This window comes from Acomys minous (assembly GCF_964271855.1).
Source record: "Acomys minous genome assembly, chromosome: 5".
NCBI lineage: Eukaryota > Metazoa > Chordata > Mammalia > Rodentia > Muridae > Acomys > Acomys minous.
Window position 1 is genome coordinate 106998917 of NC_140494.1, and position 72089 is coordinate 107071005.

A 72089-nucleotide genomic window follows, 5' to 3' on the forward strand; every position below is an offset into this window, starting at 1 on the left:
AAAAATGTATGCCTGGTACTATAAACCTGATCAAAACCCATGGCTGAGGAGGCTATAAGCCCTAGGAGGGAACCTACTATTTTTTTTTTTGTAAATGGCCATGTTGTTAAACTGCCTTTTAAATATTTATATTTACATTCATAGCTGTGTGTTACTCTTAAACTGGGTCAGAAAAGCTTTTTTTAAATTTTTTTTCCTGCGCTGAAAAGAGGTTTATGTAGAGATTCAAAAACTGGTCAAGGTGCTGAGAACAGGTAACTTGGGTATTTGTCTCAGTCTCACTATACCACCAAGGGCTCAATGAGCATCGCCAAGGAGAGGGAAAAAACAGCTGGAAGGTGGGGAAGAGTGCTATAAACATGTCTTCTGGACGTGGCCCGACATGGTCTTTGCACTCATAGGATCATGGCAGATATGATTATCTGTATAAGACCAACTCAGCCAAAATTCCAACACAAGGTTCAACGCTTAGCAGAATAATTTTCCTTTGGAAATATAGCCACTTGTAGGCTGACCCTGCATACAGGCTCATATGGACAGCACAAATTGGAGTGGATCTGTATCTGTGTGAATGTATGCCACATGTAAGTTAAGTGCCCATGGAGACCAGAAGAGGGAATTAGATTCGCTGGGCTGCAGTAACTAGCAGTTCCAAGTCACCTGACTTGGGTGGCAGGTGCTGGGAATGTGACTTTGGTCCTCTAGAAAGACACCAGATGATTGTGATCACCACGTCATCTCCCCAGGACCTGATTGCATTTGTGTTTACAGGTCTGATCTGCTCGATGTATCATCTCCATTCACGGTCAGCTTTGCTAGTTCACTTGACACCTTCACATCCTATTACATGTTTTCCTCATGTAATCAATTACTGTAATAATCATCAATGGAAGATTGATGATTAGTGCATACAACAGTCTAAATTAGTGCAGGTACCATTAGCCCAGTCTTCGTACCTATGATTGGTCAGTAAAACCAGTCAACTAGACGAGCATCAGGGCTTCTTACAGCGTATGTGGATAAAGAGAGTGTGGGGATAAAGAAGAGGCAAGTGGGCGTGTGCTGGGGAAAAGGAAGCTTTCCAGGAGATGAGAGGAAGGAAGGGCTGAGGAGTGGGAGAAGTGGGGGGGAGGTGGAGAGAATGCAGGGGTGAGGCTATTTTCTTTTGGCCCTTGAATTACTCTGCTTTATATTCAGGTTTAAATTAGAATAACGGGGACTGACTCGGACACAAATTCTGGCGCCCCATATTTGACCACCTCCCCCTGATGGAAAGACTGGATGGCACCCAAAGAAAGAATAGGCAGGCTACCAAGATGAGACTTGATAGCCTATGACCATATAGTGGGGGAGGAGGTCCCCCTCGGTCATAGTCCTCATGGAGGGGAATTGGGTGAAAGCGGGAGGGAGGGAGGAATGGGAGGATATAAGTGATAGGATAACAATTTAGTTGTAATCTGAATAAATTAATTAAATTATTATAAATAAATTAGAATCAAAAGTTCAGAGTTTATGTCTATACCTGTCTGTCTCAGGTGAAGGGTCTCTAGTACTCTGAAGACAACGGACCGAGAGCTGTGTCCATCCACAGGCGTTGGGTGAGAGTTGTTTAAAGCAATAGTGGAAACCATGCACAGAGTCTCCTGGACCGCTTTCTTATTTTATGTTTCCCAGGCTCACTTGACTCTATCTTAATGTTCCCTTTTTATAGTAACTCTAAGGATGATGGGAAGATAGTTCATGGATTATAGCCACTTGGCCTACTTTGACCTTTTGGACAGCTCAGAATCTCTAAAGGGCCAGTCACTGACTATGACACATCAGATTTTATCTAAAAGCTATGGACTAAGTTCAGTGGTTTTTAGACTGATGTGACTGTGGGTAGCCAAGGCCACAGAGGGTGTGAGAAATAATTACATGCCTAGAACAGTGTAGGGTGTGTCCTGGGCTTACAAGGGGATATAGCTTCACCAGATGGGCAGCCTAGAATTTGCATGCAGTCTGTTGTCAGGGATGGGGCAAGATTGTCACATTGTGGGAACTACGGTGAGTGGGAAAACTGGAATATATTTATGCTTTACTTCCTTCCTAATGGATCCAAATGGGATCATAGGATCACAGTTCTTTCCAGGTTTTATAGGTTGTTGTGAGCTATTCTGTGAGATTCATTCATTGTATGTAGTCTCACTGGGAAGCTGGAATTCACCTCCCTCCAAGCAGTGAAACAAAACAATGTTTCACCCTCCCTCTGTCTTCCTAGGCCAGTACAAGAGAATGGGCTCAGCAGATCAGCAGCTCCCTCCCAACTTGGACCTTGTCATCTGAGTGGCAGTCTGAGCATGGAGCAGTGAGAAACTTGTTATAAAGTCACCAATAAGAGCAGCTGAGGTGGCGAGAGGGATGCTCTGAATCCGTTTTCCCCTACACAAAGTTGATTGCGCTTTCTTCTCCCTGGCCCACTACAGAGACCTTGGTTACTGTCTGTTAGCCAAGGCTGCTCTCCTAGCCTGCTTCTGCCAACTCCAACTGCCTTCTGACAGAACACTCATTTTATTAATGAGAGCAACAAACAAAAACATACCAACTGTTTGGTATTCGCTTTCAAATTGAGAGGCTGTCTGAGAGTGGGTTGAAATCATGGGATCAGGAGCCAGATTGCCAGGGCTCGAATCTCCAGCTCTGCCACTTAAGGAAGTATGAACTAGCTTCTGTATGCATCAATTCCTCACTCTCTTTTTTCTTTCTTTTCCTTCCCCCCCCCAACCCCCCAAGACAGGGTTTCTCTGTGTAGCCTTGGCTGTCCTGGACTCACTCTGTAGAACAGGGTGGCCTCGAACTCACAGAGCTCCACCTGCCCCTCCCTGCCCCCAATCCCACCTCCCAGCCCCGCCATTGCCAAGTGCTGAGATTACTGGCATGTGCCACTGCACCCGGCCAATTCCTCACTATGGAAAATAATGGTTCCATTCTCATGGAATGATTTAACTGCAGAAAGAGATGGGGTAGGAGAGGAAAGGAGAGGAGAGGAGAGGAGAGGAGAGGAGAGATTTGGCATTCATTGACATTCATGGTATACAGTATGCACAAGAAATGAACAGAATTCTGGTGGGTTATGGAAAACTTGACATTACTTAGCTCTGACAAGGCACAAATCAATGAGCACCCCATTATTAGTCTAATTTAGAATTCTATTTTATGAAAAGCAGTAATGAACTGGTTAATCAAACTGTTGCCTTTGTCCATTGAGATAAAGTGTCCATTTAAGCAAAGCCTGGAGACTTCCTGCTGATGGCTCACGGTGAACATGGTAAGGCAACTTAGCTTGGAAGGAAGAACTTCTGAAAGAAAACTGATAAAGTGAAATTTTTAACTCTCAGATTTTCTATGAATTCTATGAAATTAATCACTCATCTTTAGGGCTGAAATAACTGAGGACAAAATTTACCGGATTCTTTTCTCCTGCAGACTGCCAAATCATGTCATCTGTCAAAATAATCAATGTGCAATGTATTTTCAGTGGGATTCCACTCAGGAATGAAAAGAACATGAAAGCCTGGCTTAGCTTTAGGGCAGGAGTTACAGGTACTTTGGTGTCTAGAATCTCTGCATCGGTGCCTAAGGTGGGGGTGCATACACAAGTCAATTTCCCTGCCATTCTGCCATCTCTACCTCTATTCCAGTCTGCAATTACATTAGATCCCACTACCCTCCAAGGAATAAACAAGAAGTCAAATCAAAAAAGAGGGGGCTTTGTCCCAAAATATTTGCAGGACTTGTAAATATATTTAGGAGGAAGTAGCTGGAATATGTGTGAGAAGTGACCTAGAAGGGCCTTATTAGTTGACCAAAATACAACTTCGGTCTAGATTGAACTGATGGTGTGTGCACACTTGCCAGAGGTCCCAGTGTGAGGGAACAATCAGTGACAGAAGCTTCTACAGCTATTTAATGTGTGCCCGTGTTCAGTTCTGGCCCTCACTAAACAAAACTATAATATCAGAAACATTTCAGTGTAATGCAGAAGCAGGAATCTTAATTGGAGATGATATATATGTTTGTATGCATGTTGAGCAGCGTATGTGTCTCTGCATTAACCGTTACCAAGTATGTACAAGCTCTTCTGGCCTGTATATATGCTAACCTACTCCTTAAGATCCCGAAGAGAGGCCTTAGCATCTCCTTTTCAGAAACCCTCCAGAGCCAGTGGTGTAGGAGGTGGGAACGTCTTTGAAAAACACCTTTATGAATGCCCAGTGTGGTCCAGATCTGTAGCTATAAGGTACTGCAGCTAGATTTTTACCACTTAAAAGAGTATGAGCAAGCTCCTTTTAAGTGAGAAATCTCTGAGACTTGGGAATCATTTTATTAGCCCAACACGAACTAGCCTGTCCTGACTAATTCAGTGAATAAACCATCTTTACAGCCAAGGGACCCCAGGAACCGCCGACTACAAACAATGATGTCATGGGTGAGAAGAGTTCTAGGAGGGGAAAAATAAGGAGACTAACTAGCAGAGGCAGAGCACGTTTGGCTACATTTGTGGAAAGATGTCTGATAGTGACAGATAGATGGTCGAACCCACGACCTCACCGTTAGTACTTGCTGGCTCCTGGGGTCCCCTGGCTGTAAGGGTGTGTTATTCACTGAAATAGTTGGGGTAGTCTGTTTTATATTGCGCTAATAAAATGATCCCCGAGTCTCAGAGACTTCTCACTTAAAAGTTTATTTCTCATTCGCACAGTCTGTCCTGGGTTGAGTGACTCCCCAGGGGGACTGATGATACTGTGACTTGGAGACAGAGGCTTGGTTCTAGATATGACACATTAGTTCTTCCCCTATCCCACTGAGCAGAGCTAGCCATCTGGCACCATTTAACTATAGGGGCCCAAGAAAAAACGGGGGTCAAGTGGGACACTTGGAAACACAACTTTTCCTGCAATGTCTAGGAAGGTCTCACCCGACATACACAGGTGAATGGGCACAAATCTGACCTCCCGTGTCACCATGTTCTAGTGGCCACAGTACATCAACTTCTGGACTCAAGTTCAAAACCAGGAACTTAATGAAGAAAAGACGCAAACACACTGGAAGAAAGCCCACACAAAGTACCCAAGTACCTGCTTAGAAGCTACATTACCTCCATGGGTCACCAGAGGAGAGCTATCTAATGTCACTTTGATGAATGAACATGATGTCAAACTGCTTTCTAAATGTTTGTGTTTATATACATAGATTCATCTGATCTCAGGCTTGCTTAGAAAGGCTTCTTTGGATTGGGTAGCAGTTAATGCAGAGACACATAGCTGTTCAATATGCAGAAAATAAGTGACTGTTGAGTGCTAAGCCCTAAGCAGGATTCTGTATCTCTCCCCTCAAGGCTCAGAGAACATCATGGAAGAGGAGATAGAGAAAATGTAAGAGCTGAAGGATGCAAAGAAATGAAAAATCTGTTTTTTGGGTGTGATATGGCCGACATGCCCATGAACTTACAAACAGCAGCAGTGGCTATTTAAACAAGACTGGGTCCGTCAGCATTCCATTTTGAATGAAAATGAAGGAAGGGCTCATAACCCATTCTTCCCTCAGTTGATAGTCACTAGGGGAAGGGGAGTCATTTTTTTCAGTAGTATAGTCACAAATAAGTTATTTTTTGCTTGAGTTAAGAATCCCCAACCATGCTGTAAAAGAAAGCCTAATTAAATTCAATGGGCCACCAACACTCTCTCTCTCTCTCTCTCTCTCTCTCTCTCTCTCTCTCTCTCTCTCTCTCTGTGTGTGTGTGTGTGTGTGTGTGTGTGTGTGTGTGTAAGATGGAAGATGGGAACTTGTTGTGAAAGAAGAGGGGCTTGGACAGATAGGGGTGGGAGCAATATTATCAAAGTACATTACCTATATGGATGAAAATGTGGAAGAATTTTTTTCTAAAAGGAACCCAAGGTACCTCTGGTATCTATCCCCTGTGGAAGGTCAATGACTAAATATAAATGCGTATTGGATATCAGGTCTAAAGTGACATGAATGCTGAGATAGCCAGACCACCTGAGTGATATACTGCTCAATTGGAGGTTGACGTCATAATGGGACAAACAGAGTTTTCATTTGTACCATTTAATGTTTCTAGTCCAATGTCTTAATTAACAGATGAAATATTCCCATGAAATCCTCCAGCAGAAATAGGGAAAGCATAGTGTTGAAACACAGGAAGACTTTATGGTTCCATCATAATAATAAAATAGAAGCCACAGCCTCGGGAAAACCATGGCAATAGATGCCACCATCAAACACCTGGGGAAATGCAGGGGTGACAATGCCCTCTCTAGGGTTCGTTTCTTCTTTGGTTTAGACCCTGTCATGGAGAAATGGGTCCTGGACAAACTGAGTGAGCCTCCACTGTCAGGTGTTTCCCTTTTCAGTCTCCTTGCTCGAACAAATCAGTAGAGCCATGCTATGGAGTATGGAGTTCTCAAGCCAGGGATGCTTTTTTTTTTTCCCTCTGTCAATTTCCAACAACCAGAGGAACACTAGAAACAAGTTCCTTTCACTTGATGGGGCACATTTACACAAAAAAAGATGTTTTAACTCTCCTTTGACCAATATCCCTCTTTTCCCCTATGGGTCAGAAGGCATAATGAACTGAATTAAAAGATCTAGGATAATGGTTGAGTCAAGTGGCCATAGAGTCTGAAGGAACAGCCTCTGAGGTCTATCTGTGTGAGTGAGCGTTTCCTACCACAGAGAACTGGGACTGTGAATTCATCCCCAATGCTCATAGGGTTTACTTGTGACACACAGAATAACAAGCTTCCAGGGATGTGCCCAGTGCAGTGAGATGGCCGCTGGTTGGTAAACAGGACTCCACATTGCAGGCCACCACCAGGTGGACATAGTACAGTCCCTGCCACCAAATGGGTCTAGAATTTTATTTCCAGTTCAATAACCCACAGCCAACCCATTTTACTGAATGCAATTCCTCCTCCTCACAGGTAGATGGCAACCTGCCTAGGTCAGTAGGACATCATGAAGGACTCTGCTCACCAGTGGAAACAGACCCCACTGAAAGCCACTGCGAAACCAGGAAACAGTCTCTCCTTCTTCCTGCCTGAAGGGTACCCACAAACCCACAGCCTTCTTATGTCCCTACTTATCCCAATACTTAATCCCAATACTAATCCTAGATCTGTAAATGTTATGTTACTTGTCAAAAGCTACTTATACATGTGATGAAGTGGTTGGATCTTGCGACAAGCAGGTTATCCTAGAAAGCCTGATCTGAACACACAGGTCCCTGAAAAGAGAAGACTCTTACCTGGCACAAGGTAGGGGTAGACAGGAGGATTCAACGTGTAAGAACAATGCAGCCTGCAATGCTGGCTTTGAAAGTACAGGAGGGGACCTGAGATACCAGCTGATACCCAGCTTGGAAGCTACGTCCTCTACAACCACTTTCAAAGACCAAAATTCTGCCAACATCTTGACAAAGCAACACAAAACAAAACAAAAACAAACAAGCAAACAAACACAGATTGCCAGAGTCTTAGGGAAAAAAACCCCAGCCTTGTCACATAATACCTGGGTCAAATTTCTAGCATTCAGAAATGTGAGGAATTCAACTCTCATTCTTTTAAGATGCTAAATTTTTAACATGTGTTCCTATGTGCATGTGTGCATACATGTGTGTGCATGCGTGTGCATGTGTGTGTGTATGTGTGTCTAAGCAATTGAAGACCATATCGTTACTCAAAGTTCTTACAAGCAAAGCTAAGTTGGTGGTAGGATTCTATTCTTCAGAATACGGCATGTGTTACAAATGTTTGAAAAACTAACCAGCTGTAATTTAGAAATGGAGCTCAGAAGTCAAGTAAGGAAAAACAAAACCTTCCCCTCATCAAAGTGTAGGAGAGGTGCTAGCAGCCCTCAGCCCTGTGGTAGTTCCTCTTTTCTCAGTGATCTCCTAGTCTCTGGTGGAAGGATGATTACATGGGACCCCTCTACATAGGCACAATGGTGCCCCCACCTGCTCCCTCTACATAGGAGCAATGGTGCCCCCACCTGCTCCCTTTACATAGGCGCAATGGTGCCCCCACCTGCTCCCTCTGCATAGGCGCAATGGTGCCCCCACCTGCTCCCTCGCCATTGGGCGCAACTATATTCTGGATTCGGATTTTTCTCCTTCTCTAGCATCTTTTTTGCCACATGTCATCTGTGGTCCAAACAGATGCCTCTGGCACTGTCCTGAAAACATGTACATTATCTCCTATTAAATGATTCATTTTGCAGAAGATAAGACAGTGAGTGGACCAATACCCACAGGATTCACTGGTCTCCTCATGCACCCACCATTCTTAATGAACCCCCAGAACAAGTATATGACTTTTGTAAAAGTCAGTGCTGTTTCGGAAAAAAAAAATCTTGTGAGATTAGAGTATATGTTGTAGGGGATACTGTATACTTTGAGTGAGCAACAAGTATAGCACATCTTTGCTGCCACTGATGTAATTCTCAGGGTCAGAAATAAAGGCATGAAAGTGGTCTGTGTGTGTGTGTGTGTGTGTGTGTGTGTGTGTGTGTGTGCTCACATGTGGAGTACTGAGGGGCCCTTCAAGGCCCACAGTTGTAACTGACAAATCTCCTGATTGTGTTTTGTCTCCTGTCCTTGTCACTGAATTCTGCTTATTTATCCCTTGGTTTTTAATAGCTTATATTTAGCAAGCGCTTGGGTGTCAGATGCGGCTCTGAATGAATTACGTGTAATAATTCATTTAGTCACCGTAACAGCAAACACAGTAAATAAGAAAAAGCACTTCATTGACCACATTTTACTGAGCTCAGAGAAGTGGTAATTCCCACCAATCACCTAGTTTAAGCTCAGCTCTCTCGCCCATAGGCACTGTTCTCTTAAAACTGTCGAAGGCGGTGCATCTTCTGGAGGAGCTCCAGCAACCATCCCGCTGCCTTGTAAGTATGGCCTTGTGGAAGGCTGGGGCTTCTCACACAACTGGATGAACATGCCAAAAGGGGACTTTGTAGTGTATTAGGTGAGACACAGGGTTGCTGCTGTGAAAGAAGAGATAAAATAAATTCAAGGAATCTCCTGAGACACCTGCCTATGACATCACTGATAGTGGTTAACGGCCATGAATACTTAGACAAGATCATCAACAGCTCAGCTCCCATAGGCATGGAACTGCAGCCATGGGCAGCTCTAACCTAGGGGAGAAAACCAACTGGTTGATATGCTACATAAAGTCAAAAGAAACATAAAATGAGCCCCAATGAAAGAAGATATAAAAATCAACTGCTGTGCCATGTCAATCGTTGAGGGGTGGCTACGGTCTCTCTGTATTTCTCTCCTAGTGGAGTCATGAATTTCTCTTCTGTCTTCTTTTCATTTTTCATCATGATTTTATACGATGCACTTGGGTGCTACCTAGCTTCCAATATACATTGTATGTAACAGTAAAACACCGTCACCACAAGTCCTCAGGGGGACGTCCCGAATAGCAAGATCTCAGGCTGTCTACCTCTGGGGACAGAGTGGGTGTGGTTATGAGTCTGTGAATGGCAGCGGCTTTGGCCTAAACCTCTCACCCTTCCATTCCTTCCTTTTTTCCTTCCTTCTTTCCTTCCTTCTTTCCTTCCTTCCTTCCTTCCTTTCTTCCTTCCTTCCTTCCTTTCTTCCTTCCTTCCTTCCTAGTGTTTAAGTTTTATACTTAAGAGATTAGACCTGGATTTGGGCCAAGCAAAAGAATCCATTGCAGGGGAAATATGCTTTTCCTTTACCCTGTTCCAACACCAAATTCCTTTTTCAATTACTGCAGAAGTGCCTATTATATGGTGTTTTCTAGTATTACATCCTACACTACCAATACCGAAATGCTACTTTCATCTTGTTTCCAAGCAAACAGCTCACAGGAGCAACCCTAGGCTTGGCCCGCTCACGCCTTTTCAGTCCTTAAGAGTTGAATGATTAATGCAAGATGAAGGATGGTTAGAGCTCATTTGCATCACTGATGCCACTGTCCAGAAAGTGTCCTACACATCGAAACTGGAGCTTCTCTTATTTTTTTCCCCTTCAGAACTAGAGTGACATTTATTTCCCCAGGGAAAGGGCAGTGAATAGAGAGAGGCTGTATTTTGCCCGAGTTAGTGATCTAGGGAGTAGTGAGGCACAGTCAAAAATGCCAGTGTATTGAGGGTACTGGCAGCTTGTTGGAGAGGGCCTACTCTGACATTTGAGACTGTATCAACATTCTTTTTTTCTAACAAGACTAGGGATAAATTCCAAGTCGTAAGTTATTCTTATTCACTCATATGATTTTTTTGTGTGTATGATGTGTACATGTGTCTCAGGTGTGTACAAGTATGAGTGTGTGTACGCACGTGCGTGCGTGTGTGTGTGTGTGTGTGTGTGTGTGTCCGTGTGTGTGTGTGTGTGTGTGTGTGTGTCTGTGTGTGTGTGTCTGTGTGTGTGAATGCGAAGGCCAGTTGATTGCCTCAAGTGTCATTCCTCTGGCACTATCCATCTTGTTCTTGAGACGAGGTCTCTTCCTGGCCTAGGACCCACCCCTTCCATTAGGCTGGCCTGCCAGGGAGCTTCAGGGATGTTCCTGTCTCACCTGAGTGCTGAGATTGCAAGTGTGTACCACCACGGACAGCTTTTTAAATGTGAGTTCTGGGGATCAAGTTCACGTCCTCATACTTGCAAGGCAAGTCCTCTATTTGACGAGCCGTCTCTCCAGTCCTATTCACATGATTCTTACACATAAGATAGTGACAAAAATTGAAAAGGTTGTGTTTTTCCCTCACTTCCTATTTTATGAAAAATGGCATAGCAACTTGTATGTCAAAACCAAGGCCACATGAAAAGCAGTGAAAGTAGAAGCCAGGGTATCTTTATTAACCCCAAATGTGTAGGCACAAACCACTATCTGTATGGGAACGGAAGTCTCCAAGAATATGGGATCCCCCCCCCAAATGCCAATAGGAATATGAATGCACAATCTGAGAAAAGATCTTTCAAATGAGAAGGGATTCAGTAAGGTCCAGTTAGTGGCTGAGTGCAATGGGGCAATGAGTCAGTAATGATAGAAGGTTCTGAGCCAGTCCAGACCCCAAAACCTTTTGAAATGCACCAACCAAATCTTGTTTCTAAAATAAAGCATAGCCATGAGGAGAAGTGAACTAAAATTTGGCTGGACAAAAACAAGAGGAACCCAAACAGGAGAAGCTTCAGATAAAAGCAAATGGATGCTCCAAACTCAGGAAGTTTACTATGAGAACACCAAATATTTTATCCCATTATAAAGTCGATGAGGGAACTGTGGTGCTAGCAAGTAAGAGAAGTGACACTAGCCCAGCCCCACCCCAATAAGCTGTCTCTAGTGTCTACACATCCATGCCTTGCTCGCATAGGGGGAGCCTTGTATGCTGTGCCACAGGGTTAGAGGCCACTGTAGCAGGTGATGATGAAGTGGTTGTCAATGAGTTTGACAGAATTCTAGGAGGAGTAAACTCAACTCTGAGATCCGGCCAAGCACATGGTAGAGGATGCTCACCTATAGCATGAACTTGTTAAGAACATGAGAAAACCCCTTTTTCTCAAGCTGTTTGGCCTGGGTGTTGAGATTTAGGTTTGGATAGTCATGCTCACTTGTGCAAGATTTAGAAAAGAAACAGGACATCCTTTCTGGCATCTGCTGTGTTCAGCTGGTAGACATGACTGTGAGGCACGGACAAAAGGCAGGACAGTAGTAGTATCCTGGAACTTTGCCCAAAATGGTATATTCACAAACCCAAGTGTCCTAGGGTAGTTTTTCCTTCCAGTTCCTCATCTTTATGATTCTTCTGCACACCAGAAATGAGTTTATGGGGTTTTACATATTTTTGTAGCTGAGCAGCCTAGCAGAAGTTCCATGAGATTGTCCATTTCTGCTCAGTTCTCTGCATTTCATCCAGTTTGGGGTATTTTCTTCTTTGCAGCAGAAGTGGTACAATTCTTTTCATGTGAAACTAGCCCAGATTTGTAGGAAATAAAGAATTGGCAAGTCTGAGAAGAAATGTCAAAGAAACCAAGAAGGGCTCAGTAGCTTAGAAAAAGACTTGAACAACCTCTTAAAAGTGGGACAGTGACCAAAGAGATAGGAGCGAGAAGCAAGCCTGGCTTGATTTACATTATCAGATGTAAGCAAATGGTCAGAGACAAAAACCATCACCATTCCCAGGTGAGTCAAGGAAGCCTGACAAAGATGGAAGAAAGGAGATGCTTCGGGAGCCATGGATCTAACACATCATGAGGCTATGGACCCAAAAAATCAGAGAGTTATGTTACATGGATTGACAACCATGAGGCAATGGAGCTCTGAGAGGAGTCCTAAGGAGAGATAGACAAGTGCCCTCAGACGGGAGCTAAGCAGGACCACTGATCTTGGAAATTTTGGAAGGTTCCTGGAAAGCCCAATAAAGCTTGATTCTACAGAAGAGGCAGACATTAGGGGTCCCTGACTCCCCACCAACCCAAGCTCTGTGATAGATCCCACCAAAAATGAACCTCTCTTTGTCTCTGAAGCTATCCTCAGCCTCAGCCAGAGCTCTAGGCAGTCATTAACAATCCACAGCACTTGGGTACAGTGTGGCACAATGTGATGAATGTGTCCTAGCAAATCCTAACACTTATGATAAAATATTAATGGTCTTTGCTTATTTATTCACAGTTTTATTGTAAACACAATTAACAATCTCATTCTTCTCAGACACAACAATAATGATTTTAGCAATTGAACTCTTAAAAGAGCAACATCCACTTGTCCGTGACGAAGACAGGTTTCAGAAGGCATAGGCAGATTGTGTCAATAGTCTAACTCCGTGACCGAGTCTGAAGCACTCTAATTCCTATAAATATTTCCATGTGCCGGATTAAGTTCAAAATAAGTGACATGTGTTTAGCATTCCATGTTGTAGAAACTCTAAGATTAATTTCAAACAAATCAAATAAACGGAGATGTGCGCAATTCTTACAAACATCCATTTTGCTCTCATCGCCTGTCACTGTCAACACTAATAAATGAACCAGCTAGAGGCTCACAAATTCACTGGCTGTCCTGGTCCCACAAAACCCAGCCCCACTGAAAGTTGAGAAAGCCACACATCACCATTGCAAAGGGACAGACCTGTCATTCGAGATGGACCTTCAGTGACTGAGTGTTAGGGGTGTGTGTGTGTGTGCGTGTGTGTGTGTGTGTGTGTGTGTGTGTGTATGCATGTGTGTGTGTGCACACACCACACACGCTTGTGCATGTGTGTACATGCTATGTATGTGATGTTTAATGTGTAGGTGCAAAAATATGTGCAGGAGCAGGATAGAGTATGAAGATCAGAAGACAGCCTCAACTGTAAATTCCTCAGGTGTCACTCACCTTGTTTTGTTTTGTTTTCTTCTGAGACAGGTTCTCTTACTGACCTGGCAGTCACAGTAGGCTTCACTGCCTGGCCAACGAATCCCAGGGAGCTGCCTGTCTCTGCCCCCTGACACTAGGGTTACAATTGCACACTGCCAACCCACCTTTTTAAACATGGGTTCTGGCAGTCATATTCAGATCCTTGTGCTTGCAAGGCAAGCACTTTGCTGACTCAACCATCTTCCAAGCATAGCTGGACCTGAGTTTGAGGCGTTGGTGGGTCATGAAGTGATGGAATCCAGACATGGACATTTTAGACTTCTTCAGAAACTCAGCAAATGGGCACACACTACAGTGGTACCCAAGTAGGTGCACATTCTCACTAGGTAAAGACATGATGATAGTTCCCTACAAATCATCTAGGAATGAGCTGAATAGAGGGTATTGTCTTTGTTGCTCTTCCATTATTGTGATATGACTTCATGGCCAAGACATATGGTCCTCCCCTGGCATGTCGCCAATCTACTAAAATGACAGTCTCTTAAAGGAAACTGACCCTCTCTCTCCCAGCAGTGATGAACAGCTCCTCAGCAGGGTCTCACTGTAGAGCTCTGGTTAGCCAGGAGGTAGAGATTTTCTCTACTAATGGGAAGATGCTTTCAGATGGGCTCCATGTCATTTAAAGCAGTATGTTGCAAATTTAGTGTGTCCAAGTCCCTAAGAGCAGGGCCTGGTGACTTGTACTTCTACCCCCTTCCCAGGTATAGAGACTCTGAGAACCAGGAATCAACACTTTGAGACCACTGATACATAAGGAAAGGTTAACAATGTCCCTTGAAGGTTTGTAAACCATGGAGACCTTGCCTCATGACCAGTTTGATCACTTTTCTATTACTAACCCCTTTGCTTAATTTCATCACATTGGCTACTTGTCTGTCTTTGAACAGGCCAAGCATATGTCTACCATAGAGACTTCCTCTTGCTCAGCTCACCTTTCTGAACACTGCTCCCCCAAGAGGCTCATGCCATACTCTTGACTTCCTTCAGTCCTTTACTCAGATTTGTCATGAGGGCTCCTCTTATGACTCCACCCCTCCCCCGGCATCCTATGCTGCTTCTTACAACTTACATTTCCCTTAACACTCACCGTCAGATAACCTACTGTCATACTATAGGTGATATATTTACTCATTTAAAATATCTTCTTTACTATAATGAAACCGAAGCCACTACTGTATCTCACACCTCAAAGCTCTGGGCTTATAAACAGGTGTTCGGCGATATTTTTTTTTTTAACTTAATGAACACAGAAATTTTAAAAAATGGAGTGGAGGGAGGGGGGAGATTAAATACATGTAAGTGCTAGAAAAGCCACTTTTCAAAATGAGGCTCCAAGATAAATCTTAGGTCTTATACAAAGTTTGAGTAGGACTGAAAACTGAAGAAGTGTCTTTAATATCTAACACTTTTCTATATCTCATTAAATTTTTTTTCTACCTTATGGTCAGAACAATGTACTTTATTGTCTAAAAGGAATATTTTGAAAGTGTTTTAAACTTAAGACAATGTTAGAATTACTAATGCTTTTGAAAAGTGTACAAGGAAGGGCTAGGAATGTGGCTCAGTTGGTAAAGTGCTTGCCTAGCAAGCAAGAAGCCCTGGGTTCAAGCCCTGGTGCTACATAAAGTAGGTATGCTGGTGCATGCCTGCAATCCTAGCAGGAGACAGAGGCAGGAGGATCTGAAGTTCAAAGTCATCCTCAGCTACATAGTAAGTTGGAGGTCAGCTTGAGCTACCTGAGATCCTATCTGGGAAAAAAAAATGTACAGGGCAGTAGTCCTATATTCTTTGCCCAAGCTGCCCCACTGATAACATTCTGCTTAAGTTGGAACAATACTGGATCAGAAGTTGACAGTGCAACACCCCACAGAACACTCTCAGATTTCACCAGTTACCTGTGTTCTCAGACACATGCATTGGCACAAATATAGGTGTGCCTTTAACTAGCCTTATTCAATTTTGTCACATACAGAACTTCACAAAGCTACCACTACCAACATACCTGCACCATCATCCCAGGCCTCCCTCATGCTACCCGTTAAAGCTGCCTTCTCCTCCAAACCTTTATCTCCTGGCAACTGCTAATCTGTTCTCAATCTCCATCATTACTACTATTTCCTCAAGGCTACATGAATGGGAGCATGTGGTATGCATTCGTTTGGCAGTGACTTTTAGCTCAGTGTAACTTCCTCGTCGCCGCCTTCCTCCTTTTGTTGCTAAGGAGTAAACCTTGCTGTGAATGGACAATAGCTTACTTCCTGTCCCATCCTTTGAGTGACATTGGAGCAGTTTCTAGTTTGAAGCTGTTACAAATGAAACTGCTATGAATAGTCTTAAATAAACTTTAGTATCAAGAATGAGTTCATTTCTTTAAGATGAGTATGCAATGCACATGCGTGTTGGCTCAAGTGTGTAAGTCTACAGCACACTTTACAAAAAAAATGCAGTTGCTTTCCAAAGTGGATGTAGAATAAATAATTCCACTAGTAGTAAATAAGTTGTGCACCCTTTCACATCCTTTCCAGCAATGAGTGTTAACATTTTATTTATTTACCTTTTTAGCCATTCTGATGACCATAGCACAGGTTAGTTTTTTGTTTGTTTGTTTTTGTTTTTGTTTTTGTTTTGTAACCTTGACACAAACCAAGGCCATCTGGAAAAAGGGGTCCTCAGTTGAGAAAAAATGTCTTCATCAGAATGGTCTGTAGGCAAGTTTGAGGAGGCGGGTTTCGTAGTTAATGCTTGATGTGGGAGGGCAAGTGGCCTGGGATAGTACAAGGAAGCAGGCTGATCAAGCCGTGGGGAGCAAGGCAGTCGGCACCGTTGTCCTGCGGCCTCTGCTTCAGTTCCTGGCTCCAGGTTCCTGCCTTGGCTTCCTGCCTTGGCTTCCCTCAGTGGGCTGGGGCTCCAGGTAGAAAAGTTGAAATGAATTCTTTCCTTCTCAAGCTGCTTTTGGAGATGTTATTCATCACAGAAGTAGAAAACTAAGGAAGACATCTGTCTGTCTAGTCTTACACAGAGATGCTTTTAATTTGCATCTCTGTGATGGCTAAGGATGCTGAATGGTGCTTATTTACAAATCTGTATATGACCTAAAGTGAAATCTCTACTAATGTCTTTTATCCATTTTTCAATTGGAGGATTTATTTTCCTCCTTACCCAACTTCTCCAAGATCCACGTCCTCTTCACTACCCACTCAACTTTGTTTCCCTTTTTCTTTGTTTGTAAACCTATTAGTTTGTGCTGCCCAGCTCCAAGGGATCCTGTTGACAATTTAACACCAACTATTAAGCCACTTAACAACACTGGAAGAGTGGTTATTTCCTACTTTTTCTATTTTTCTTCAAATTTGTTTTGACTAGTATAAAATCTTTCCCTTTCCATGAATAATTTTAAGTAAGCTTATCTATGTTTATATAAAACTTCGTACTTAGATTTTGACAGGAATTATATTAAACTTGTAGATGAGGTTAGGAAAGCTGGTGCTATTACCATATTGAGTCATTTAGTTCATGAATATGGTATGTCTTTTGAAGTCTTTACATCTTTTAAGATTTTTCCCATCAACATTTTGTAATTTTTATCTTTTGGATTATGTACAAAGTCGGTGAGAACTGGATCGAGGTGTCTCATTTGCTTTGGAGCTGTTACGAATGCTTTTACTTGTGTGTTGAAGTTTCTGCTTGTTAATTACCAGCAGGAAGAAACGAGATTCTTTCTGTTAAGCATACATCCTGTGACACTGAAAAACATCCACTAGCTTAGGGGTTTTATGAAGGTTTTCATTTTTTCTTAGTGTTGTTAGGTTGCTTGTGTTTTCATCCATATATAATCATGGCTTCATTTCTGACAGGAATTCATTTCAGCTCTTTTCTGTTTATCACAGCTAGGCCTTTCAAGACTTTACTAACAAATGAGGAAAGAGTGGAAACCTCACTTGTTCTGGGAAGAAAAGATTCAATCTTTGGCTATGACTATAATGTTAAGTGTAGACTTTTCAGAGATGTTCCCTACATCATTTTGCCCCTTCACAGATGTTCCCTAAGTCACTGAGGATGGCCCCTTCATCGATGTTGCCTGCATCGCTGAGGACATGGCTTTCTAGTCTGTGTGTACTGAAAAGTGTTGTGAATGGCATTGACGTTTGCAAAAGAAAATTTACATCAATGGACACAATTATATCCTGTTTCTTCTCTACTCTATTAATATGGGAGTTACATTGAATTTCAAGTATCAACTAGGATTCCATATCTAAAATAAGTGTTGTTTTTATATGCTGTCATATTTGACATATTAGAATTTCATGGACAGGTTTTTTTCTCCACAAGAGTTTTGAGGAGCTATCGCAGAATATTGATGTATAAAATTTTTAGCTATCTTAATGTGGCTTTGATGACACATGCCAGGATGACAGGCATATGACACCACACCCCACTAATCCTACATTCTTAAAATGCAGTTGAAAATGGTTCTTTTTCTTTAGTTTTGGAAAGATATTATGTAAAATTGGTATTAATCTTTTTTAGTATTCATATAATTCTCCAATAAAGCCATCTGGATCTAGAAATTTCTTTTTGAGGAGTATGTAAATTATTAGTTCAATTTTTTTTCTTATTTCCTATTCAGATTAGTAGTAGTTGCTTTTTGTTTGTTTTGTTTTGATTTTTGTTTTTAATCTTGGCTGAGTTTTGGTCATTTTTGAATTTTTGAGAGATTTGTCTATTTCTCCCAATTCATTGTTTGCAATCTTCACTTACTTATTTGTGTGGTGTATGTACATAGGCATGTGGGAATACGCACATTTGTGTGTGTTCACGAGCATGTGGAGGCCAAAGGTGGGTGCTGGTGTCTTCTTCAATCACTCTTGGCCTTATGTTTTGAGACAACTTCTCTCACTGACTCTGAAGTGCATTAATTTGGCTAGGCTGGCTGATAGAGGAACCCCAGGGGTCCACCTGTCTCTGCCCCCACCCCCATGTGGGGTATAAACAGGCGTGCAATATGCCCACTGTTGCATACAGCTTTAATGTGGGAGCTGGCAATGATCTTCATGCAGCAAGCACTCACTCACTGAATGAGCCATCTTCTGAGGCCCCTTCCATAGTCGAATGGATCTGAGATCCTGAGTATATTCCCTGCCAATGCATAACACTGGCAACTTTTAAAAAGATGTATGTCTTATTTTCCTTCGTGCAGATGTGCCTGCGGGAGTTTCTCTACACCACGTACCACTCAGGAATGTGACAGTGGAAGCCGGAGGGCACTGGATCCTGTGGAGCTGGGGTTACAGGTGGTTGTGAGTCGCCAAGTGTGGCTGCAGGGACTTGAACCCAGAGTCCCTACAAGAGCAGTTCATGCATTTAACCATCAGGGCCATCCTTTCATAGCTACTACTGGTTGGTTTTCTCTTCTCTTGGTCAACCTTGCTAGAGTTCCAATTTGGTTTATTGTTTTGGGGAATTTGCTTTTTATACATGTTTCTCTCTATCATTTTCTTCTTTGTGATCTAACTTATGCTGTTTCTTTTCTTTGGGTAATATAAAATTTGTCATTTTAACTATTTTGCCTGTATGAATCTGTGATGTGGAGTACATGCATGCACACACGTACACACGCACACACGCACACACCATCTTCCACCCCAACACATACACTGCTTTGGCTCCAGCAGCAGGAATAGTTTCACCCTCTCATTTACCCTATCTTTGTTTCCAGCCCCTGGAAACCACTGTTGTACTCCACAGTGCCCACAGGTTTGAAGGCTCTGGGTACTTCACACACATGAAACCATTGGGCAGGTCTCTTTTGTGAGTAGCTTCCTTGGCAGAGTGCCCCAAAGCTTCTTTCATGTTGTAGCATGCATAGGAATACTATTTTATGTACCAAAGCATGTATATGTCACATTGCGTTTATCCATTCTTCTGTCAGAGGCCGCTTGTGCTGTTTTGCTTTGGGTTATTGTAAATGATGCTGCAGTGGCCATGCCTGTTTTAGTTATTTCTTTTCTTCTGCTTGCTTGGTTTTATTTTGCTTTTCTGCTCTAGTTTCTCAGGCTTCTTTTCTTTCCTTGTATAAGCACTTAAAGCTTAATTTTTCCCATCAACACTTTTTAAATGCTACCCCCATGCTGACTGTGATCAATTTCTCTTCTTCATCCAACTTAATGCATTTATTTACATTTTTTTCTTCAGATTTCTCCTTTGATATCAGGATTATTTAAAAGTGTGTTGTTTAATTTCCTAGTGTTTGAATATTTCGCTATTATCTTTCTGTTATTGATTTCTATGTAAATTCCCTTGCTGCTGGAGAACATAGTGTGTGGCTTCAATGACCTATGTTTCTTTTCTTTTCTTTTTTTTTTAATTTTCAACTTACCAATGTCAGCATTTTGAAGCACATTTGTATGGACAGCATTTAGCTAAGCTGTGGTTTTTGTTTTTGTTTTTGAACTCATATGTTTTAAAACTCATATTCACCTAGTGCCTAGCTCATTTTACCAATGCATGTCTTTTAATGAGCATATTTATAACACTTACATTTAAAACAATTATTGGGAAAGACCTAAGGAGATGGCTCAACAAGTCTGGTTTTTGTTGTTGCTGTTGTTGTTTTGGGTTTTTGTTTGTTTGTGGTTTTTTTTTTTTTTTTTGGTGGTGTTTGTTAGTTTGCTTGCTTGTTTGTTTGTTTTAAAATACTTGCCACACCACCCTGCTGACCTGAGTTCAATCCTGGGAACCCAGAGTGGAAGGAGAGAACCAAGTCCTGGCAGTTGTCCTCTGACCTGGCACATGTGCACTCAGTCACACTCTCCATGCACATGCACATTAATCATAAATTGAGTTGAAAAAAAAATAGAAGGAAGGACTGGCAACTAAAGTTGCCTACAGCCAAACCTGACGACCTGAATTTTTAATCTCTGGACCCTATATGGTGGAAAGAGAGAAATGAGCCCTTCAAGTTGTACTCTGACCTTGTATGTATGCCATGATGACGGTGTGCACATGCCCACATCTACATGTATATAGAATGTGGGGGCGGGGGAGGAAGGAAGAAAGGAAGGATTCAAACAAACAAACAAAGATCAACTTTTAATGCATTGAGGGTTAAGCCTGTTGCTCCTTTGTTTTCTGTCTGTCCTCGCTGTCTCTATCTCTCCTCTGTTCCCCTTCCTCTACCTTCGCGTGAGTAGGTTGAACCTATTAAATGTTTTAGGTGCATCACTGATTATGGGTAGTTTATAGTAGTTGCTGTAGGTATTGCTCTAGAGATGGGTGGGTGGATGGGTGAGCTAGACAAATGGCAGGCAGACAGAGAAGGAGACATCATGATCTCCTGGTGCCTAGCTCACATAGAGAAATCTCAATTCCACGTAAATCCCTCAGCCGTCTCCCATGTTAAAAATCCGGCCTTCTTGTTTCCTATGTCCACTGGGTACCACAGTAGGTGATGCTGACTTTCATGATTGATCCAACAACAAAACGTGACTGGAGCATCATGAGTGAAGGCATATCCTGTTCACATTCATTTCCACCAACCATAGTCATCTTTCCTAAAGACCTAAGCTTCCTGTTATTATTTTGTTGTGTTTGATGACTCTCCTTTCTTCCTTGCAAATGGGTCATTGATCAGCAAACTCTTGCTCTTCTTTCGTATGACAGTTACTTAATTCTCACTTAACATCCAAAGTCATTTTTTTTTGTATTTCCATGTCTTTCATCAATATTTAGGATTGACACTTATATTCTTTCCAGAACTGGGGGAAAATGGTTTTTGTTTTAGTCATGTGGTTTCAGATGAGAAATCATCTGTCACTCATTTTTTTAAAAAATAGAGAATATTTTATTTCTCTCTGGTTGTTTTTAAGGTTTTTTTCCCCCTTTTACATTAGTTTTCAGATATTTAATTATGTCTCTTGGTGCGGATTTCTTTGGGTTTATCCTATTTGTGGTTCATTGGTTTTCAGATCTATAGATCTCTCTTTCACTAATTTATGAAGTTTTCAACTATTCTCCATTCCAGGCCTCCAATGTGAATGCCAGATATTTGTTCTATAAATCCGGGAACCATTCATTTTTGCAATCTATTTTCTTTCTGTTGTTCAGGCTGAATACATCCCATTGATTTCTCTTCAACTTCATGGATTCTAGGCAGAGCCATCTCTGCTCTACTGTTAATTCCATCCAGCAAGTTTTTTTTTTTATTTAAGTTATTGTATTTTGAGCTCCATAATTTCTGCTTGGTTCTTTTTTATAACTTCTATCTCTTCTCTGAGGCTTTCTATCTTTTCATTATTGCAAGAGAATTTATAATTGATTATTGGAGCATTTCATAAGAGATACTTTAAAATTCTACTCAGATATTTCCAGTGTCTGGCTCCTCTCAGCATCAGCTTCTTTTCCTTTTTCCAATTGTGAATTTCTAGGTCTGAGTCAGGAAGATGACACCTTTTTTTTTCTTTTCTTTTTTTCTTTTTTTTGCCTGGACTTTTTGGTTATAGGGAGAGTTCTTGGTTTCATCTAAATCTACTTGAGCAGGAGGTTGCTCCTTTCAGGTTAGCCTGTCAGTTCTGTGGCTCCAATTCTAATGTGCCCTCACAGTGTTATCTGACCTATCTGCACTTCAGTGCTGTGGGGCAATTTGTGCAACGCTCTCGGGAGCCCTCAGCAGTGGAGAAGTTACGTCTGCAGCCATTGTCTCTGGTAGAGCTTTGGTGAAGAGCAGAGGAGAAACACTGGGCCCGGGACACCCTTAGCCTTGAGCGGAAGAAGATCTATTGTGGGACAGCACAGCAGTGCCTCAGCAGCATAGCTGGAGCTCGGATAACTAAGGGTTTCATGTGGGCTGTGGATGATCATCTGAACCTGGTTTATGGGGCGGGAGCTAAAGAGTCTGGGTCTTTCTTTTCTTTTTTAACTTTCATTGTGGTTTCTTTGGAGAGTGCTTTTTAAAAGTTCTTATGTAAGTAGACATCTCATGTTGAGCATCTTCCACCCTGTGGACCATTGTTTCCCAAAACAGCTCTGCTTCTACTTCTAGGTCATATACATGCAACTTTATGAATCTCTATAAAATATAGAAAGCACAAATGAAAAAGTAATGATATTTGTTTTTCCTGAGACTGGCTTAATTTACTTCATATGATTGTCTCCAGTTCCGCCCATTTTCACAGGAATGTTATAACTTCATTCTTCTTTATGGATGAAGAAACCCAGAGTGTATATAAACCACATTTTCTTTATCCATTTCTCTGTTGTTGGACGTTTAGGGTGCTAGCTTGCCATTGTGAGCTTGGGAGGAGCAGAGACATCAATGCTTAAGTGTTTCTGTGATACACTAACTTGGAGCCCTGTTGAAGAAGATCCAGGAGTTAGTCATACAGCTGGGAAGTGTTCACCTTCACTGGGGCTCTCTTGCTGCTGCTGCTGCTGGTGCTGCTGCTGCTGCTGCTGATGATGATCATGATAAGGATGCTGATGACGATGATGATGATAATGCCACTACCACAAACAGATCATCTTTTTCCATCAGAAAGTCATAGAGCAGAGGTTGGTGGGGCTGCGTCTTCACTATCATTGCTATCAAAGGGAGTTGCTGTTACTACCAGGTACCCAAGTACACAAAGGGACTGCGCTTTTCCCACTAGATCCCTGTTGTTGCCTCCCCGCCCCCTCCTCCAGTCTGTCAAGCTCCTTGTTATCTATGCGTGCTTGCTCTTGGTAAGGCTCCCAGTACGTGAGATAGAAGAAGATCTGACCCCTCCTCACAGCATCATTCCTCAAGTCCTGAGGGGTGCATCTGGTTTGCCGCTTTCCCCCCAGCTTTCAGGGCCCTCTCATCACTATCTCTTCAACAACTATTGAGCGCTTAGTTATATTTAAGAGAGCAGGAGTGGTGGAAACCGAGCTCCACCAGCGTGCTCTGGAACTGAAATTCCAGAAAGCAATATAATTTTGACTTCACAATCAGGTCTTTAATCCATCTGAAATTGATTCTGCTGTATGATGTGAGACAGAAATCTAATTTCTTTTTTTCCCATATGGATATCAAATTGTCTTGGCACAGTTTTTGAAAAGTCTGTCTTTTCTCCAATGCTCTGCGGGGCTCACCTCTGTATTGTATCAAGAGTCTATTGCTTGGCACACTATTCTATTACAGTTGCTCTATGATATTACCCCTGCACCAATATAATACTGATTTATCACAGCTTTATAGTAAATGTTTATATGATGATACAAATATTCTCACTTTTTATATTTGTTTTTTTTTTATCCAGCAAACCTGTTTAAAATGTCTTACTAAGTTTAAAAATGTATCTGTGGAATCATTTTGAATTTTCCATACATACAGATATATTCCTTTTAAGTCATCACTTTTTTCCATTTTAAATAATATGTTTTGAAGGAGAAGAGTCATTTCTCCACTGGCCAAATCTCCAGGACAGTGGTAACATGGTAGAAGTGAGAGCAGCAACCTCTGTGTCATATTCCTTCCATTAAAATGGAGGCTTTGGCCGTGCACGATGGGGCATCCCTGTGATCTCAGCACTCAGGCAGCTCAGAGGTAGAAGGACCAGAAATTCAATGTCATCCTTGGTGACAGAGTGAGTTGGAGTCTAGTCTGGGAAATATGGGACCCCGTGACAAAAACACAACACAAAACACCACAAAAACCAAGAGGTGGGGTATAACTCGATGGGAAAGTGCTTACTCAGCACGCATGAAGCTCTAGACTTGATTCCCGGCACCATGAAAGGAAAGGGAGGCGCTCCGAGCTTCAGCGTGGAATGGGTTGTTGCTTTAGGTTTGGGTAAATGCACTTTGCAGTGTTAAAGAAGTCCCTTCCACCCCTGCTTTTCTTAATGTTTTCCATCATGAATGAACAGCAAATTTTTACTTAAAAAAAATAGAGAGACATATTGTGCTGAAACTAGTCAAAAGAAAATTAAAGTGCTTATACCAGTACCAGACAAAACATATTTCATAGCAGAGATTATTACTATGGTTAAAGACCTTTATGTCATAATGATTAAGGGGTCAATTTATCAATAGGACATAACAATGCTAAATATTTATGCACCCAATAATAGAATGTTAAAATACATGAGGCAGAGATGGATAGAATTGAGATGAGAAATAATTATATCCACAAGAATACTTGTAGATTTCAGTAGTCTTCTCTTAATACTTGATAAAACAAATAACAGAAAACCAGAAATGATACAGAAGGCTTGAATAAGACTATTCAACAATTTGACCTGATATAAATAGGCTGTTTTATCAACAGGGGAATATACATTTCCCCCAAATGTACAAAGCGTATTTGTCAGGATATATCATGTTCCAAAACACCAATCTGGAAGACTTTAAAGAATTCAAGTTATACAATGTATGTTCTTTGAAAACATTGGAAGTTAATTTAAAACCAACAAAAGAAAAATGTTTATAAAATTATCAAATATAAAGAAACTAGATAGCATACTTCTCAGTAGCCTGTGAATCCATGAAGAAACAAAAAGAGAAAACCAAAGCATTCTGAATTAAATTAAAATAAAACATGCCAAAATTGCGATATATAACTGCAGCAAATTAGTACCACTAAATGCCTGTGTCAGGAAAGAAGGGAGCTCTCAAGTCTATGACCTCACTATCAATTTTAAGAAACCTTTAAAGCCAGGTGTGGTGGTGCATGTTTTTAATCCCAGCACTCAGTAGGCAGAGGCAGGCAGATTGCTGTGAGTTCAAGGCCAGCCTGGTCTACAAAGTCTAGGACAGCCAAGGCTACACAGAGAAACCATGACTCAAAAAAAAAAAAAAAAAAAAAAAAAAAAAAAAAAAAAAAAAAAAGAAAGAAAGAAAGAAACTTTTAAAAATAAAAAGCAAAAGAAAAAACATATTAAGATTGTCAAAACCAATTGAATACAAACTTTGTAAATCAATGAAACAATGTTTAATTTCTATGTAACAGGTGATAATTATTCTTAGTATATTATTATTATTATTATTAATTAAGCATGAAATTATTCTTACTGGTTTCATATGTAACAGGAAGTAATGGTTAAAACAATAAGACCAGGCTTATCACAGAAGACACAAGATACCAGCTCACACATGAAAAACCTCACATCATATGGCATCAGTGCAGAGTCTATAGACATTAAAGGACTACAGGGGACTGCTGGCAACAGCAGCTTTATGCTAATAGATTTGACAAAAACACAATATCCTTCAAAAGTTACAAACTCTCAAACTTTATTCAAGAAGAAATAACCTGAACAACCTTTTATCTACAAAATAAATTGAATTTGTAAATAAGATTCTTCCAACAAAGCAAGCTCCAGCCCAAACGTCTGCATGTGTGTGTTCTGACAAACACTGGAGGAGACACAGATGAATTCTACCCAGCCTTCGGAAAAATGAAAAGGAAGGCATACTTCCTAACTCATCCTAGAAAGCACAATAGTATGATACAAAAACAAGGGGAAAATACCACAAGAAATGAAAACCACAGAATGATTTCTTTCATAAACAGAGAAGTCATAGTTATCAACAACAGTTTAGCAGTCAAATCAATAATTCACCCCAGCCAAATAAGATTCATCTCGTAAGTGCAGTTAATTTAATATTTTTAAAGGAATCAAGATAATTCACTGCATCAACAAACTAAAACAGAAAAGCCATCTGCTAAAAAAAATATAATTAAAATTTTTAAATGGCTGGCAAGATGGCTTAGCTGGTGAGGGTATTCGCTGCCAAGCCTAAAACCCTGAGTTCAATTCCCAGCACACACATGGTGGAAAGAACCAATTCCTGCATGTTAGACTCTGACCTCTGCATGAGCTGACATATACCACACTAAATAAACAAATATAATATAAAGAAAAATATTCTGCTTATTTGAATAGGAGTGAAAAGCATTTTACTAATATAATTTTTTTATTTCTACTTTAAAAAAAAAATCTCATAAAAAACAGCTAGTTAGAAACTAAATTCTTCAAGTGGATTGAGTGGATCCCTGGAGATACCTAAGCAGGGCGTAACAATCCCAACACCCTCAACCCTCCGCAAAGAGGTAAAAATGAAAACCATATGCAGATGGACTTTGTCAACCCGGATCAGACTTTGGGAGTCTAATAGCAGGCGGTTTAGCCCCAATTTATTAAGCCCAGTATAAATTGTGTAATACAACCCCCACCATACAAGGAAGTGTAATTACATGGAAATTCAACTCAGGGTAGTGCCATTTCTTCCTAGAAGATGGGTTCTAGAGATAGGCTACCTGTACTAGCTTAAGGGCCTAAGGGTCTGGCCTGGTTTCAGTCACACAGATAACATAGAGGTCATTTGGGCCATTGGCCACCTCTGGTCCTAGAGGGCGGAGCTTGGGAGAGCCTCTGGCTATAAGGGTCTTTTAGGTTATTAGCCACCTCTGGTCCTGGTTGCAGTAGCTTGATCCGCCTGGCCCACCAGATAACGCAGATCACCGGCTGTTAATCCTTTCCAGTTCTCAGCTTTCTGGATGGAAGAACTGGTCTTTCATCTTTCCCATTGGAAAGACAACCCTGTGTATGCTTAAGATTCCTGGTTTCTCTGGAGATCCGTGCCCTCAAGGAACTCCATGCTGTGCTCCCAACAGTGAATAAATGACATCTTTAAAATTTTTGTTATTTTAAGGAAAGGCTTCCTCAATAATATTGTATATTCACATTTTATTCTTCCATCAAAGGATTTCTAGTCTGATCAGTAAGGCAAGAAAAAGGAAAGGAAATTTTCAAAAAGCAATCCAGGCTGCTATAGAAGTATTAGAGTGATCTTTGTTTATACATAGTGTATGTGTGTGTGTGTGTGTGTGTGTGTGTGTGTGTGTGTGTGTGTGTGTGTGTATACCACAGATAACTGGGTAGAATCTATGAAAATGTAATTAATTAGCCAGTGAGTTTTAAGTGCTACAATATCCAAGATAAATATTCAAAATTACATTCCAGTTGATTCAACATATTCTTTATTTTAAAACCCCAAAGGTCTTTTGTTGTAGACACAAAGAAGCTGATTGTAAATATCACATGGAAATATATCGGATAGACATAGGTTGACTAGGCCAATGGGACATAATAAGCACTCTAAAATCACATGCAGGCACACACACACACACACACACACACACACACACACACACACGCATATACACACCACACACACATACATACATACACACACGCACACGCGCGCGCACACACACTACACACACACAGTATGGGGGAGACTTTCATAAAGATACAAGATAATTCAAGGAAGAAAGGAAAAAAGGAGAACAGCCTTTTCAACAAATGGTGATAGGGTAACTAGATGGATTTGTAGCAAGAGGTTGGTGGGACCTCCGGAACTGGAGGTTTTGAGCCTCCATGTGGGTGGCCGGGATTTGAACCCAGGTCTTCTGGAGGACAGTCAGTGCTCTTAACAACTGAACCAAATGCGAATGGCCATGAAGAACATGTTCCATGCTGCAAATGGGTATATGAATTTTTGTAGCCACCGAACAAATATCAGTCATAAGTCGAGGCATCCACTGCATGCACTGCTGGGGGCAGCAGGTAGTCAGGTTATGGCGAAGCAGGGGAAACTCAGCTGTAGGTCTCAGACGCTATCTGATGACATTCTCAGCTTTAGGTTGGTGAAAAAGCATTAAGTCAGTTACAGGGGTGGGCAATACTGGCTATGTAAAGAGGACGAGATGCGTCTCAGAATACTTGCAGCCCTGGACCTACACCATTCCAACTCTCCAAAATTGCCAAATGCTAGTCAGTGAATAAAGCATAGATGTGGCTGGATTATACCTCCCCCCCCCCCCCCGACTTTGGAAACTGAGTTTATCAAAGGTATATGCACCTGTTCCATTTGCCTCAGAGGAATAATTTTGGGGTCTGGATTATTTAAGAGCACTAGTAAATAGGATTCAGACAGCCAGAATCTCTAGTGTGTGATGTTTTGATTTGTCCAAGTGCTGCAAGCTTCCATACAGCTCAGAAAAGGAGTGTCAGGGTGTAAACAGTGTGCACCCTGACTACAAGAGAAGTCGTGCCATGGGGGGCGGGGCAGAATTCCTGGGCCAAATAGCTTGAAAACCTCTTCTAGTTCTAAGGGATTCTAAATGTATAACTAGTCATTTCCCCTTCATTCTATAGTTTTGTTCCCTGTCGCTGCGATAAAATATCCTGACCAAAAGCAACTTAGGGGAGAAAGGTTCCTCAACTTACAATTCCATGTTATAGTCTGCCATTGAGGGGAAGTCGAGGCAGAAACTGAAGCCACTGGTAGCATCATATCCACAGTCAAGATCGGAGAGAAGCATGTTCTTAAAGATCTGCCCGCTTGTCAGACAGCTTTCTCCTCTCCTGGGCAGGGTCAAGATCCCCTGCCTAGGGAACATTGTCACCTGCAATAGGTTGTGTCTTCCTCTGTCAGTTAACATTGAAAACAAGCCCTTACAGACATGCCCACAGGCAAGCCTGATCTAGTCAATTCCTCATGAATACTCTCTTCCCAAGGGGCTCAAGGTGTGTAAGAGCTGATAGCCAAAATTAACCAGCACACCTTTAAACTTTATTCCATCTCCCAAACTTATACCATGTTGAGCCTGGGTCTAAAGCTCTCTGTGCCCTTGTTATAGTAAGATCTATCCCACACTCTCCCATTAAAAGTGCCTGCACAGCCAACCAGACAGACAGACAGACAGACAGACAGACAGACAGACACACACACACACACACACACACACACACACACACACACACACCCTCTCCAGCAGCTGGGCTCTGGCTTCCCTGCTTGGAGCACTTGCAGAAATTTACATATGCAGGAATTCTAGACCCTTTTCCATCTTCTCTCCCAGGCTTGCTTTGTCTCCCTTCACATTGCTCCTTCTTTGGGTCTCTCAGAGCATCTTAAGCCTCTCCAGCAACCTTGGCTTCTTGCTCTCTATTTCCCATGTCTTTTCCATCTTTGATTTTTTATTTATTTATTTGTTTGTTTGTTTGTTTGTTTTTTTGTCCTAACCTGTTAGGTGCACACAGCTCAGACAAGACATGCCTTATCTTTGCAGCTAGCATAGTTTGCTGGATACTCAATGAGTAAGTGTCCCTTTCCAGGGGAGAAATTGTTCCTTGGAGTTATTGTTCCTTCAGCTTGTGATAGTTGACGGGACTCAGATTCACAGGACGACAACAGGTATTCCAGCCTACGCCCACTCCCACCTCCACCCCGCCAGCTCCCAGAACATTGTTTTCAGGCTCTGTCCCAACCTTCAGAAGATAGGATCAGGAGCCAGACCTGGCCTTGGAACCTAAGCTATGAAGTTAGGGAGAGGGCATCCATGGTTTATGTTGCCCAACCATAGAAGAGCTGGCCAGGCTAAGCCTAGTTGAGCATTTAAAATACATTAAAGGCCTGCTCCCTTTGAAGTTGGAAACTATCTCTATTTAATCAGAGAGAAACAACTTTTCAAAAGATTTCTTTCCCCTCTTTTTTACCTTCAGCTTGCTGGCTTCTCCTGTGGTTAGTAGCATGAATAAAACATGCACATCCCAATTAAATCTTGATTTAATTTCACTTCTTTGCAAAGCTGATGAACTCGAGAGCTTTCATAAAGACACTGAGCATTAGCATTCTTTTGTTATGCACAAGGGGCTAAAAATAATCAGCTGCCTCTCTCCTGGACTTGCCAAACTCCCAGTGAATGAGGGAGAAAGGAACACACACGCACCCCCCCAACGCACACACACATGCGCGCGCGCACGCACACACACACACCCACACACCATACGTGCACACATACATAGACATATGCACACATACATACATATTCACACACATACACTCACACAATATACACACATACAAAATACACACACATACATGCATACACATATACTCACACACATACAAATACATATACTCATACAATACACACACATGCATACATACATACATGTATACACATATACACACATACATACACAAATATACTCAAAAACATACACAGATATATACTTTTACACATACATGCGCACAATACATACACACGTACATACACACACACACACACACACACACAGAGCACACACCCTTCTAGCCGCCTCAGTCTTCTCTATTAGTCCCTCACTCTTGTAGGGATTGACCACAGCACTATTGACCATGAGTGACATCTTAGAGCTGGAGGACAAACAGCCAGCACAAAGGACACCTTTTTGGGCAATCCTTGGGTGCCTCCGTTGGAAGAGCTGGGAGCCTATGGCAGTGTGACAGCTCCTCCTAGTCCAGAGTGCCTCCAGTAACAGGAGGAGGCGCTGGACAAAGCTGAGACTTCCCAGGGAGGCTTTGGGCCTGTCACCATTTACTTCTAAGTTTGAGAAGTACAAATTTCCCCTACAGGTTTGCTCTCCTCAGAGAAATAAATATTTATTGATGGAAGTAAGGAAATACACGGGTATGTGTTTCAGTCCTTCTTATGGGTGATGTTTATGCTAACTCTCATACTTTATAGCAGTGTCTGGATCCTCCTTAGTAGACATAAATTAGCTCTATAATCAGAAAAGTCATAATTTTTAAATATCTAAGATATGTTTCCTAACTGTACAACATAACTAACAATAGATGTTAAGTTCCAGAGATTTTTATCTCCGTAGTAAATAAGACAGCAGCTACTGGACAATGGTGGCACACACCTTCAACCCCAGCACTGGGTAAACAGAGGCAGGCAGATCTCTGACATCAAGGCCAGCTGCCTGATCTACAGAGCAAATTCCAGGACAGCCACGGCTACACACAGAGGAACCCTGTCTCAAAAACCAAACAAACAAACAAAAAGGAAAATAAGATAACAATGAAGACACAATATAAAGGCCCTGGTTTCCATCTTTCCAGAGACATAGGTATCTGGGAGGGTAGCAGTGGATGAAGGAGATGTGACACCCTCAGGTCCACCCTGCACAGGAGCCTAGGGATCCTGAACATAGCAGGCCTCCACGTAGTAGGCCTCCATGTAGTAGGCCTCCACGTAGTAGGCCTCTGATCAGGCACTTGGTACTGCCCAGTATTTGAGATTCTTTTGTTCCTTGTAGATTCCTTCTATAGTGAGCTAAACTGTTTACCTGCTGGCTCTGGGTTGCTTCTCTGGAGTCACATACAAACAATCTTCCCATAGGAAGTATCTCGTGTTTAAAGTTAACATGGATATCTTTCTCTGTCTTGTCTTTCTTTTCATACGGGGCAACTCTAACTTTTTTTTAAAACCACTCTTCAGACGTCGTGACGTCAAAGCAGAAAGGGTTTGGAAATAAACAGATAAAACTTATGTAGAAGGCACACCATGTGCATTATATGGACGTAGCACCTGTCAATAATAAATCTGATGACCTACAACTTAGGCAGGAATTAGGAGTTGGGACACCAGAGGGGCAGAAAGAATTCAGGGACAGAGGCAGGCTCATGAGATTCGGCTGGCAAACTATGTGAAGAGGTTGCCTGAGTCTAGGTAGTCAGCTACATGGAAAAATTAAGATCAGTATAATGGGTTATTTTAAGTTATAAGTTGGTCAGAGAAGAGCCTAGCTATATGGCTTTGGTATTTGTGTAATATTTGGTCTCATGAGTCATTATACCAGGAGCAAAGGGTGGGAGGAAAAACCACATTCTACAAACTTACAAAAAAAAAAAAATGGAAGAAATCATACAGACCTGCTCAGTGGGGAAAATGGTATAAAATTGATTTTGAAAGTGACTGTGTGAACTGGCCAATGAAGAAATGAGTCCATCAGTATCTGACTTCCAGTTATAGCACAGAGCCATGATGACAAAAATAGCATGACACTATGACAAAAACAGACACATAGGCCAATGGAATATAATTGAGGACCACATAGCTATAGTCACTTGAATTTTGGCAAAGATATCAACAATATAGATTGGAGAAAAGACAACCTCTTTAAAAAAAAACTGTCCTGGGAAAACTGCATATCTATGTATAGAAGATTGAAACTAGATCCATATCTCTTACCTTTTTATTATAATCAATTTAAAATGAACTGAAGATCTTAATGCAAAGCCTGAACCTCTTAGCCCTCTGGAAAAAGACATGGGAGAGACACTTTAAGACATGGGCATAAGAAGAGACTCAAGAAACAATAGCGAGAACTGAAAAATGCGAGTGTGCAAATTTTTAAAGCTTCTATGTAGCAAAGGAAACAAATGACAATGAGGAGACAGCCTACAGAATGAGCGGAGGAAATCTTTACCTGCCATACATTGGACAGAGGATTCATAACTAAAATATAAAAATAACTAAAAGGAAAAAACAAAAATAATCCAAGTGGTAAATTGGCAAAAGAAGTGAACAGATAGCTCTGTAAAATAAAGTAGCAATGACTAATAGATGCAAGAAAAGTTTATTCAACATTTTTCACCATGAAGAAAAATGCAAATGAAAACTATATTTAGATCCCATCTCACCTGGTTGAAAGGCTGCCACTAAGAGGACACGTGCTAATAAAGGCTAACCATGATGCAGGTGTGGGAAGAAGAGCTTTACTCACTGTTGATGGAATGTGAGCTAGTGCAGCCACTAAGGGAATCGATGTGGAGATTCCACAGCAAAACTGAAAACAGAACGACTGACTGTGGGATCCAGGTATCCCACCCGTGGGAACATGCAAGGGGAATCCAAGTCAACACACCACAGAGACCTGCACATCTATATTTATTGCTGCATCATTCACAATAGCCCAGGTGTCCATCAACAGATGAATGGATAAAGTGCAGTATGTTTCTACAGCGGAATTTTATTCAGCCACACAGAAGAATGAAATTATGTCACTTGCGGGAAAATGGATGGAACTGGAGAGCATCATACTTAGAGAAATAAGACGGAGTCAGAAACACAAATACTTCATTCTGTCACATGTGGAACTTGGATTTTATACACACACATGCACACACACACACACACACACACACGTGCATGTGCGTGAGCATGCACACGTATACACACACACACACATGTGCATGTGCGTGAGCATGCATGCGTATACACACACACATGTGCATGTGCATGTGCGTGAGCATGTACGCGTACACACACACACATACACACTCACACACACATACACACACACACACACACACACACACACACACACACACACACACCAAGGAAGGAGAACAAACAGGAACAGAAATGAGTAATATGTAGTGAATACATTCAAAGTACATGCTACATGATGGGCTAAGGCAAGTTGGTCAGGGCCATCTGGTCATGGGCACTACCTGTGAATTCTCCTGCAGCCTCAGATTCCTCCAGCTGTGTGTAGTCATGAATATCACAGCAACTGTGTAGAAGTCACATACTAAAGACACAATCAGGGAGTGCAACAGGATACAGGGTGGCTACCAGACCGGGGCCTGCCACCTTGTCTTTTCCTACTTGATGCCATTATGCCCAAGAATGAGAAGCCCCATGTCACAGGTCTAAACTGCGTTCATTCGTCCACATCCAAAATTCAAAACACCACTCTTTGTCTAGCCTTCAAACCCAGGGCTAGGAACTGATAGAGCCCGGAAGGAGGATTGAGTGGGTACCAAAAGGAGGTACAAGCGATCCAATGACCTGGAATTCAGTCATAAAGGAGAAGTGTGAGACCCAGTTTGCCATGTTCTGTGGACACTCAAAATATGAGGAAGGTCAGGACACAAGAAATGTCAGTCCTGGAGCCTCTAAAGACCCTAGCGCAAAAGCCCTGGCAGGCTAGGGCTTGAGAGCATTCCTGATAGCAAGTCTAGGAGGAGCGTGGGCTTGGAATTAAACCTCATCTTGAACACCATCTGTATTGTTGATCTCTTGAAGTCTCAGGGTCTCATGTAAAACTCTGAAAACAGCACACCTACCTGCTGGGTGGTCAGTGCGAGTCACATACCTCACCATAGAGCAGGCTTCCAATAACCAGCGGTGGTTGCTGTCTTTAAGAGAAGGATGCCTATCAAGGAATGCCAAACCCAGAGCTTGACAATGCAGACCTGGGAAAGGGGGGACCACATCAAGCACAGCTGGAAGGAATCATGTTTCCCCCAGGCTTGGAGACCCTTTTACGTAGCTTTGCCAAGTTTGAATCTGTCCACCCTGACCCTTAAGCCACAGCTTGCATGCCTTGAAGATTACTGTGTGTTACTACATTTAAGTGAATCCCTGCCTGCTATTCAAAGAGAATGTCTGCTCCTAATTTAAAAAAAAAAAAAACTCTTTCAGGCTGTCCACCACTTTCCACTTGGCATAAGTCTAGATCACACCGGAGCTTTCTTTCACACAGACTACTCACACCAATAAACAGAGCCTCAAGACCCTGGAGGCACACACTGTGGAGAAATTTACACACTCGTAAAGAGAACACGCCTGCTAATATGTTTACAGGTCGGGGGTCTTTCTGGTGAATGCAGACGAGATATTGCTGCAGTAAAAGGGGAAATTACTCAGGCCTATCTTTCAGGCATGGCGTAGGGATCCCCAAGACTTGGCTGACAAGCCTCATAAATCTCCTGCATTTCTCTTTGTCCCAACTTCCATCATTTTTCAAGCAACATGTGGGATTGCCGCATTTTAAGAAAATGAATCAAATGAAATTATAGATTTGCCTTTGCGGTCCTGATCTGCAGATTATGTTACGGTTCTCACACCCTTCAGTGCACTTGCACTATGCTGTGATTATTGGATTTTGATGTATTGCCAACATCAAACCTCGATAAATATTTTTTTCCACTAAGTGATGCTGGGAAGGAAGGCCCTCTTAAACATACTGCCTGCTTAGGTGGTTTAGTAAGGAATGAAAGGAGACCAATGTGAAGAAGAATAAATATGTCAAATCCAGACTTCTGTGCCAGATCTTTTATGTCTAGTCTCCAGGAGCCCTGAGAAATAGAAACCGGAAGGGAGGTTGGAAACTGACAGGAATATAAGCTAGAACCCAACAGGAAAAAAAAATAAATCCAAGAGCCCCAACAGGAAGGAAGGCTAGAACTTGACAGAAGGAAGACTAGACTCTAACAGGAAAAAAGCTGGGAGCGTGACTGGAGGGAGGGCTGGCATGTAACAGGAAGCTAGAATCTGACAGGAAAAACAAACCTGAGCTCTCACAGGAAGGAAACAGGTGCCTGACAGAAAGAAAAAAAAGTGGAACCTGAAAGGAAGAAAGCTTGGAGCCTGAAAGGCGGGAAAGCAGGAGCCTGAAAGAAGGAAGTCTAAAGCTTGAAGGAAAAAGAAAAAACAAAAACCCTAAAGCCTGAAAAGAAGGAAGCCTACTGACTAGTATACAATGACTGTTAATATTGGGGTATAAAGGGTGAACTAATGGGGTAAGATATGCTTGCCCCATGGGGAGGTGCTGATATGAGCAAAGATATGAGGTAGCTAGACCGACCTTCTGCACAGGAAGCTCTCAGAGGGCTTTGCTCACCTGAGGACAGCACCCATGAAAAGGTCTGTGGCAGACTGCCTGGGGGCCAAGGGTCCTGTCAGAGATGGGCAAGAAGAAACAGAGAGAAAGAGGGGATTCTGTTGCCACACCAAGGACATGCCCAGCAAAAGGACCTGCCATCTCACTGCTCATAGCTACTGCAAATGCCATCTAGAAAGACAAGAAGATGGACCCTAAAGTGAAGAAGAAAAACACTATATTGGGGTGTGGTGTAGGGATGGGCTTAGTTGGGAAACTTTGCATGTTGAGGACAGCACAAGACAGTCTGTAGATCCTTTAGGTGAAAACACTATGGCATAGCATGGATTCGGAACCATACGGGATGTACTCACAGTGAATCAGAACAGCCTACAGCAGGGCATAAGCAGTGGAGCCCAGGTGCTGGGGATCCCGCAGGTAATGACAGCTGTGAAGACTGATATCAGAAAGCACCAACTATTAGCACTAGAGACCCTTATAACAGGTAGACTTGGTGTGCTGGAAGAAGGGGCCCAGCCCCAATGGAAACTGAGTCAGCAGCCCACTCTTCTACCAAGGAAAAGTATCGTCTCCAATACTCCTGCACAATCTACTTGTCTGTGCAGTTGGGATGGAGACAGACACAGATGGAAAACTACAAGGTCAACCACAGTAGAAGACCAGACAACCTCATGACAGAAGACACTTGAGGAAGCCTGAGAATAATACAGAACTGCACTGGCCCCGAAGGTGTTGTTTTACAGCAGCACTAGCTTTATCATCTTGAGAAAAGTCATTTCACTCTCTGGCCATTGAACTCTTTGGCCTCTGATATGGGCCTTCTGGTTGCTCTCCTAGAAGGCAAAGAATCCACCAAAGACACCCCAAGAGCTACCATAGTATAAGTGGCAAAGTGGTGGACAGGACTCTGTTCCCTTTGAGTAACACTGTTTTATAGCTGGGCTTCAGTGAAAAATTTTTTAAGAGAGTAAGTTATACTGGATATTTCTTAGGTTGCAAAGTTACTGAGCTGAGTATTTCTGTTCCAGCTTTTCCTCCTGAATCCATCCCACCTCATCAGTGCTTAGCCGAACCTCACCTGCTGTACCCATGCCTTAGCTGAATGTCTTCAAGAAAGAATGCTTAATTTTTCTTTGTTGCTCTGGTCCACAATTTAATCTAAATCTCTCGTGTGGCACTGATGGTCAATTTGTTGAAGAGCGGTCATTCCCTTTGTTCCAGAGCATCTTCCCTAACTCTGTCCCTCCCATCATCATTGGATAACTTACCTATTCTCTAAATCTCAGAAGGACCATCGCTTCCTCCGAGCAAGTATCCAGATCCATCCTTCACATTCTCCACTTAACCTGTCAGTGACTCCTAATGCTGCTCCATAGTCATCTTTCACCCATGGGAGTGGAGGGGCAGGGGGGACAGCATTACTGGATTATGGTTTTGCTTGGTTTGGTTCTTTGAGACAGGATCTCACTCTGTCTCCTCGTTGGCCTGGAACTAATTACGCCCCCAGGCTGGTCTTATCCTCATAGCAATCCTTCTGCCTTGGCCTCCTCAAGTTGAGATCACCTGTGTGAATCACCATGTCTAAGCTAGTCTTTTAAAAAAGAAAGAAAGAAACAGAAGAAGAGGAAAAGAGAATACATTGTTAATTAGCTTTGTCTTAGAAACCTAGCCCAGTGAGTGTAGAGTCAGAAACAAGGCTGTCTGTCATTTGATGTTCGTTCATGTGCCAAGTTCTGGGTAGCCACTATAACACATTTTGCTGTGTGTTTGATGTAAGTGTTTGAGGGCAAGTGTGATTTTATACTCAAGGAACTGGACTAAGAGGCTTCAGTGGGCCCATCCAAGGTCACCGAGAAGTGTTATGATCATTTACATGTTGATTTTCAAAAGATCTTACAGAATAATAGTTAATTATCTCTCCATCATTCTATTCTATGTGGAAGAATGTTTACATTAGAAATGGTCCACACTTTGCTGACAGAGGGTAGAGTGAAGGCCAGAGCTTCCTTATTCTATATATAAATGTGCACAGAATCTTAGTTTGACAGTCAATCCCCTGTTCTCTGGAGGATAAAGGAATAGAATAGAGAAATCCTTTAGGAGTTCAAAACGTACACAGGGAATACATCAATCACCTTGAGAACATTTTCGGAGTAATATGTCAACAATCAGCCATTAACTCACAGTGGAACATGGGAACGCCCCTGATAGATATACATCTAAGTTGGGTTAAGCCATTCAAATATTTTTAGATATCTTTAAACACAAGAGCCACTAAGGAGATATCAAATCAAATAAACATTCTCAGAGACACTACTACTGAATGCATGCACACTGTTCCACACTATAGGATAGGAAAGAGGCAAAAAGACCACAGAACCCTCCTGCCTCAGCTCGGCTAAGTCCGCATGAAGGCTCCAGCTCCTCGCCAATTGCTAAGCTGGACTTTTCTCCTCATGACCTCTTAATCCCTCCAGCAGAGGCTAAATCCCGTGTGCTTCTGTATCCCTGTCTTAGTTAGGGTTTCTATTGCTATGATGAAACACCATGACCAAAAAGCAAGTTGGGGAGGAAAGGGTTTATTTGGCTTACCTTTCCACATTGCTGCTCATCATAGAAGGAAGTCAGGACAGGAACTCAAACAGGACAGGAACCTGGAGTTAGTACAGAGGCCGTGGAGTGTGCTGCTTACCGGCTTTCTCCCCATGGCTCGCCCAGGCTGCTTTCTTATAGAACCCAGGACCACCACGTTCATTGTAGGAAGGCACCACCTACAATGGGTTGGGCCCTCTCCTGTTGACCACTAATTGAGAAAATCCCTTACGGCTGGGTGTCATGGAGGCATTTCCTCAATTGAGGCTCCTTCCTCTCTGATGACCTCTAGCTTGTGTCAGGTTGACACACAAAATCAGCCAGTACAATCCTCAGAACCGATGACAGTGCTGTGCACAAAGCCTGAGGTTGATTCCAATTCTTAGAGCTATATCTCCAAGTGGCTAGCAAGGGACACAAAGCATACATCAAGTTGATAATACAGGACAGAGAAAGAGAGATTCGGTGTTTTGTTTTGTTTTGTTTTTGTTTTCAGAAAGCTAGAGAGTTCTCTGGACATTCAGGTGAATAAAGTTGAAACTGGGTCTGGCAGGGAAAATGCCAACAACAGAGGGGAGAGCACCGGGCTGCAATGCCTCACAGAGAGAGGAGATAAAACAGAGGTGAGGTAAGCACATTCTCAGAGTGATCTCATGGGGCAGGGCAGGGCGAATGCTGTAGAATCAGGGAGAGGAGCAGGCTGAGGAGGAAGCCAAGGCCTGGGCCAAACAGTGGGAGGAGGTGGGGCTGCAGCAGAGGCTCTGAATGTTCCAGGTCAACTGGTACCTGGGGGAAAGGCAGTGCTGTTCCTTCTGCTTAAGTGCAATTTCCCCAAATGTCTCCGGGCTTTGCTTCATTGCTCTCTACTGGACTTGTGTCAAGTGCCGTCCTTGCCATAGGCCATTCTAAGCATCTCCTTAAAGGTAAGTAAGAATGAGGTGCAGCACAAGGAGGCCAACCTCGGGCGCTGCTGGGAGGTAAGGAGCAGCAGGGAACGGGATGAAACAGGGCAAGGAGAAGCTAGAAGATTGGAGCTGTGGACAAATCCATGGGACCAGACCACAGCCCGAGTGGGCACGCCTGGACTCGGGGACAGGGAAAGAAACATTTTAAGGTTGTAGAGAGACGTCAGTTAGGGTTCCTGCTGCTGTGATAAAACACCATGACCAAAAGCAACTTGGGGGACAGACGGGTTATTTCATTTTACACTTCCAGGTAACACCCCCATCACTAGGAGAAGTCAGCTCAAGAACTCAAGCAAGGCAGGAACTGAAACAGTTCACATGGTGATGCTGCTTATTGCCTTGTTCTTCTTAGCTTGCTTAGCTTGTTTTCTTATAACATCTAGGAGCACCTGCCCTGGGGGGAGGGGAGCAGCACCCACCATGGGATGGCCCCTCCTCTATCAATCATCAATCCAGGAAATGGCCCATAGGCTTGCCAACTTTCTCAATTGAGGTTTCCTCTTCCAACACAACTCTAGCTTATGTCAAATTAACATGGAACTAGCAAGCAACCAGAGTCCACTAACTGGAAAAATTGTGGCATTGGGCACAAAGCAAAGGGGGAATAGCAATTCTAAATAGACTAAGCTTAAGCATGACCTACTAGTGAGCCATCTTGCTGTCTGTATGTGGCAACTCTGTTGTTCCATGCTTCCGTTTCATCTGTTGGGTAGGGATAACAAAGGACGCACAGCGTATGGTTATGTGGGAATGATGTGTCATCTGTGCACATATGTACATGCATGCACATGTACACACACACACACACACACACACACACACACACACACACACACACACACACACTCATGCCTAGCCCGTCATTGTTATCAGTGTGGAAAGGTCCAATAGGAAGACAGAAGCTGTCTGCTGCTCATGACCAGAGCCATTCTTTGCAAGAGGATTTATCCTAAGATTGCTTTAAATAGAAACTCTACCAGTGCTTTTAAAGGTGTTCCTCTCTTTCTCTCTCTCTCCCCATTTGACCATTTTACTTGCAACCTTTCAGAAACCCATTTAGTGTGTTAAGTGAGGTTTGATTTGAACCCCTGTAGCTCAAATGAAACCTCTCTGGTGCCTCAATGAAGTCATTCTTTGGGACTAATCGCCTCTTGGAAAAGTGAGCCTGGGTGCAGAAGGATCCGGAAGACGGTGTCCTGGAGGCTGGTGGCTGAGGAAGAAGTAGGGGGAGATAGGAGGAGATGCCTACACTTGTGGGCAGCCATGGGCAGCCAACCCCAGGAGAAAATTCCATCTTTCTGACTGCCCCTCACTCTGTACTCTAAATAGGCCTTAAAATGTTCGTTATACTCACACACACACACACACACACACACACACACACACACACACACACACACACACAGAAGGCTGTAGCTCACTTGGTGGAATGCCTGCTTGGCATACACAAAGGATGCTAGGTTCAATAGTTAGCACATATGTGGCAGGGGTACACACCTGAAAATTTAGTCCACCGGAAGATCAGAACTCCCTCCGGGCTTGCTACCAATCACACAGTGAGTTCAAGGCCAGCATAGGCTACAGGGGATGTGTCAGGGAAGGAGGGAAAGAATGGATGCAAACAGGCCCTGGTCGTGCAGGCCTAGAATCCCAGCTACTCAGGAGGCTGAGGCAGGAGGATCACAAGTTCCCAGCCTTTCTGGCCTACCGTCAGTTCAAGGTAAGCGAGGGCTAGGTAACAAGACTATACCCTAAAATAAGAAAATGAAAAGAGTGGGTGTGTAGTTCAGTTATCGAGTACTTGGCTAGAACGCACCAGGCCTCAGGTCCAGCCTCGAGAACTACAAAATGAAGGAGAGGCGTGGGAACCTTGAGGTGTCTCAGCTGACATACCTGAAGCCTGAGTTCAAATCTCTCTCCCTCACATAAAAAGCTGTGTGTGGTAGGACACACCTACAGTCCCAGCACTAGAGACATAGAGACGGGAGCTCACTGGCAAGGCACTCTAGAGGCTGGACTCTCTACAAATCAGTGAGCTCCAGGTTAAATGAAAAGCTATGTCTTTAAAAAAAAAAATCAGGGCGGAGGGTGGGGGAGGCTGGGGAAGCTAAGCAATGTTGACCTCTGGCCTCCAAATACATGAGTGTGCACACCCCTCCACTTGCACCCCTCCACTCACACACACACAGACAAACAGATTTGTGGCCCACTTTTGTGTGTAATTAATTGGTCAGAGGCTTCTTGGAGAGATGGCTAGCTAGAGGTACAGAGAAAAGAAGAAAAACAAATATCTGTGCACAGTGGGAGAGGCGGGGTGTTTCTCAGGCTTTTTAGGGGGTAGCTATAGAAATCCCAGACATGGGAAGAAAGAGCTACTCCTTAGCAAAAATGAGAGTCAGGAACCCAGAGGATGTGGAGCTTGGGCAACTCCAAGGGTTAACAAGCTGTGGAGCCCAAGCTCCAGGCCTAGCCACTGTGGCTGATTATGAAGAAGACCCCTGGGCTCCCCTAGGGAGCCATGCCAGGAACTGCCTAATAAACATGCCCCATTTCTACTTGTATACTTTATTGACTTGAAGTTTTGCTTCTCTCTCTCTCTCTCTCTCTCTCTCTCTCTCTCTCTCTTTCTCTCTCTCTCTCTCTCTCTCTCTCTCTCTCTCTCTCTCTCTCTCTCTCTCTTTTAAATCAGTGGACTCTTAAAGATAGTAGGCTATAAAATATAAAAATCAAAAGAGTCCAGGGCTAAATGAGTAACAGATTATCCCTAAAGCTCCCTTACCTCCTCCCGTTTCTACCCGTGCCCCCCCTCCCACCCCCCACCCCCGCCAACTTTCCCAATCGGGAGCCCAGCTCTTTTACTACCAGCACAGCCACCCCAAATGCGTGAGGTCTGATGGGCTGGGCAGGATTCTCAATTGTGAGATTTATAGGAAGAGGGTGACAATTTATACCAGAGAACTTTCCATCTGAGATGAGTTTGATTTATACGTTTGCTTTCCAAAAAAACAAACATGGAGGCCCTTGTAAAGAATAGATTTATATATTAGCTCTCTGATGTGGCATCCTACCTATGAATGAGCGAACAACATTAAGTTCCCATTTAGGAAACAAGAGCCTAAACCCATTGGATCGCAGTCCCTGATTTATCAAATTCAGCCTCTCCATAAATCAGAAGCCAGCTCCAGCCCCAGTGGCAGTGTGACTCCCCACGCTGCTCTGAGACTCCTCTTTGTGTGGTATCTCCTGCCTTCATCTTTATTTATTTCCAAAGGAAAAAAAAATGTTGCAACTGATTGAACTGACTGATTGATATGTCACTGCTGAGATTTATGAGGCTGGGTCCAGCTTCCAGCTGCCTCCTTATCCTGTCTCCACTCTGATGTAAGCTTGGCCCCTCACCAAAGATTTGCATACGCCATCTTCAATCCTGCTCGCCCTCTAAGCTGCTCTATCCCTGGTCAAATCCTCTCTCCCTGGATCTTTACCCAGAGGACAGTCCCAGACTATCTCTCCAAAGATTTTAGCCCGTGCTATATAAGTGATGGCTACGAGAGGCTTGGGGACAGAGAATCGGGGCCGCAAAAGGAGCTTAGGGAAACTCTTGATCTTACCAAGGAGAACTACGAGCCAGAGACGTGGAGATGTTTGCTCGACTTCACACCTGTTGTCATGGACGAGGAAAGAGAAGGAAATGTGTTTAATTTAATGGTTCTGCATCCAGTGCTCTTTGCAGTACAGTGAGCTCCCCTGGGAAGCCTTTGTCTCCGAATGGAGAAGGGAATTGGCCTCCATGAAAGTTTCGCATGGAGGCAACAGGAAGAGGCAGGAGCCAAGGCCTGGGCTATAGGGAATCACCACCGGTCACAGCAGCACCCTGCCTGAGTCCCTGGGAAGATGCTGGCGAAGGTCACACTCACTAGGATGCTCAGAGCCTTCACTGCAGCCAGCGCCCATCTATGCTGTTTAAGTAGAGGCTCTTCTCTGACCGCCCCCGCCCCCCGCATCTCCCAATCCCATCCGCCCTTTTCATTTTTTTCAGGTCTTGAGTAGCACTACCTCCTCCACAAGGATTGCTCAGCCCCTTTTCCTTCCCAGACCTCAGCTTTGTTGATCTCCTACCACACCTGCTTAACCCCTCTCTAGGACATGTCATCTCCAACTGTCACGTATAATTTCTGTCCTGTTATTAATCACTTCCTCGTATATTTCCCTGTGACACCTCCTGTACCATCCATGTGGCAGTTGCTGTACTCACTGAAAAGCCTTGTGTCATCCGATGCTCCCAGCCTGCCTCCCTTTGTGTTGAGGCAGCACCACTGCTTACCAGTAGACTAAAGTAGCCAGGGGCTGTCTACACTTCTACCTGCCCAACTGTGGTGTCTTCTGAGACCACTAGGTCCAAATAATGGAGTCACATCATGGAGTAAGGTCACCTCAGCTATCTCCAACTTTACATAAAGTTGGACAAGTTGGACAAGTTACATTTTTGTCAAGACTGTGAGAGTTGGTGACATATTTACTTAACTGTCACCGTAACCCAAGCTTTCGCCTATACTGACCAATGAATTAGCTACATCTGTGAATCTCAGGCCTGCTAATAATTGGTAATGAGTTGTTTTCCCACTTCTGGACCTTAGTTTCCTCCTCGTTTTCAAAAAGGCAGACATTGCATGTGGAAAAAAAAAACATATTTTACACACACTATATCCCAGGCAATGTGCCTTGTACCACATAAATACACATTGAATCTGACAACTGCTCTATGAGACCGGTTCCCCTAAGAATGAGGAGTCTGAGTTGAGGTGGGGAAGGCTGGAGGGTATACAGCAACCTTTCCCAGGTCACGAAGCTACTAAGTGGCTGTCTGGAGTTCGGACACAGGCAATCTGACCCCAGAGCCCTGAATAATAACCACCGCATTTCATGATCTCTCAAAAATCTCTCAAGCACAACCCTTCTGGAGCGTTCATATTGATCCTGAACTTTCCGCATGCATGCTTATCTCCCGAATCAAATCATATTTATTTGGGAACAGAAGTGATGGTCTGTTGCTATTCATAACAGCCCCTTCTCTCTGGCTCCTGAGTCTAGGACAGAGTGCACACTGAGTACGTGTCTCATAAGTGCTGCTTGAATTGAACTGGACAGCCTGAAGTCAATCCATATAAATGTATCCTCCTAGCTGAGGAATCTGACTCAAATGGTGAGACTGCATTAAAGACTCGGGCGAGGAAAGCCCAGAGCATTCATCCAGTGTTTCAACGTGTGTCCCTCACTCCACCAACATGAGGTCCACATGTAGCTGTTTTATAAGAAATCCCATGGGCGGGGGCAGGGGGGGGAGGGGGATGCATGCCACAGCCTATGTTTCCTGAGGAATCACAAGTCTGCCCATGAGTGAGCTTTGCTTAAAGCCACTTAACAGAGTACACAGACGTGATCTAGGCTCTAGGAAGGGCCACTGTTGTGCCCAACCATCTCCTCACCAGGTAAGGTGGAACAAATGAAAACTGATCTCCATGAAGTGACTGTGTTCAGGCTGAAGCAAAAATCCTGGCCAAAGCAGCCAAAGGAAGGAAGGTAGGGTTTGTTTTGGTTTACAGCTCAGTTTTAGGGTGCAGTCATTACAAAGACAGGGGCTCAAGGCACCCACAGTCGGGTAGCAGAGAGAGAATGTGTGTCTGAGCCCAGTTTGCTTTCTCCGTTGTATTCAGTGTGGGACCTCAGCCTGTGCCTTCCACAGGCAGTGTGGCCCTCTCACTTCAATTCATACGTGCTAGCGAAGTGCTCACAGGGGTTCCTGGAACTGTGTCTCCTAGGAGGCTCTACATCCTGTCAATATCAACCACCACAGGTGGGGAGCATTCTTGACCGTGTCTGCCTATGTCTGCAGTGTAAACACTCACACCACAGTTCGCTGTACGCTGAGAACGTGATGTCACTGAGTTTACCATGGGAAAGCAGAGCTACAGCTAGCGCTGAAAAGCCCCTAGGCAACGCTCCAGCATCAGACTAGACACAAAATAAGATAAGCTTTTATCTCTACAGTCCCCAAAAGACAGTTAAAGACTCAGCGGGAGCTGGAGGGCCATGGGTGAGCTCTGGTGAGCACTGTGTCCGGGTTGAAGAGTATTAGATAGTGAGGATGCATGAAATGTCCTCTGTGAGCCAAGGTCTCGAAGTTCCAGAGAAAACAGACAGATTGTCATCTGTCTGGGCTGGCTAATGTCCAGTCCTGCCTGCAGGCAAAGGAGCGGACCAGGCAACATCTAAATGTCATCCTCGGCCTCAAGAGGTGTGTGATGCAAGCAGAACTTGCTTCCAGCTTTCCTTTGCTACTTGGGACTTGTCAGAGTCAATGTGGGACAGAACCAGCCATACCACAGCAGCTCGTAGTGGGCTGTCCCTACTGAACATGGGCAGACTTGCTGGCCACATTGGCTACTTTCACGGTGGCTCATGGGAATAATCAGACACCGTGGGTGGGGTACGGGTGTGTGTGTACACATCCCTTGAATCCATAACTTCGGAAAATTCAGACTACATATGAGGTTCCCTAACTCCCAAGGGTGGGAAATGGGCCTCGCAGTGCCAGGCCTTCACTGAGATTGCTCAGAAGCAACCTTACTTACCCCTGCCAGGCCTTGGCACTGTTTGCCCTGCAGAGCTGGCCCAGCCCAGTCCGATCACATCAGCACTGCAGCCTCCCTACCTGGCATAGCATCTCTTGCTGCATACTCTTCCTCTTTGCGGGGAAGGGGGGCATGGAGGGGAGGGAAGGCCGCGGTTCCCAATCATTGTCCAGAGCCTTTCCTGGGAGTTGGCAGATGATGTCACAGGCTCCTGGAACCTCCTAGGGAGGGCAAGGATTGGCCTGCCAAGGAGGAAGGAGGATGTGGAGAGAAGCTTTTCATTTCCCACTCAGAGGAAGCTGTGGAGAGACGGCAGCCAAGCTGTCTCGGAGGAACATCCTCTCCCACCAGTGAAGACTGGCTGCCAAGGAGGAGTTCTGGCCAGACCTGCATCCAGTGGCCTAATCACATTTGCAGAGGCAACCACGAAGGAGGTGGTGGGGGGGGCGCTTCTCCTGTCTCTAAGAGGTGAAACTTGAGTGTTCGGCGCTAATCGAGCTGAGTTAAGCAAGGAGCAAAGGCCTGGATTCATTTTCTTCCCACAGAACCTCAGACTCGGGCTCATGGGAGGGATTGTGCCAAATGCCCCTCCACACATGCTACCGCAGGGACATGACAGATAACCAGGCACACTCATGAACAAGTTGCTTTGTGGAGGCAGAATTAAGCCTCAGCCCCCTGGCTCTTGGTTTACTGCTTACACAGGCCCAGCAAAGAACACAAATGATGATCCATGGGCCGCGTAGCTTTTCATAGCAAAGCCAGCCGACTGGTTCATTGGCAGGAGAAAGCCAGACTCAGCACTCAGACAGCATTTGTTTTCATTCTCCACCCTGCACATCAAGGGTCAGCGCACCAAAGTTGTCAAGCCTGCTTTTGTGTCACTTGTCCTCTCCTGTCTCCCACAAAGCCTGGTTTCTCCTAGGCTATCCCGGTTCTACCATGTATGCATCTGCCCAGTGTCTGTCCACCGTCCTCCTGTCTATCCCCCATCCATCTATGTACCCAGTAGTTCACGTTCTAAAAGGCGCATCATGCATCAGAACTCCTTTTGGTAGCTGGCGACGTTTTACATCTAGCGGCGCTTAAGAGCGGGCACTTTGGAATCAGGCTAACTGAAGAACAAACGCAGGCTCTACTGTTTTCTGGCTGCGTGGCCTTGAGTCCATTGCAGGCCTCATCAAAGCCCAGTTTCCCTGTCTATAAGATGGCCATACTGCAATCCACCTCGGGACTATGCTGAGAAGATAAAGACACAGAGATGTAAGAGTGCGGAGGGTGGAGACCCGCGTGTACAGCGCACACACAACTTGTCCCGTGTTCGTCTCACCCCCCACCCTCCTTTGGATGCAGCTCTCAGAAGAACATCCTCTAAACCACTGTTCACACCCTCCTTCTTATCCCCCTCTCCCCATTTGGGCTTCTGTCTGTGTCTGGCTACCTTAGTTTGTTTCTGTGCTGTTCTAACACACCACCTGACACTGAGTCATTCACAAAGAATGGACATGTACATCTTACAGAAACCAAAAAAAAATGCCCCCAAGGTCTTTAAGGTACCAGCATTGATGAGGGATTGATTTGTTGATGCTGTGGTACGGCAAGAGGCATCACATGGAAGAGAGGGCAAGATCTAGAGCTGTGGTCCTTAACTTCCTAATGCTGCGACCCTTTAACACACTTCCTCATATTGTGGTGACGCCTAACCGTAAAATTATTTCCGTTGCTCCTTCACAACTGCCATCTTGCTCCTGTTATGAATCATAACGCAAGTACCTGTGCTCTCTGACTGTCTTCGGCCATCCCTGTGAAAGGCTTGGTCAACCTCCAAAGGGGTCATGACCCACAGGTTGAGAGCCACTGATCTAGTGGTATAAGTAGAAACATGTCCTTTTTATAAGGAACCCACTCCTGCTGTGCTGATAATAGAGTTGATCCATTCAACTGTCTCAGCGCCCAGTGATACCAATGCCTCCCCAGAGACACCGCCCCTAACATGGCTGTAGTGGGACTCAGACTCTGGGGAACACATTCAAACCAGAGCAGCAACTTGTCCCGTTCCCTGGATGTTTCCATCTTCATCCTTTATGTACCCTGTACCAAATTAACCCTCCCACCCAGTGAACCATGTGCGTGCCTTTCAATGAACCATGTTTCTCACCCTACACTTTTCTTTCTCACCAATTTCAACTGCCACCTCCTAAAGAAATGTGTTTTGAACCCTCCCAATTTAGCCCCTTCACTTCCTGTCCTTCTCCAGTGGTCCTCGCCTCATCATCTCTGCTCACCTGCATCCTTGGCCCCCCTCTCTCCTTGCCTTGAGCACGTTCATAATCTCTTCGATAGCCCACAACACTCAGTTACCCCACGATGCCCAGCAGTTACTTGTACATAAATACTTGTTAATTCAACCAAGCTGCTTCCCTCCCCCACCAGTCCTGTTACCACTCAATCTCACTTCGTATGTCAAGGTTGTTGATTTTATTACCAGGAAATCATCTGCATATTCCTGCCTGCTTTGCTCCTCGTGCTTGATATCTCAGATTTAAAGGTAGGGTAGACTGTAAGACTGCCTTTTAAATATCCCCAGCTGACTCTACAACGGCAGCCGAGGCCTGTAACATTTATTTATAACTTTGCGAAATTGGCCAGTGGTTAAGATATATAAACCCGAGGGGGCTCCTGCATTTCCAATACATTAAGGTATATTTAAAACATGCTGTGTCTTATCAGCGGCTTTAAAATACACATTACCGCAGGAACCAGGCGGATGGGAGTAAAGGTAATTGACTAATGAGAATTCTGAACAGTGACTGGAAATATGGCAGAACTGCCCTTTGAGAACTGTGCTCGCACCTATTAATGAACTTTATCTGCGGCTCTAAAACACAGCCCTGTGTTTCCAACACAAGCCCAGGAGGCTGTGCGGCTCGAATGCTGTTACGTTAATTCACACCTAGTTACGGTGACTGGCACCAGCCTTCAACACTGGTCAGAAGAAAGCTGCTGCACTGCTATAGAATAATTACTAAGGCAGGGTTTATCCGATAACAGGTGCCAGGTGTTAATACAGAAGGACACGTTTTGTTCTAACTCAAAGCATGTGCTTGGGTTTGGGGAGTGGGGCCCTGTGTGCATCTATTTGTATGTCCATAATCATATGGCTACATTCGTGTCCAAATTCTGTGGCTTAGGAAGACCGTGGCATGATAGAAAGGGGAACAATAGGGGAAACCCAGCACTGCTGAAACCAAAGCAGGAGTCTAGATTTCAGCTAGGGTCTTCCATGACTTGTGGTCCTACAGCGAATGTTCAGATCACAAATGGCCAAGTCTAAGCCAGTGAAAATGGTGAGCCTGACCTTATGTCCCAAAGAAGAGCCATTCCCTTCATAAGGGAGGAAGAAGGCCACTTCCTGTATATTTTCTAAATAGTCCCGACCCAAAGCAGTGGGCTCGGTAGCCAATCTCTAACTGCCTCATTCGGCGTCTTCGGATGCCTCCTGTTGTCTCTTCCGGTGGGTTCCCAAAGGTTTGCACATCTCACCACTTCCGTCACCCATAACTGGAATTGCTGGATGGGCATAAAGATGGATTTAATCCACTAATTTCCCTTGTTATAATTTCTCTCTCTTTAGTAATGAGACCCAAATCCTATCTTCTACCCATCTCTCTCCCTGTGGGTTAACATGTTCTATCTAGTTCTTCATTGGCCTACGCATAGTTCAAACAACAAATCCAAAGGTAACTTGCCCTTGCCTTTTACCTATTTGATCTGGACACCTTGTTCTGCTGGTCTTACCTCCCAAATGCCCTTTTCTTCATTCCCTCCTTCCTCAGCACATGGCTGATGCTTAGACTCCAGCTCAGACAGCCTCCCAGCCAATCCCCTGCTTTGTGCTTCATACGGATCTAGCACCATCCTACCTAATACAGGGCCTGGGAAGATAGCTTAGTTGGTAAAGTGCTTGTCATGTAAGTATGAAAGGGCCTGGGTTTGGCTCTCCATTACCTACCTTAAGAGCCAGCACAGTGGCACATATCTGTAGCCCCCATCTGGGGAGGCAGGGACAGGAAGACTCCCAGGGCTTGCAGCCAGCTCAGCCTAATCAGCAAGCTTCAGGCTCAGTGAGAGACCCCCATCTCCAAAGTAAGATAGAGAGGGACTGAGGAAGACACACAGGGTCAACCTCTCGCCTTTACACAGGTGCAGATACATACGTGACTACACACACACACACACACACACACACACACAGAGAGAGAGAGAGAGAGAGAGAGAGAGAGAGAGAGAGAGAGACAGAGAGACAGAGAGACAGAGAGACAGAGAGACAGAGAGACAGAGACAGAGACAGAGACAGAGACAGAGACAGAGACACAGAGAGAGACACAGAGAGACACAGAGAGAGACAGAGACAGAGACAGAGAGACAGAGACAGAGAGAGGGGGGAGAGAGGGAGGAGGGGAGAGAGAGAGAGAGAGGGAGGGAGGGAGGGAGGGAGATACAGGCACACATTTACAAGCCCTCCTGCAGGCTCCTGCCAACTTCTCTTCACTACCCCCCCATCCCCCAACTTACACTTTCTACTCCAGGGATATTGGGCCACCTGCACTCCTCAGCAGTTACCACACAACTCTCTGCTTTCATATTATCTCCTTCTCTTCTTCTATTTGAGAAATTTCAGCTCAACCTCCACTCACTGACCCCTCCCAGGAGCCATGCCTGAGTCTTCACCCTGCTCCAGAGACTGATTCGGGCTTCTTTCTATGCTGTTTGTCTATCTGGCTTCATGTGATCAGTCGGCTGTGTGCATTTGAATGTGTTTTGGGTTTTTTTGTTGTTGTTTTTTGTTTTTTTTTAAGGCTTGTTTGAACCACAGACTGTTGGCAATTTGGGAATTAGAGGCTGTATGTATTTCTTCCCCTTTTGCATTCACAATCCTTTTTTTTTTTTTTTTAAAGTATGGTTTGGTGAGAGTTTTTGGATGAACAGAGGAAATGTTTGCACTCACTTTGTTTGGTAACGGATAGAATTGAAGATGAAGTTTTGAGGCCATTAGTCTCCATGACTCTTTCATTTGTACCTTGAAAATAGAAAAAGGATAATAATAATTTTTAATTGTAGTTATGTTGAGATCTTTAGCTTCAGAGGACCTGAAAATTCATCAGGTAAGGCTGAGAAGATGGCTCAGTTGATAAAGTCTCTGCTACATAAATTTGAGGACCTGAGATGCACAACACCCATGGAAAACAGTCAAGCATGGTAGAAGTGACTCTGTAACCTCATTGCTGAGAAAGAGGGTAAACAGAGGCAGGCAGAACCCTAGAGCTCATTGGTTGGTTAACCTGGCCAAATCAGAGAGCCCCCAAAATCAATAAGAGCCCTTAGCCCAAAAAATAAGGTGGACTATTTTGAAAAAGATACCTGATACCACCTCTTGGCTCCATATGCACACACAAATCTAAACAATATGTACATACCCCCTATACACACACACACACGCACACGCACACGCACACGCACACTCATACAACTAACCAGTTCACTGTAAAGTCAGAAAGGAACACCATGTGTGCAGTGTGTGGGCTGGTCAAACTGAGCGTTTTCTTGCTTTGTTATTGTGTGGGGATCCGTGTGAGGAGGTAGCAGCAGGTCACCTCTCACTCAGGGAAAGACGACACACAGTCTATCACTAATTCTGCCGCACACCCTTTGGGAATTTGAAAGTCACGTCATCTGGGATTGAGGGTTGCGTTGATGAGAAAGAAACACCTGGACCGGTGAAAAATATTTAACAAACAGCGGGTGTCATGTCTTCACTTACGTGTTGATATAATGAAATGTCAAAGAGAACCAGTTACAAGAGGAATTATTTAATTTATTGCAGGGCTTCCAACATTTTCATCCATCCTGGCAGGGAAGGGGGGAAAAAAAACAGGAGAAACTGGAAGAAACCATAGGCAAGATACTTTAAAAAACAAACAACAAGCCTGTCTCGGAATCTACTCTTTCAGCTAGCTCACAGCTCCTACAGTTCTCAGAACCCAGTATACAGCCACCAGACGAATCCTTAGCCCCATGGACATGAGATGACTGTGGTCCCTGAAACACCAAGCCTAAAGTAATCAGCTGTGTACCCTGGTACAAGATTTGTTAGCATCCGCATGACGGGTATTTTAGGTCAGTAACTCCGGGGTGGGGTGCGATGGGGTGGTGTGTACTCTGTGTTGTAAGAGGCTTAGCACCACGCTCAGCCTCCATTTACCAAGCAGTAGTGTCTACCCTTTCCCCAGTTGTAATTGCACAAATGTCTCCAGATGTGGCCCCCCCTGGGGGGGGGGCAGGCAAAACTGCCTCAAGTTGAAAATCTTTCCACATTAGAAGGAGGTCACGTTGGTAAAGCAGGGAGAATGACATGTTTTTTATGACTGACACTCAAATGCAGTGTTTGAATGAGGTACAATAATAGATGTGCTATTGTTTTGAACTGTCTAAGTGATGTTCAGATTTGGGTAACTGTTTTGACAGACTTCGCCTACTCAACTTCTTCACATAAAAGCCTATATGTCACCCAGGTGCCACCATGCTTCTGTAACTGCCCCGCATCCTGTGAGATACTTGGGCTAGGGGAACAGTCCTGCTCCCAAAGGCTGATGAGACATGAGTTTGAAATGGCTCACCCCAGCAACACTGTGCTACTGGTTACCCAGTGGGTTACTACTGAAGACCAGGCTTGCACGGTCCCGGGGATGTAAGGCAACAGTAGTACATAAAAGGCAGCATTCTAAAACTTTCCCTAAAACTTTCCCAGACAGACTTAAAGGACAAGGATCTCTTGCAGCTTTGCATGCCCGATATCGCTATTTTTACAGGTGAAGTCTGAGAGCTGGCAATGACCAAAAACTAAACTTGCTATTTTAACTTCAACTTCACAGGGGCCTCAGTCAACCAAAACTTCCAAGAGAGAACCAAGAACTTGCTGCTTTCATGCTGTTTAACACAAAGGCATTAGAGACCTTTGGCCAGCCGTTCATAAGCTTGGGATGTGGTGAGGTGGCACCTAGTGTTTGGCCAGGTAATACTTACTCATACCTCCTATTTTCACAAAAACTTACCAACAAGGGGACGTTAGAAGATAGAAACATCTAGATGAGTGTCTCTGGGTGGGTAGCATCGCATTGTGATCCATTTCTAGGACTCCCATCCCAACAGTCAACTCTTGTTGTTTATCCTTGAGTCTGGGCCCTCATTCCCAGCACAAGCATCCCCAGGCAAGGATAACGGCTGGCCTGCTCAGGAGCTCAGGATGCTGGGTCCCGCTGCCTCCTTCCCCGCCATTCCCTTTCCACGTTTTCCAGCATCTTTTGTTTCAGGTTGTATTTTTCAAGGTTTGTTCCCAACACCTGGAGATAACACTTATCTCCTACCCCAGACTGTACGTGTCACTCTCCCCTAAGGACACTAGGCTTCTATAAATATATGAAAGATCACTTTGAGTATTTAGGATACCTACAAAAATATATAGGTTCAGTCCCCTCCCCCAGAGATCTGTGCACAGAGATCTAAAATTATTCAGCTTTATCAAGCCATGAACACACAAAAGTATGCTTTACCCTCCTAAAATGGTTTCTGTAGAATATTTGCAGAGTGAGGAGGACCCTGCAACAGTTCCAGCCATGGCAAACAGAATTCCGCTGTGGCTTCTATGATGGATGGGTCTGGAAGTGGCTCCTCTAATCCTTAAATTTCTCCACCTTCTTCTTATAAGGTAGCCTTATAATTAATTTGATATGTCAAGCTTTACATACAAAGATCATATCAGCAGATATAATAAAAGGACTTTCTGCGAGGCAGACAATTGCTTTGGGCCTCAGTTTCCCTCCCTGTAAAAAATGAGCAAGCCCATGGCTGCTGTTACCAGGGAGAGCAGAAGGAAGATAGCTCTATTAAGTTCAGTCAGGAAAAGGTCTACAATAAACCAAGACCAGTTCAGCGCTAAACACATTTGGTGGGCCTCTGGACACAGATGCAACGATGGGAAAATGCAAGGCGGGGAATCGGTGGCAAAATGCTTTGGTAACTGAGCTTTTTAAATTAATATAAACCTGTGGCCAGCACAGGTGCGCCTCCATCCCTGAGGCCAGAGGCGTGAAAGGCACTAACTCAGACTCAAATGGTTTCAGAGTTACGGGGTACAGTAAGGCCTCCCTGCTCTGTGAAGCATCGTCCATTAGAAAACAAAAAAAAAAAAGGTACAGTAAGTGCCACGGAGCTCCTCCATTAATTGCTAAGTAAGGGGAAAAAAGAGAAGAATAGAGTGCTTTTACCTGCTCGGCTGGATAATTAAAAGCTGCCTGAAGCACAGCTAACCTTTTTCATTATGGCAGTGTTCATTATAAAGCCAGAAAGAATTAACTACACTGCATTATCAGATATCGAAAAATATTAATAGCAAAAGTGAGAAAGGAAAAGGAGGAATTTTGGGCAAGTTAATTAAACCACACGTCCTCAATGACTTATTAACTGACTGGTCGAGCTTCCTGGAGCTCTCTGAGTCCCGGGGAGCAGGCTACAGAAACCTCCTGCTCCTCGGGAAATGAGTTCCCAGCCCAAAGAACTGTTTTTCCTTCCCTCTTTTGCAGTTTCCTCTTCTTTGTTTCCAAATACGGCCAAGTGAGTCAAATCCTGGGCCAAAGCCACCTTGGAGCCAGTATTAACAGAAGCACAGAAAAGTCTGCCACCGAGGGACTCTCGGGGAGCACCCCCTTTCTGAGCTTGTGTTGCCCAGGAAGTAAGAACAACTCTCTCTCTCTCTCTCTCTCTCTCTCTCTCTCTCTCTCTCTCTCTCTCTCTCTCTCTCTCTCTCTCTGTGTGTGTGTGTGTGTGTGTGTGTGTGTGTGTGTCTGCTCGTGCGTGCGTGCATGCGTGTGTGCGCGCGCATGCGCACACACTGAGGGCAGTTATCAGTGTATGTCTTCAATCATTCTGCACCCTATGTGGAGCAGAGTCTCTTAGTGAACTCAGAGCGCACATTAGCTAACCAGGAAAGCCTGGTCCTTGTGGTCCTCCTGGTCCTCCTGTCTCTGCCTCCCCACTGCAGGCATTACAAACTCCTGCCACCATGCCCAGTTTTTGACATGGGTTCCAGGGGAGATCAGGTTCTCGAGCTTGCATGGCAAGCTTTGTTGCCTAAGCCATTCTCACAGGCCTGCGACATTGAGAACAGTTTATAATGAAGTCTCTTTGCTACTTCTGTAGCCAGAGATCAAGAGTGAGTTTACACAGACCTGGCTGTCCTATCAGATACCTGTACATGAGGCCCAGAGCTCCAGCCTGACACAGTGCTTGGAGTTGGGGTACATCACTGGGTCACTGAGGCTGTTGGACTAAGTCACTAACAATAGGAGCAGGCAATGGTGGCACAGAGCTGGTTAGTTAGGGCCCTGCCGCTGTAGCAGGGAGGCCTGCTTGGTGGGTGGGGGAAGCTTGAAGTTATTGCAAATATTTAGCTGAAGTGTCCTCTGCTGCAATGCTTTGAAAGGCCTCCCTGCAGGAAGGTCTCTGCGTGAGTTCACCTGTCACCACAGGATGGGGGTGGTGGTTTCAGATAGGAAGGTGGGGGTGGGGGGGGGATAACATCCTCCGTGGCAGAGGGAACAAGGAAGGGAATATAAGCATTTTCATTTAGCAAAAAGCAAAATTGATGTCAGAGAAAATGTACTATTGATTTCTTTTTTCTTCCTGCTGGCACTGGACGTTTAAATGAAGTCATAGACCGATTGAGACGGCAGCCCTGATTGGTCGCGTTCCAGTCTAATCTCATTTTGAGAGTCTAGTTTGCATGATTGGTGGTGACATGCGGAGGTTTCTCTTTAGGCAGAGTAAGGTGATCAATTTTCCAACATGCCATCATGACAACCAGACATTGTTCCAGAGAGTTCACATTCTGCCCTTGTCACTGGGCTCTTCCTCAGGCCACATCCTGACCCCAGTAATGGCTCTGCCCAGAAACCCAAGGAACGGAGCAGAGCCGCTTGCCCAAGGAGGGGCTTCTAGAAAGTGGGTGTGAGCGGCATTTCATTAAGCCCCGGCCCTCCAGGAATTCATAGCCAGACCTCAGGAAAACCCAGCTGGTAGGGGGAAGAATGCTCAAGTGGCTGTAGGGAGGTGGTAAGGGAGGATAAAGTCCTTTAAAAGGGCCCAGTGGTTCAGTCTGTTCCTGACCACCATAAAAATCTGTGTTTCTACACAGCGCCTCTGAGTATTTTCCCAGCCCACTACCCTCCATGCTGTAGAAAATGGGGTTCAATATCCTCGCAACTGGCCATTTCCCTGTTAACTGAGTTATACGTTTAAAGCAAAGTACTTAAAATGGTACCTGGCATTTAGTGGGCACTCAATAAACGTTATCGATCCTCCAGCATCCTGCATCTTTATTGGGAACTTCCCATGAGTTCTCAATTCCTTCAGATGTGTTGAAAGAGGGATTGAGAGCTATCATGGGGGAGACACATGTGCCCTCTGCTGATAGGTCTTCTTCGGAGGTAAACCGGCACATTGGATGACCATTCATATTTATTCATTCATGCTTAGGTAACTAGTCTTCACTTTCTGTCTAAAAAACCTACATCTTTGGGGATTGAGAAAAAGAAGTTTTTACCAGCTTTTTAAACTTAAAACTGGAGTTCAGATAGGATATAAGTCACTTCTAGGAGTTGTACTCCTTTATGGGGCAATGACAACTTCCTCTCTTTCTTAGGAATGTGCACAAAGGGCATCAAGACTAGGTCAGTGTCTTGGGTTAGGACCATGTAAGGATATTCTGGGGCCAAAGAGATAAACGTGGTGCTTAAGGGCACTTGTCACCAAGCTGGATGAGTTGAATTTCATCCCTAGAACCCATATGGTGGAAGGAAAGAACTGACTCCTACAAATCATAGCCTGAACATTAAAATGAAATAATACAACTTAAAAGAAAGAAAACCCTGGGCTAGGTAGTGAGATGGCTCGGTGGTTAAGGCACGTTGCTACCGAAGTGTGAGGACCAGAACTCTGAGCGCCAGAACCCATATAAACGTCTGGCAGACATAGTGGTCCACCTGTAGTCCTAGCACTCAGAAAGTGGAAACAAGAGATCTTGGGAACAAAATGGCTAGCAAGACTTGCTGCCCTGATGAGCGCGAGGTTCAACTGAGAAACCTTGTAAGGTGGAGAATGATCAAGGAAGGCTCTCCATGTCAATCTTAGCTCTCAACATACATTCATGCAGGTGCACACACAGGCACCTCCATAAACAGCCACACCCACACTCACACAAACTTATATAAATATAAACTCCAAATCAAAAATAAATAGACATATAAACAAACAAACAAACAAACATAAAGTTCCTTAGAGGCACAATAACTGGGGGTGGACAGAAGTAGAAAGTTTCTGACTCTAGCTCAATCCTACCTGTCAGTTTTCCCTTCTCCTTCTCCTCTAGCATCTTCCAGAGGCCAGGACAAGGTCTCCAACCCCAAGATGTCTTCTGTGAGTTGGGCCAGCCCTTTAAAGATTTGCTTCTCTTAACTGTCGTAATCATAGTGTTAGCTCAACTTCCTACATTGGCCACCCTGGATTGGCTGGTCTGTTTCTTTATCCCAGAGAGTTTGACAGTATTTTGATACCTATCTCTTCCTGCCTTCTAGCCTCTAGAGGTGTCAATAAGTGACTTTAAGGGCTGGGGCATGAATAAGATGGATCAAAGGACCTGAGTTTGGTCTCCCAGCATGGTGGCATGCACATGGAATCCCAGGGCTGGGGAGGCAGACACTGGAGGATCCTTGGCTTTGGCTGACAAGCTGGTCTAGCATAATTGATGAGCTCTAGCTAGATAAGAGGTGCCATCTTTAAAAAGGTGGTGAGTGTTCCTCAGGATGACACCCAAAGTTGCCTCTGGTGTCCAAATGCATGCATGTACACACACACACACACACACACACACACACACACACACACACACACACACACAAATACACACATTTTCAAAAGAAGTGCTCCTCTGATTATATCCATTGACTTTTTGCCTTTTGTTCATGTAAATATGAACATACAGAGTCTCAGTGAGCTGGCCATGTTGTTGCCTATGTAGCGTATAACAAAGTACCTGATACAAGTAACTTGTAAATAGGAGGTTGCTTTGGCCCATGGTTTGCAAGGTTGAAATCCATGATGAACTGAGAGTCTCACTTTGTCACTCTGTGACAAAAAAACAAACAAACAAACAAACAAAAAACGTATCGTGGCAGGAGTGTACAATGGTGGTAACCACTTAGCTTGTAGCTAAGGAAAAAGGAAGAGCTGAGGCCCTATCATATTATTCAAGGGCATTGTTAAGGGCATGCCCACAATAATCTTAAGACCTCTACCAGGTCACACCTCCTACAAGTCCCACCACCTTGCAGTGGCACCCCCGTGGATACCATGCCTCTAACATTCACATCTAGATTATCTGTGAGCACTTGCAGGAAGATTTGCACCTCTGTCACACTCATCATGCCAGGGGCACACACACTCAACCTAAATGGTTGTTAGGCCAAGTTAGGTTGAGGTGACTTACATTCATTTCCTGCCTCCTATAGGACCTAATTTGGGAATGGGCAAGGGCTGGACAGTTGCCAAACATCTACAGGAGATTCTGAATCTCCTTAGCTTCTTCACATTAACCTAGTATTTCATGTCTCTGGGTGGAGTGAAGAAGTGTATGGGTTTTCTGGATTTGCTTACCCTAAGTGTGTAGGCAACCCCAAGAGGCCAATACTTACCACATTCTTTCTACAACTTAATTTAATTCTACCTTCAAACAACAACAACAAAAAGACAAAAATAAATGGGGCAAGCATATACCTATGTAGAAAGAAATAACAGATGGATTTGGAAATCCTAAGCAGATATATCTTTGGTTCAAGTACCTTTTAACCCGTGTGAAATGTGCCAATTCTCTAAGTCTCTCTCTAAATACTAAGTACTATGTAGAACTACCTCTGTACTTGGTGAATGTGGACAGGCTACTCAACCCTCTGGGCTTTGCATGTCTTTTTATGAGGTTAATTCAGATAATCTCTAAGTTTCATTCCTATTCTAACTACCACGTCCTTTTTGTAGACTTTCATGCTTTCTTCTTGTTATTGATAATGGAAAAGCCAACCAAGGAAAGATACTTACATTCTCAAGACTCTGCACAAGAAGAATATCACATGACCAGTTCTGAACAGCTGTAGTAATTCTGCTCAAGGGTTTCTGCATAATAATTGTCTTCCACAATAAAATGGGGTACAGCTAATGATGTATTTGCATGTGGTGTAGTGGGGTTTATGAGGTCAAAAGTTCACACCTAAAGGAAGGCAGCATGACTAACTCCTTGGTCACAACAGAGAGCTGTGGGGCCATCCCATCGAGAAATCATGAATGTCTTTGTGGACTGAAACTACCATCAAGCGAGGATTGTGTTCACTGTTCTTGACAGAACCTCTGATAGCTGCTTTGCAATTCTGGTCAAGTGTTCATTAGATAGTTTGTCTTATTTCCTGAGCCTGACCCTAGCTGACCAAACTCATAGGAACACACACACACACACACACACACACAGAGAGAGAGAGAGAGAGAGAGAGAGAGAGAGAGAGAGAGAGAGAGAGAGAGAGAGAGAGAGATTACGGAGTGTTTTATATTGGATGTTTCTAGAGCCATTATCACACTTGATCTTTCTATGAACTCTGAGGTATTGGCTACAAACCATGCTGTTTCATGAGAGAGGGAGGACAAAGCTCTATACCCCATAATATTCAACAAGAGATCCCTGTCTCTTCCTTTCCATCCTGGAATGGGGGGTCAGAATCTTGAAAGGAGTTCCCAGGTCCAGAAACTCCTCCAGGAGGCCTATGTCAGAGATGTTGCTTCTCATGTCCCCCAGAGCTCAGTAACCCTCAGTAGGGAGGAAGTGAATATTGTGGCCCTGACAGAGCCCAGCACACAGGTAATTAACAGGTGGCCATGGAACTGGACAAATGCAGAGTGACAGCAGGCTTACCTTTCTTATAGGCTGCGCCTCAGCTAACATTAGTTCTACAGCAAGCCTGGGTCTTGTTGACATGTTGTTCCTTTTCATTAATAAATAACTGCCTGAAACAATTACACTTCAGGAAACTAACCTTATTTTTCTCTTTCCTCTGAAAGGCACCAAAAATTAAAAGCAAAGATCCTTAAATCAACTGGACTACTTCTGGGCAGATGTTCCAAAACCATCTGTTTAATAGGAAAGAGCTTTGTGGAGGAGCAGTCACCATCCTCCACACTGCAACTGCACCAAAAGGCTTACCAGGAGAGGTGTGTGTGTGTGTGTGTGTGTGTGTGTGTGTGTGTGTGTGTGCGCGCGCGCGCGCGCACCATGAGCAAGAAGAAGACAAATGGAAGGTTTTCCTCTATCACTCTCATCCTTATATCCTTACGTCAGAGTCTCTCACTGATCTGGAAGCTCAGAAGTTCAACTGCATGCTGGCCAGCCAGCTTCAGGGATCCACCTGTCTCTGTCCTCCTCCCCCAACATGGTGCTTACAGACATCCACAGCCATGCCTGGCTTTTTATTATGCCTAAGACTCAGACTTGAGTCCTCATACTGTACAGCAAGTGCCTTTTCCCACTGAGATCTCTCGCCAGACCCTCTGAACTTTTTTGAAGTCAAAACAATATTATTATAAATATCGTGATACTTTAAAAATCAAGCAGCCCCAATTATGAGTCTGGGTAGCCATATATTAGCTAATTTATACAATATATTTAGCCATTCTGGATTAATCATCTATCGTTCAATGGTAAAGAATAATAAAACATGGCGTTGTCAAACAGCGTGCACACTCTGCCCTATAGGTTCTGTGAGTCATAGATCCAGGTGCGTCTTAGCTGGGTCGTCTCAGGGTGTCACAGGTGGTGATAGAGGTGACAGTTTGAACTGCAATCTCACTCAAGGCTCAACTGAGGTCTGTCATGGGGCTGGTGCCATCACTCAGGTCAGCCCAGCTGCTGGCTGGATGCCTTCCTCAGTCCTTTGCCATCTAGACCTTTCTGCCAGGCAGTTCACATCATGGCAGCAAGCTTCCACAAGCACAGAGCAGTAAAGGGATGGATGAAAAGGGCAGCCATTTTATAACCTAATCCTGGAAGTGACATCCCATCACTTGCTATATTCTGCACACCAGAAGCAAGCCACGGCACCTGCCTACCCACCAAAGAGCACAGTTATACAAGGACATGAACACTGAGAAGCAAGGATCCCTGAGAATCATTTTGCAGTTCTGGCCATGACTTCTGAACTTTATATTCTTCGTTCATAAGTGAACATCACAAATAGCAACCTCAAGAACTCAGGAACAACACGCATCGATGCTGCGTACACAGTAGGTGACAAACAGAGGCTGGGTGCTGGTCCTCCTTCTTTCCCGGCACATGAGTAAGCTGGGAGGCTCACATGCAAAGGAAGCAAGTTGGGGACCAAAAATGATAGCAATGGAGACTTTCCCTTCTCTGGCCTTAAAAAGGCAGTGCTGTCCTGGGACCTCAGGTTAGGTGTGTCTAATTAAGAAGGGCTGAGGAGATGGCTCAGTGGGTAAACTGCTTATCACACAATCATAAGACTCCCAGGTTAGATCCCCAGCCCCATGGACAAAAGTTGGGTCAGCAAGTGCCTGGGATCCCATAGCCCAGAAACAGTCCCAGGAGCCAGAAGGTCCCTGGCACTCACTGGGCAGACAGCCTAGCCAAATCAATGAGTTCCAGGCCCCGTGAGAGATCCTGTCTCAAAAATAATAATAATAATAATAAGATGGGCAGTAATGGAGAAGGGTACCCAGTGTCTGGCTTTTACATGCATGCTCACATAGGTGCACATGCGCAAACATGTACACACGTGCAAACACGGACATCAAGGGTAGTATATCTCAAAGCTAACCTGAGTGCAAGTGCACACCAAGCAGCCTCCTCTTGCTGTAACCAGGATTGCTAGGCTCCACTTTCCAAGCCAACTCGCCATCCTCCTCAGTGGCTTGAGACAGCCCCCCCCCCAGAACACTCCCAGAGCGGTGTTAGTTATAAATAATAGCATCTCTCGTCGCCCCACCCCTGAACCCCCAAGGTCACTGGACTGTGGAGCTCTGAGCATTGATCTCTCTTCACCACTCTAATTCTTACCAGTTCATTAAAGCCTGACCTTCTGGGATTCTATGGCAACTGTGGATGTCCAGCCAGAGAAACCATTATATTTTAAAGGCTGTTAAACTGTCCAATGATATTTTAGCTACTTCTTCTTCTTCTTCTTTTTTTTTTATATTTGATAGCAAATCATCAATCACTTTTGTAAACTTCCATGTAAAAACGTGGGAGAAAAAGACGGAGAATTATACGAAATTATAGTGGAATGAAGCAGTTAAATTTCTCTCTATCAGCCGAGGCGAGGTGAGGTGAGGCGAGATGATGGTCAATTATCTTTTTCCACTCACTGATAAATCGCCGGCACCATTGAGGCTGTCAGTGCCTGACTCATGACAAGCAGAGAGGGGTGTCATCACAACAGGAGAACAGGGAGCCAGGGCCAGCCCTGCAGATGGAGCTGGGACTGCTCCCACCCAAGCCTTAACTCTCTGGCTGGGACTATCAGCAAGGGTCTTGACCCTGTCCCGGGATACCCTCTTTCTCTCCTGGTCACTGCCCCTGCAGTGTCCTTCCACCATGTTGGTGGCTTCAGGAAGCAGCTGCCTCGATCCCCAGCAACCAGGCCTTCTTCGGCGCGTTGAAACCCACCCCTGTTGCTCTCTCCCCATGCCTTAGCAGAGTTAACAGTATCATCCTTTAGCTAGAGACCGCATCATTATCACCCCAAACGCCCCTCCCTTTCTTTACCGCCCCCAACAACCAATTTGCCTTTGAGTCTGTTCTATTGTCTAACACAATTATTTGCCACATCTGTTGCCCCTTCTTCATTTCCTCTGCTGTTGCCCAGGTCCAGCCCTTGTCGCTTTTTCTCTAATTGGTTAGACAAGGCCTCTTAACTATTTTCCATAGCTTTAGTACACACACATGCACACACGCGCGCACACACACACACACACACACACACACACACATTGATATATTCACACTCTCACCTATATCTCCTCATATATATTCACACACACACACTTATACTCTCTGTCTGTCTCTCTCTCACACCTCTCTGTCTCTCTCTTTCTGTCTCTGTCTCTGTCTCTCTCTGTCTCTCTCTCTCTCTCTCTGTCTCTCTCTCTCTCACATACACACACACACACACACACACACACACACACACACACACACACCATTTTCTCTATACTTCTTCCAGTTTCTATATAAGAGAATATTCACAATTGATTCTCTCTCCTTCTCAGATGACAGTACCCCTCTCTTGCTTTAGGATAATGATACCTCATCTGTGTCACCTGTTGTAAGCCCCAGAGGCCTCCAGCATCTCCCCCACTGCCCTGGAGAGGAGTTTGCTATTCTCACCTCCGTGGCTTTTTCCCAGTGTGTCCCCATGCCAGAATTTCATTTCCCCTCTAGTTTAAATAGCCAACTAACTCCTGTTCATCCTTCAGCTGCAGATCGGAAGTCACCTCTTCGGTGGAGTTTCCGCTAAAGTGACCCAGTCCTGTCCAGTGCCCTGCTGGAGCCAGGATGTTCCTCCACTGCACTCTGAGTTTTTTGAAAAGCATTTTCCTCTCACTACACTGCAGGGCCCTTGAGTAAAGGCCATGGCTTCTTCATGAGAAGTTGCTTCTTCACTGGGTACAAGAGCTCATGAATGTTTGTTGGATGATAAGGAGAAGGACCCTGAAGAAAGAGAAACATAAAATGCAAGCATTGCTCTCCTGTTGGTTCTGTGCCCTCAGCATGGGTTCTGTGTCTTTGAGCCTCATGCCTCAGCTATAAAATAATTATCATTCTTATAAGCCTACAAGAAGAGTTTGGCAATGACCACACTTATGAAATGGTGAGCCCATCCCCTTAGTGGGGAGGCCTGGTGGCACTCAGGGGAAGGACAGCAGGCTACTAAGAACAGACTTTATATCCTAAGATCATATATGGGGGATGAGGTCTCCCTCAGTCACGGGCATAGGGGAGGGAAATAGAGTGAAAGTGGGAGGGAGGGAGGAATGGGAGGATAGAAGGGATGGGATAACAATTGAGATGTAATATGAATGAATTAATAATTAAATTAATTTTAAAAATGGTGAGCCTTTGGAAGAATGATGGAAGAGGTGATGCTAGGGATGAAGGATGCTGGTGGTACCCGGAATAAGGGCACCAGGAGAGAGATGTCAGCTGAGGCTCAGTGCAGAGGGAAACCCAGTGTATATTAGGCTCAGTTTTCACCTTCCTTATAGGAGCCTGGCAGCTAGCGGATGCGGGGCGGGGGCGGGGGGGGGGGCGGAGAAATAGATGCCGAGGCATGCAGATGGGGATGAACACTCCTGTATTTGGTCTCAGTGTCCTGGCAGACCTAAGTCAAACACACGAAGGGATCTATCATCCCTCGGTGGCTGCTAACTAGCTTGTGTGGCACCACATGGAATATGCGGGCAAATACAGCTGGATCCAGGTAGGAGTGTGTGCCATTGGGAGCCAACCCACGCCTAGAAGGCACACATGGACTCTGATTTGTCGGGAGGGCTGGGCATAACGGATGCCTCCCCTGGGACGCAGGTGGTAGAGGAACACCAGCTGATCTGGGATCCCCTGGTCTCTAGTTATAACATAGGTGGTCTGGTTCCCCGGTGGGAAGTAGCTTCACAGGAGAGAGCAGGCAGCATGGAAATCAGAGCCTGCAGGGAAGGGTTTTGGATGAAAGATATATGGCCCTGTGGGCTGCAGAGCAAAAAGAGGTGGCAGGGAGGGAGGGACAAGCCAGCACCCAGAGCCTATGGACAAGATCAGACTACCAGTGGAGAAGCCAAGTGCACTATGAAGCAGGAGGCAAATGAAATGGTCCAAATACTCACCCAAAATGGGGTGTGGGCTGCTCACCTGCTGTCCGCCTTAGCACCAAGCTGCTGAATCTCCCATGAGAGCCTTCTGCGGCAAACCAAATAAATTCTGCCTGAATTGTGATTCCTTAGAGGCCCTAGACTAAATAGGAGAAAAGGTGGCACTTCTACCTGGCGGGCAGGTTCCACCCTTCCAAGATACCGCAATGGGTAAGTAGTTCATGGGTGTTCCTCCTCAGAACAGTAGCAACAGGCAGCCCAGCTGGCAGGGGAAGCCTTTGGAAGGAGGCTCACTCATACCAGGCTCCGCATCCCATCCATAAGCGATGGCATGGACTTCATCTGGTTCCACTTCTTGTGTAGAAGAAGCAAAGTTCAAGTGTGGTTAAGTATGACGGCTCACACTACTATGACCAGTCTTAGGCATAGACAGAGCTGTACTTTAATCCTCTAATCTCAACCACGGACACAATGGATCCACTAGAGACTCGGCAGGAGGGGGGGGAACTACTACTCTATTGGAAAAATAATCACCAGAGACACTTTCCTATTGTAAATCTAAAGCAAAGTGCAATAAAAATCATTGAAGATCTACCCAGAGTTTATCTCCCCCAAAAGAAAATCCTCCTACTGAACCTTTGATTTTCTTTTTCAGGTATGGGCTCCATCTCATGCAGCTGGCCTTAAACTCAATTTTTAAAAGTGTTTCCTTACTCTCATAACAACCATTGCGTTAGTGGGTGTGTCTTACAGGCAGGTCATTGCTGTGGCTCTAAGCATTTGTAGCTGGATAAGCTTGACGGTGACTCTTCTGGTCCTCTGGTCACCATGGGTAAAGCTTTCAGTTGAGCACTGGGATTCCTCTATGTTCTATGACATAAGTATGTGGTGTGAGGTCTACCCTGTACATGACACATACTTTCATCAGTAATCAGTCCTGGCCAAGGTTAATCTGGAGACAAAAAGAAAACTGGGGAGGAAAAAGTACCCACTTTGACAGTGAGGGGGATCAGAATCATTGGTCTGCATTCAAGAGGCGTGAGTGAAACATGAAAGGGTACTATGCACCAATCCAGCAGAGCAAAGAACCGGGGGATCCAGCAGAGTAAAGAAGAACCCGGGGTCCTTTACCAGGCCGGCCGGTGCTAGGAGCCACACACTTCTTCTATGCTCAAGGCTCCAGTGGAGGCTTGCTTAAAGCCGCAACCTGGCCTGAGTTCGGCCAAAAGGGAACTAGGAAACACTAAGTTCATGGGTAAGGGGGAGACCATTAGAACAACACATATCCTCCTCCTAGAAGCCAGTTTTAGAGTGCTCAGTGATAACTTTCAGGTAAAAATGTTTAGACCTGATGACCCATGTCTCTTAAGGGTTTAACATTTGGAAAAGGACAGGAAGGGAAGAGGGGAAAAGATGAGCAATATGATGGTGCTAACTTAGAGGTAATTAGACTGGTGGGAAAATACATTAAAATATTTAAGTTATAAGGATGAGAAATCAGATCTGGATAGCCTGTTAACATATATATATATATATATATATATAAAATGCAGGAGTGTTGTTTAGACATCTCATGGAACAGAAGGGAAAAATGAAAATGCAGGAAAGTAAGGATTCTCAACCTTAAATATGATGACGCCTCCCTTGGAGGTGCAGATACTAATGTGGCGTGTCTCTGATTTCCAACCAACTCTCTTTCTCTCCCTTTCAAAAATCCAGTCCAAAAAGAAAGAAAGAAAGAAAGAAAGAAAGAAAGAAAGAAAGAAAGAAAGAAATAACAGGGATGACTTGAGGCCACTGCGGAGAGGACAGAGGTCAGCAGAGACCCACGACCATGTATGATGGGGAAGGGGTCCCATTCTCCCTCTTCCCACGGCACCTAGATCACACAACCAAAACAGCTTCCTGCACAGACGCACCTGCTTTCCCTCTGTCCGTTCCTGTCCCCCTCACCTGTCTCAGGAGCACAGTTTTCACTGTCTATTTTTGCATGTCAAAATATCAGAAGCTGAGCAATTGGAAAAAAAAATGCATTTGTTACCTGACAACTTCCTACAGGCCAAGAGTCAAGACAAGGCCCTCGGTCCTCTGACTGTATCTCCTTCGCAGCCACGGCCAAGGCGTTGGCTGCAGTCATTCTCGTCTGGATGCTCACTGGGGGAAGAATCCGTTTCCATGCTCACCCAGTGGTTGGTGAGTTCATGTAGTCGTGGTTGTATGACGTCATGGGCCGTGGTACTTGGACGTGACTGCACTGACACATGGGCTCCCTCAACTTGGTCTATCAAGCTGCCAGGAGGCCCCCCTCTCTCTCAGGAAATGCCTCGCCCCTCTTTTGGAAGGCCTCTACTAGATCAAGCACTATCAAGGATATTATTCCTCTTTGATTATCTTCAAATCAACCATTTAGTATCTCTGCCAATCCCTTCACCATTATCATGGTCTATTGACATGTGACAGCCCTGCTCATAGTTAAGGGGAATGTACTGTGTAAGGGAGTTGGGAGCCTGCGGATGGGAGCCACGAGGGTCCTCGGAATGTCTGCCACAGGGGCTTACAGCCACTGAGCTGTCAGCCCAGGAAGGTTAAGCATCCTCTGGATGCTCTTCTGCTCTTTCCCATCTGCCTAGGGCCCGGTCTCAGTAGTCTTAGCACCTTCTATTACAAAGCTCACCCAGGCAGGCCAGCAGTCACCCCATTTCACGGACATGAATAAATGGGAGGTTTAAGCTCAAGAGGGAAGCAGGCAATGTCCCTGTTGGAAACTCTTGTTTGTCTACACACGTTTACCACTGACAGCGTAGGTTCTGACTTCCATCCGGTTTCTTACTTCAGAGTGAGGAGGAGCAAGTTGTAGTTAACCAAAGCCTCATGTCCTGTGGGCTTCTGCATGTCTGAGGTACCACTGGGGTGCGGCCATTCTCAGTTGGTCACCAGTAGAGGAATCCTCTGCTTTAACAATTTGCATGTTGAAGGAAACGGGAAGCCACTCCATGAGTGTAAGAGGAGATGCCCGTGGCAGGGCAGTTCCCTGGGGGGGGGGGGGACTGGGGGGAGACTTCTCAGCCTCACCTTGGTCTCCAAAGGGGATCTTCTCATCTGTGGCATGCCCTCTAACTTAAGAAGCCTGCCTTCCAGATTCTGCCACCAAGAACATTCCAGCTCTTCCTACAGAGGGATAAAACTGGGGTGCGTATGTGCTCTGCCTCCTGCTGGCTCCCTCATCCTCTTCATTTTTGTCATCACTCTCTGTGCAGCAATTTCTAGGGAAGCAAATGTCAATCTACTACCTTCTCCCTTTAAAAAGATAAATGAATTGCTATAGACACATCAAGACGTCGCTCCACCATTCCCCAGAACATGATTTGCCCAGAGAGGGGGCCAAGACACCATATCCATGAAACACAGAGAGGGTAAGGAACTGACTCAAGAACACACAGGAGTCAGAAGTCAGATGGACAAGTAGACTTTCTCCATGCCCCTGCATGCACTGCTGCCTGTTACAGATCCAAGAGGAATCTTTAAATCTCCTGAGAATTGGACTGTCATCTATACAAAGAGCCCGCCGGGTCAGCTTGTGAGGCACCTCAGATAAGCTGGTTAAGAACTACAGTAGCATGATATATTACTTAGCAACTGAGGGGAGTGGGCTGCCTCCTTGAGTGTCTCTGCCTCAGTCTGCTTCCTTTCATTTGTATGGGTGATGGTCAGTTACTAACAGCTCATTGCAGTGAGACTAGGGGACAGGAAGAGACTCATATTTCCGGATGAACACCCAAGACTCTTATTTCAGAGCCAGGAAGGAGCCAGTGACCAGAGATCACACATACAGACCACACACACATGAACTCATACACACACACACACACACACACACACACACACACCCCAATACATACATCACACACAGCACATACAAACATACATACACCACACACATACACACCACATACACATATCACACACACATGCACACACCACACACCCATGCACATACTACACACTCACATGCATCACACACACACACACACACACACACACACACACACACACACACACACACCAGAGGAAGTCACCACTCTTTCTTAATGACAAAAGTAGAGCTCTAAAGTAACATCAAGAAATTCCTGCATGTCTTAGAAGCTGTGAGTCGTTGATATAATATGACTAATCGTTGGTGTGATCTCCTGTCCCATGCCCCAGTCTATCATGGGAAAGACAGCCTGCAGATTACAATGGAGGATGGTACCACAGGACGGTGACCCATGCTCCTTGAAACAAAAAAGGTCATCAGATCAAGAACTGAAGCATCATTGGGTCAGATAGACCTAAGGAGATCTTGACATTTAAATGTGACTATGATGTGGTCCTGAAGGGATCCTAGAAAAGAGGAAGAGGCCGAGGTAGAAATAAGGAAACTTGGCAGTTAAATGTTTTTCTGGGATGCCTGTGGAGCTAGCGAGTAGTTCTCTGATTCTTGTGCCTTCTCTTGAGCTCTTTTCCTTCTGTTCATTGCTTTGACCAATTCTGATGTTGATTCTGTTTTATCTCAGTCTTTGTTTATTTTATTAGGATCCCTTAGAAGCCTGTTTGTGTTCTAATGAGAGACAGAAAGGGAGGGGGAACCCAAGTGGGAGAAAAGCAGGGAGAAACTGGGAGGAGTAGAGGGAGGGGAAGCCATCATCAGGATATAGTATGTGAGGAAAAAAATTTTTTAATAAAAAGGTAAAAAAAAGAATAATAAAATTTAAATAAATAAAGAATGGTCTTCATAGTAATAATGTATCAATATTGGCTCATTAATTGTAACAAATGTAGTGTGCTAATGTACAGTGGTAATAAAAGAGGGAGCTCAGTCCCCAACATATAAGAACCCTCAAAAGTGTCTTCTCAATTTCATGTAAGTTCAGTCCTTTTCTAAAATAGTTTAATTTCCTTTAAAAAAAAAATAGAAGTCTTTTCTGTAACTGGCATGTTCCCATAATGCCATGCTATTACACAAACTGTACATGTGAATGGTTGATGAAGGAAGAACATATACCATCATTATACCTGTTTAATACATGAAATAATCACAGTTTAAGATGATGATTAGGCCCAGTCACACAGCTGCCAAGAATCACGTCAGAGGCCAGTTGTGTGGTCACTAAAGTCAGTGTTGGCAACATAAAGAGGCCTGTGGGGCCATGACTAATGGTAGAGCATTTGTGGGCAAGGGCAAGGTCAGTCTCATGTGACCTCAAGCCTTAGTATGAGATAACCTTTCTCTTGATAGGTTCCCAAATCTCACCTCCTTCCTAAATGTGGGAAGTAGACTCAGAATTCATTTGAAATATATTTTTGCCTGATCAGAAAAGCACAGTGGGAGAAAGTTTTGGTTTCTCTCTATATCTGACCTCAAAATGTGACCCCTTGGAATGTCAACCCTACTGAGCCTAGAAGGCTGTCCAAACCCACACAAAAGGATTCAGTGGATAAATCCTTCAGGCTCCATTTCTGCCTCTCATGCCTCCATCAATCCTTGGTGCTTTTAGATCTACCTAGACTGAAAGAAGGACTAAGAGAGAGAATTTCCCACAATACATCCTGAAGTTTGGCAAGAGGGGATGGTGTCTTTGGGAGAGGTAGGTGGCCAGGCTCTGCCCCTGCCTACAGAACAGCATGCGACAAGAAAGAGAGTCGGTGTGCCTTAGCAGAGCGCACTGACCTCTTTGTTCGGCTGCAACTCCTCATTTTGACCCAGCTGCTGCTCCTGGGGTGGGTTATTTTAATTCAGTTCCCTTTTCTAGAAAAGGAGAGATTCAGACAACGTCATCTGTAAGCGTCCTTTCCCTCTGAACTTGGGTATGCCCTGATCTCCTTCACTGTCAATGATAACAGAAAACTCAGTCTAGGAGCTTTTACTGACTAGAAGAGAAACAAACAGCAGGAGCTACAGGGCAATTTAGAGACTGAATCGGATCCTGACGCCATGTCTGGAAGTCCCTGGTCACTTCCTCACAAGGACAGTGAGGAAGGAGCAAACCAGCCTGGGACTCACCAAGAGCAACTCAGCAGCTGCCCACTGGGTTCATCACACCACGTTGCAGAGTAGCTTTGTAACGAAGGGATATTAGGGCCATCGAAAACGTGGAATAATCGGTCCTTTGGGAACTTGCAAGCTACGATCTCACCCCATACAGTCTAGTCCGACAATTCAACACATCTCAAATGTGTGTGCTGTCTTATACAAATAAATACTTTTTCCAAAATGAAGACATATTCTGTTAGCTCATGTTTAAATGGGCTTTGAGTGTGTGTGTGTGTGTGTGTGTGTGTGTGTATGTGTGTGTGTGTGTGTGTGTGTGTGTGTACATGCATGGTGTGCATGGGGGTCAGGCAAGCATGGGATTCTATGTATCTTCACCCGCCCTAGATGAAATGAGACCTGGGGTAGGGGTAGGTGGTGGGGTAGAGGTAGGAGGACTAAACCTCTAGGATGCTGGAAGGCCTACCCAGCAGGGAAACAAAGCAGCAGAAAGTTTGAGTCCTTTTCTAACCTCAGGAGGAGAAGGAGGAGGAGAAGGCTGTGCTTCTGGGTCAAGCAGGGGGTTCTTGCCTGATCCCATGATTTTCTCAGTGTCTTCTTATGCACTACACCTTCCCCTCTCCTTTCTTGCCTGCTGCATGCACACACACATGAACATATACACACATGAGCATACACACACACACACACACACACACGCACGCTGTACCTCCTTGTCCCAGCTGCTCCTAAAGGCAGCAAATTATTCCCATCATTTTTTTTTTAACTGTAATCAACTGTATTTGATCTAGCAAGCCCTTTTGTCAGGACAGGTTTTTAAAAAAAAAAAAAACAGCGTGAAAAAGTGGATAAAATATAAATTAAAAAAGAAGAATGGGTCTGGTTACAATCAATAACCCCAG